The sequence below is a fragment of the Cricetulus griseus genome (assembly GCF_003668045.3).
Source record: "Cricetulus griseus strain 17A/GY chromosome 1 unlocalized genomic scaffold, alternate assembly CriGri-PICRH-1.0 chr1_0, whole genome shotgun sequence".
Taxonomy (NCBI): Eukaryota; Metazoa; Chordata; class Mammalia; order Rodentia; family Cricetidae; genus Cricetulus; species Cricetulus griseus.
The window spans coordinates 230,625,074-230,697,162 of record NW_023276806.1 but is presented as its reverse complement, the minus strand read 5'-3'; the positions used below and the strand labels follow the sequence as shown (position 1 = coordinate 230,697,162).

The following is a 72,089-nucleotide window of genomic DNA, read 5'->3' as shown; positions in this document are numbered from 1 at the left end:
TTTTCCACCTTCTCTTCCTTTAGGCCCCTTCTCTCTTGAATTCAGCATGCTCCATAAACAGCTTGTGACACCCAAAAACAGTAGCAGAAGGACTAAGAGTCAATAAAACTTGAGTCATTGGGCTGGAGAGATAGCTCAGTGGTTAAGAGCATTGGCTGTTTTTCTAGAGGTCCTGGGTTCAATTCCCAGGATCCACATGGTAGCTCACAACTGTCTGTAACCTCAGTTCTAGGGGTCTCCACACCCTTACTCAGAAATACATGGAATACATGCAGGCAAAATACCAATGCATATAAAATAAAAATAAATGCATTATATAAAAAGACTTGAGTCCCCACTTTACTAAGGACAATGTGATGCCTGCCTCACTCATCATTATAGTCACCATTGCTAGGCTCAAGGAAACAATGTAAATGGCAATGAGTCCTTTCAGAGTTAGCCAATGGTGGCTCACTTGGTTAATCACATAAATCTAGAGGAGCCTTAAGCCATATTCATTTAGTTGAATAATTTACAAAAATCTTGATATTTTTTGTTAGTAAGACTATAAAACACAATATGGGGGGGAAAAACAGTTTGTGTGTAGCTAGGACTCAATTTACAATGCTGTAATAATGAACAATTGTATCTTGGCACCTAGTCGTTATTTTACAGTTTCTGAGGGAAAATGTAGATTGAGAAGTGACAACTTCCATGGAAGCTGAGGGATGACAGAACCCGACTGTCTGGAGCAAAGTCATTGGAGAAATTAAAAGTCCGAAGAAATTTGATATTTATGTCGTTTGAAGGATGAACAAATGCATGGGAGGCAAAGAGTTTTCAATGTTATATTGAATATCTTTATTGTGTGCTGGCTCTAAAGAGCCGGATTGTGACAAGTGGGCCAGGAAGGGACAGCCCAGGCTTTCGGGTTCCACTTCTGTAGTTAAGATCTTTTTAAGGTTGAACCTGCTTTAATGTCATCTCTAGGCATTCTGGCAGGGATAGTCAAGCAGTTGGAGTACTCTATGTTTAAATCTGTGGCTATAGATAATCAACAGGAAGCAGACTATTAGCCCAGGTATCCCAAGGGTCCCAGTGTGCAATTGACACTGAGGTGACTTACCAAGGGTTCTTTGAGACATTTCTGGAAGGAAACAGAAAAGAATGGGACAAGAAGGGGGAGTTAGTAGGTGATTCTGGTATCTGAACACCACCCCTCTCATCCACATGCCTGCTCTGGTGGGCACTGGACTGCAAACCTGAGGTGGGCTGCAGCAGGCTGACTCTCTTGCTGTAAGCACTAGAGCCGGCTCAGGCAGAGTAAAGCCCTTCGCCCTATGATCCCCTGAGACACGGGTGGCAGAGATTTCATTTAAACCCTTGTAGAGGCCTAGAAAAACCCTGCTTGCTGGGACCATTTTCATCCACTCCCAATGTCCTCCCTCACGCTGTTGTTAAAAGCCCCTTATGTGATGGTGTCACACACTTTCCCCAAGGGTCAACCATCCTCTTTATCTGTGACATGTAAATTCACAAATCACAGATGACTCACTGAAATGCCAGGTCGGAGAAACCAAAAAAGGCCAAGAAAATGACACTTTCAGACCTCTGAAACTTCCCCATGGAAAACAGGAAAAGCTCCTTTAGCTACTGCAGAAAAGAGTGAGAGCCACAGTAGAGAATCAGAAAAGGAACTTACTGATAGGCCCTGTAGCTCCAGCTGGAGAGGGTGAGAGAGAGAGAGAGAGCTCATTAAGTTACTTGGCATGAAGGAAATATCTGTACACTTGCCTCTCAGCTTTCATTCTAGCAGAACTATCATGGATGGAAACTCTGGGAAGACCCAGGGTGGCTTGCATGGTAAGGCACTGGCAGCCTTCCTGTTGTGCAATGCACAGGACCTGTAAGAGTGGAGGATTGTGCCCAGCGTTGATGGCTCACACCTTTAATTCCAGCACTCAGGAGGCAGAGACAGGCAGGTCTCTGTGAGTTCGAGGCCAGTCTGTTTACAAAGGAAGTTAAAGGACAGCCTCCAAAGCCACAGAGAAATCCTGTCTCACCACCCCCCCCCCAAAAAAAAGAGAGAGTGGAGATTTCTTTCTGTTTTGTGGTGGGTCAACCTCAGGCAATTGAGAAACACTCACTCCAAGTTAGTTTGTAATACTTATATTTCTCTTCTTCCATTTCCTTAAGTCATAGATCTGAAAATTATACCTTCCTATTCTGAAGGGTGTTTACACTGCCCCCTATAGGTGCTTATTTTGTTTTTTTATTAATTTAGCACATGGGATTTGAGGTCATTGCACTGCAAGCATGGCCTCTTTGGAAACTGTGAGAGGCCTGGGAAACACAGCACCACAAAATGGGGCAGGTCCATCCTCAACCCTGTAGGTTGGTCATTGGAAGGGTTAGAGCAAAGGACAGATACTCACGGATGGGCGCAGAAAATTGCACTGAAATAGGAACAAGGGAACATTAGTGAGGTTGATAGTCACAGACTTTGCATGCCACCAATATTTCCCAAAGAAATCATGAAAGAACCAGAGGCAGAAGGGCTAATTAATACAAAGACTGCAGGTTTATCAGAGGATCTCAAAAAGTTCCCATTAGAGCAAGTTATTCAGGACCCATCTTAGCTAGGAAATAAGTAATTAAAGTAATCCAACAAAATAAAAATGTAAGAACTAATTAACTTTCCCTTTTCTTAAACTCTGACATTTCAGGGCATTTTTGTCTTAGGTCTTGGACATCAGGAGGGTCATGGACTTTGAATTCATCATGACACATGCATGGGAAATTCTTCCAGAAAGAAGGCTGACACAGGTGGGATACAGAGAGGATAGGATCCCAGACCCCACAGAAGGACAAAGAGATAAAAAAGAACTCACTGATAGGTCCAACAGTTCTGGCTAAAATATTGGAAAAACAAAACAGAGTTGGTTAGATCTTTAGCAAAGGAAAATGGTTTGTATCAAAATTCTTTCTGGGGAAAAGTCGGGAATAGATACAAACAGAGAAATTTCACCGCAAGGGGCAGCACTAGCTGTGGTCAGGACCCTCCTGTGGCTGGTCTGCATTGACACAGCCACTGCCTTCCTTTTAGCTGGCCAGCTTGGACTGGTTAGCCAGAGCCTAAGGCCTCATCTTCTGAAGGAGACCACAGGATTCCTATCTTTGTGACTAGTTAGGTCCTTGGTCACCAGAGTGACCAGGCTTGTCACAGAGCCATGAGACAGACTGAAGACATTCTAGGCAGGGATGGTGTGTAAAGGGATTAGGAACCTAGGTTCCTTTTGTTCTGCAAAATAGCCTCCTTGTGCAGGATCTGACTCAGGAGCCCAGACTCTGATAATTCTTTTTCCTCGTTCCTTCAGGATTCACCTGCTCTAGGTCTGAGCAGCCTCAGAAGTCAAGGGCAGATGTGTTGACACAGGAAGCCCCGGGAGCTTCACTTTTCTTGTCAGCATTCGCTTCTCAGCTACAGCTGTGCAGAGACTCCACAGGGATGGAAAGCTGATCCAATTTGGGGCCAACCACATTCAGTTTTTATTTCCTTCCTAAATCACTCACATCTCCCGCCCTGCATCCAGCAGGCTCCTGGCAGGTGTGTTGGCAGAATGTCACCCACCATAGTCTCTAGGCTCCTCTTCTAGACCTGAGCTCATAGGCACACTTCACTCATTCTACAAACCATCAATGATGGTGACCCTTTGTCTGCAGGTGGGACTCACTGTGTGCCACAGAAGCCTTCTCCTGTGTTACCGAGGAGGCGGCCATGTGAGTCAGCCATGAGTGCCACTGGAACTTGAATTAGAGGAACATTCCTACTGTTCACTGGTCTTTGTCTGTTCCCAACACTGTCCCTTTGCACCTGGAACTGCAGGTTTAGGGGTTTTGTAGTTCTGTCTCACAGGGGTACCCAGTGTATCAAGGGCAGAGGAGGGAGGGAAGGAAGGGGCAGTGTTTGCAGGAGGAAGTAGAGGTTCCAGGACTGTGATGTAACCATTCTACAAAGCAAGGCAAAGGGAATGAAGATAAAAGTGCAGAAAGGTACTTACTGATGTTTCCTCCGCGGCCAGCTAAAATAAAGATGCAACACCATAAGTTAGGAAGGAGCATAGCTTAGGGTCATTTCTTTTGGGGGGAGTTTGGGTCCAGAATTCATCAAAGTCAGATTCATACAGGACACCAGGAAGTCAGTCTGCTTTTCCTTTGGTTGTTCTGGGGACAGGGGCCACCATCTAGTGTCACTTGCCCTTGTCTGGATTCCTCCTGGCACCTTTCAACCAAATCTTTCAAAAAATCTGTTTCTGATGAAGTGCTTCCTCTGGCCCTGGAATTTTCCCTGCAGTTTTAAATGAGTGAGCTTGGGCATTGTGAGCAGAGTTCTCAATGTGCTGTGTGAAGCAGTGGGACCATCACTTCTGGGCCTTGAAGGGAGAGACAGACAGGAGGCCAAACAGCACTGCTCCCTGCTCCTCTCTTAGCTCCATGTCTCCTTACCACCAAACTCAACCAGAGCAAGCATTGCACAGAAAGCCCAGAGTGGGATATAGAGCAGAGACACTTACACACAGGATCTCGGGAAGACTTTTTGTGTTTTTCTCTACCTGTAATAGAGATCAGGTCGTTACTGCAAGCCAAAAGTGCTCAGAGTGTAGAGATCAACTGTATTCAATACATTCACAGCACAGCCCCTATACTTAGGGTAACTCTCTGACAAGGGGAAAGAAAGGCTGTCAGGGCAGGATGACTAAGACAGCTGCTGAGAGACAGTCTCTTCAAGTGGGGGCGTGGTCAGGGAGGGGTGGGTCTGGGGAAGAAGCAGGTGGTGGTGCATGTGATCAATGCATGCTGGGTGAAATTCTCTAAAAGTTCAGAAAAACATACAGAGAGGAGAGAACTGTGGTCCTGCCATTTAGACCTTAGAGGGCAGGTGATCTGTGTGGTGTGTAGTCTTGAGGTTGCAGGGCCAAGCGTCAGGTTTGTCACTGTCCAGGGCTCTGGCTCTGGGGGCATCAATCTATTGAGTTGACTTCCTTGTGTTTAGAGTGGAAATTGTGCCTCCCCCCCTGTCTTTGTACTACTTTGAGATCCCAATTAAAAAAGAAACTCAGAGTAAAAACAAATGGGAAAAGAGGAAATTCTGCTGGGAACACCATGGGAGAAATACCAAGTGACTGCAGAGAGACGAAGGGACAGAAAGTACTGAGTCTGTGGACCCTCAGAGTGGAAGCCGAGAGTCACAAGGCTTGGGGACCCTGACAAACCATAAGAAAGTGTACTTGGGATCCAGGGTCATTTCTGGGGACATTCTTCCAAATGGGAAGAGAAGCTGTTCTGTGGTGTGTGCTAAGTGTTCATCTAGGTAGACAGACTGTTCACTACTGTGCTGCTTGATGGTCAGCGACCTTACGTGTCTTCAGGGGACTCTCACACAGGCACACACATGGACATGCACACACACACACACACACACACACACACACACACACACACACATGCCCACATACACATGCATGCACACACATGTACACATACATACAAGGCTCACACACAGGCATACACAGGCACACATGCCCCTCCACATGCAAACACACACACTCACACACACACACACACACACACACATACACATGCATGCACACACATGTACACATACATGCAAGGCTCATACACAGGCATGCACACTCACATGCACAGGCACATATGCCCCCCTACATGAAAACATATACACAGACACACATGCCCACACACATGCATGCACACCGTAGGCGTGTTTGTCTATGTGAAAAGTCCACCCCCATCTAAGAAGTATTTGAGTTTAATAGTTAAAATTGATATCTTGACCAAACAAAGAACCCCTGCAGATGGACTGGCTTAGCTTGGCTCATTTGGGAGTTCCTTTGAGGCTGGATGGAGGGCAGCAGTGTGAGGGGCTGGGGCTAACTAGCTCCAGGGGGCTGTGGCCTGAGGTGGAAGGGCCAGTGAGACCTTTTCACTGTTTTAAGAAGAGGTATCAATTGGTTGGATAGGATTTGATACCTGTTATAAACTCATCTGGTTACAGGGCACCAAGGCTGTCGTACACTGGCAGGGGTTGGGGAAAGGGTAGGGATTATAAACTACTTGTTCAAATAACCTGATATACATTTGGACAAGATGGAATGATTTTACTACTAGGAAAATGGATTTATTATGAATCCAGATGAGTAAGATTCAGAGTGGAAAATTACCTCAAGTTTATAGATCTGGGGGATAAACTAAACTGTCTAATTGGGATTATATATTTTTTAAATTTATCCCTGAATTCCTCACTTAAAAAAAACCCTCCTTTCTCTTCATCTTTCCTTTATTTAGAAAACACTTTTATGTTTGCTGTGACAGTCAGCTGAAGTCCGACCTGGGAGACTCACTTAGACTTCATCACCTCTGTCTTCCTCACTTTTGAGAACCATATTACTGATTCTTGTGATTACTTATGTAACTACTTAAACTGTCTGGAGAAACTGAGTCTCCTGTCTGTGCTCACACAACTATTAGTGAGGGGGATGCAGTGCCGGGTACCTTGGTGACAGTCCATATGTCAAGAAGACTTCAGTCTACATGCAAACATGATTTAAACGTGTTTGTGAGCAGGCCCTGTCTCATGACTCTCAGCCTATTGAGAAATTGCCTGGTTTATATCAGATATGGGCAGTAGCTTTTTGCTAAACCCACAGCCCACAGCCAGCACAAAGAGTGTGGACTCTGCTGGGGGTGGGCACTGTGGTTACTCAAGGTGGTGGTCAGAGGAAGACTCAACTGTGTGACAGCTTAAGGCAAAGGTCTAAAGGGAGGAGAGTGTGAACATACAGAAGAGAAATGAGTGCTGGAGTTGAGGAATGTGTGTCCAAAGACAAGAATTTGCTTAGACAGGGAAGGGTGTGTTACTGCCTTGGAGAGAAATGTGGTGAGGGTGGGTGTGGTCTGCTAAAAGGAAAGTTACAGAGTCATGAGCTCCGAGTGTGGTTACCCTGCCTTAGCAGAAAACAGGTAAGAAAGGGAGTGGGTGGTCCTGTCTAGTGTGGGATTCTGATGACATCAGATATTAAAAATGGAAGAAAAACGTACTTGTTGGTTCTTGGTTGGAATCTGAAGAATGGTAAAATAAACAAAAAAAACAAAAAAAAACACAATTTAGTATACAGATAATGTTTTGTAAGTGGCCTCATACACAGCGGCAGCTGGCCCCTGAGTGTTGGACATACATGAATCATGTATGAGAGTTTCCCAAAGATGCAAAGCCTACACACAAATTAGTTTAAAGAAAACCCAGAAATCTGTGGTATCCTTATCTGAGAATTTGCACTTTGAATTGTCCCTCTGGAGGGCTTAGATCAAAGACTTTGGTACAGGAATTGACTTGCTAAAGGTGTGGATTGTTAACAATAGATGGGCCCTTTGCTCAGGGACAGAAATCCACACTGCAGCTGAAAAAGGGCTAAATTCATCCCTGGGGTGCCTCTGTACTACTTTCTGGGACCCAAGTGAACACTGCACTTGAAATACAGCAATGGTTACCTACATTATGTCTGACACCATTTTCAAGAACCACACCCCGGATGCATTAGGTCTTCCACTGCTCAGTAGGCACAACACCATCTCTCTCTGCTTGGTCACTGTGTTGATTTCAGATTATCAAATCTGGAATAAGTTCTCAAACACACAGGGTTTAAGGTCCCTTCCCTAGGGTACCACAGCCAGGTGATGGTCTGTGCAGGTGCCTCTAGGGAAGACTTCCCACCTCCACAGACCCCACAGCTCTGGAGCCTCAGGGATGCACTCCCTTTAGTTGATGACTTTAGCTAATTACACACTTTCATTTTTGGCTAAGCAGTGACAGGGGCCATATCCTCCTGAATTTACCAGCTGCCTGAGGGTAATCTATGTCTTAAGGCCAGCGTGGGTCTAACACTAATCTCATATCCCTGCATCCCCCAGCCCCTGCTTTCTGAAACTTGTACTCTATCAAGCAGGAGGTGTCTGAATCCATGCTGGGTATGTCCCCCGCCTTGCTACAGTGTTGCATCATCACCTTCTTTTGACAGCTAGACAGTCAGTCCTGTGTCATTTGGTGATCAGAGAACAGGAGGGATGAGTGCTGGGACTTTACAGCAGAGGGTTGTGTGTTTGGTGGTGAGCCTAGCCTTTAATGACTGAGCCATTTCTCCAGTCTCAGCAGTGCATGGTGAATGCATTTAGTAGCATATGTAACTGCAGTTAGTAACAATTGCAATTGCAGATAGTAACATACATATTCAAAAGTTGCTAGGATCCTATGTTAACACTACAGCATGTGACTATATATTAATTAATGTGCTGTAAACATTGTATAATAAATACATGTACAAAAACGCCATGCTGTATGCTATAAATAAGTACACTTGGAACTTAGGAATTAAGAAAAAAAAACACCCCCAAACTGACCAAGCCTTTTGTAGCCCACAGAGTGTTGGCTCTTGCCCTCCATCAGCAGCTGCTGGTCTTGCAGTCTGCCCCCTTGCCTTCTCCTTCTAGTCTCTGGAATTTGATACTCTTTCTGCTGGGGGCTGGCAGTGGCCTACTTTTGCCATTCAGGTTGTCAGTTCAGGTCTCCTTTCAAACCCCATTATCTTATCCTGCTCTGAACTGCCACCTTTTATTATTTCTGAATATTTAAATCAGAAAACATCCAGTTTGTTCCTATAGAAATTATCCTTTATATGACCAAATTACATAAAATTAAGCAAAGCTAAATAAAATCTATCTTAATTTTTGTGGTAGTTTGAATGTAATTGGCCCCCATAACTTCGTAGGGAGTGTCCCTCTTAGGAGTTGTAGCTTTGTTGGAGTGAGTGTGGCCTTGTTGGAGGAAGTGTGTCAGTGTGAGGGTGGGCTTTGAGGTTTCCTATGCTCAGGGTACCACTCAGTGTCTCAGTCCACTTCCTGTTGCCTACAAGTTGTAGGATTCTCAAGTCTGCTTGCACACTGCCATGCTCCCTGCCATGAAGATAATGGACCAAACCTCTGAAACTGTAAAGGAGCGGCCCCAACTAAATGTTTTCCTTATGAGAGTTGCTATGGTCATGGTGTCTCATCCCCGCAATAAGATCCCTAACTAAGACACTTATAAAAGTCAGCAGGTTCTAAGGGCAGCTCTGAAGAATCTGTTGTAGAATAGCTTTACTTATGAAATGATGGGTGGCACACCACAGGCCAGCACAATCATTTTCAGATTTCAATGCTCACAACTTTCGATTTTCAAGCCACATTTTACACTTGGGAGTGGTATTTTAAAATATAAGCACGATTTTGAAAATCTCTTGAGATCAACTTTTCATTTCCAAAGCTCACTGTGCATGTAAAAAAGAAGTCACAGAATCCCAGGGTCGCTGTGCTAGCCCTGACTTGGACTGAAAACACAGGGTTCAGAATTTGAGTTCAGTCCTTTTTTAGCTGTCTAACCTCAGCAAAGTTAAATGCTTCCTGTCGGCTTCTGCTTCCTCATCTGTAGCCTCTGTGAGCCTCTCTCTTCTCACAGCCTCGTCTGGCCACCCTGCTCCCATCGCCTGTCCTCTGATGCCACTCCGTGTCTGTTCCCAAGTTTAAGAAAGATTTTACATCTTTGCTCAAACACACAAAACTTTCACCAGGCAACACCACTGTAATTCTCTCCACCAGTTCATCAATCACTTTCTTAACTCATTAGTTGTTTAAAGCACTCAGTGGTGGAGGAGCAACGCATGGCAGAAACCTAGCAGGGTTAGGAAACAGCCCGAGCTGTGAGGCCCAGCAAGACTGAGAACGGGAAAGAGGAGGGGCCTATTGGTTTGTTGTCCTGAAAATAAATGCAAAGGGCTTATGGCATGAGGCTCAAAAATTGTGTGTCTGTTTCTCTGTGTGTGTTTGTCAAAACAAATAGCAGATTGAGGATCAACTCCTATCCAATTCAGTTGCAGTGCCAGGAGCTGGGGCAGTCATCATCTGTTCCATTGCTGCCAGCCTAACTCAGGGATGTGTTTGGGGAAGTGGGTGCTCTGAGTCACACAAAGCTCTGCAGTCCCTCACAGACATGTGACACCATGTCTGTCATGCTGCATCCCCTGTTCTCATCCCCTCATCCCTGTCATCCTTATTTTTTCAACCTTGTTCTATAGAATTGGGAATTGTGTGAATCCTGGGGACGTGCCATCTTAATGAGCCCCAAGGAACTTCTCTTTACTTTCTATACTTGGGCTGAGTATTGGGGTGTCTGGTTATAGTGAACCAAGAAACGTGGAGAGTCTCTGGAAAGCTTCCGGGACACAGGGCAGGTTGTTGGCAGAGCTGAAGAAAAGTGCAGCAACTTACCAGGACTGGATGGGCATATTCCTGAAAGCAAAAACAAAAAACAAAAAACAAAACAAAAAAACAGTGTGAGTGCTTCAAGTCTCTGAGAGAACTTGGGCTCTGTGGATGTTGCCTTAAAGCAAGGCTGGAGGAAAGAGTAAAACCCCCACCCCCTTTCTGCCATTGGTTGGAGGCAGTTTGGTGAGTGGGGGTCTCTGCACCACCCTCCCGGCCTCAGACTCTGGTGTGCTTCCTGAGGAACACTGGCAGTAGAGAGGAGGACTAGAATCCACAAGAGCAAAACGATCATTCACCTTGAGAAAGAGCAGAATAAAAGTAACAAATGTGGAAAATATGACCATTTTATCCAAAGATCAGTCACATAGATAAATAGAATGAACTCAGCCAAAGAAAGAGAGAGTGAGGCCTAGGGGAATTATCCATTGGTCACTGTGCTGGCTGGTTTTTATGTCAACTTGACACAAGCTTGAGTTATCTGAAGGAAGGGAATCTCATTTGAGAAAACAGATCCATAAATCCAGCTGTAAGACATTTAATTAGTGACCCATGGGGAGGGATCATCCCATTGTGGGTGGCACCATCCTTAGGATGGTGGTCCTGGGTTCTATAAGAAAGCAGGCTGAGCAAGCCATGAGGAAAAAGCCAGTAAGCAGCACCTTCTATGGCCTATGCGCTCTCGCGAGCGCGTGCGCGCACACGCACACGTGCATGCATTCGTGCGTGCGTGTGTGTGTGTGTGTGTGTGTGTGTGTGTGTATGTGTGAGTGTGTGTGTGTGTGAGTGTGTGTGTGAGTGTGTGTGTGTGTGAGTGTGTGTGAGTGTGTGTGTGTGAGTGTGTGGTGTGTGAGTGTGTGTGTGTGTGTGTGTGTGTGTGTGTGAGTGTGTGTGAGTGTGTGTGCTTGCTTCTACCACTCAAATTTAACATCCTTTGGTTATAGATTGGTTGGTGGGCCCAGCTTAGTGGCTTCAAATGGGAATGAGAAGCAAGTCTAGCAACTCCTAATGGGATCTGGATGTGACTACCAGGAGAGTGAACAGCAGGCATGGCCATGGCAGCCATTGAGAGGAAGTTTTGAGGGAGAACAGTTTGAGGTGTCAGGGTGAAGCACGTCCATGGCACTCTGAAAGCAGAGGTCCTAGTGAGTCCCTGCAGAAAACCTCGGTGCCTCAGAGAACACTCATAGTCATCAAGTTTCTGGAGATATCTTATTTTAAATTACCTTTGTAATTGCTCTGGGTTCTCACTGGCCTACATAGCTCAATTTTGTGGATAACCTAACTATAAATAATGCTAGATGTTGAAATCCAGCATTCAATAATCCTCTTTTCTCTAAGTCCAGTGGGTGCACTTATCTTAGATCTGAGCACTGGAGTTGCTAGCCTCAACTCAGAAGCCGGCTCCTCCTTTAGTAGGGGAGCATGGGTGATTATTAGCTGTTTAGATACTCACTTTATATTCTAAAACAGCGTTCATAAATTTTGTGTGTCATAGTTTATTTTATACCTTCCTAAATAACTTTTCAATGAGCTGTTTGACCTCCATAACAATCTATAAACTATTTATTTTATCCATTTAAAATTTATGTATGAATGTGCTCTTAACCACTAAGCCATCTCTCCAGCTCCTTTTTTTCCTGTCTTAAACATCTGTGGAAGAGTTTCATAAAGATTTTTATAGATCTTGGGAGTTGGAATAAACAAGAGGTAGAAATTAATTATTTTAACATTCTTAAGAGGGATAAATATTTTCCGTTTGTGAGAAAAGTGCACAGCCATTAAGCATCTGTGCGTGTGTGAGCTCAGAGAAAGGCAGTTGGAAGCATAACAGCAGAATCTGCTGCTTGTACACATGACGCTGAAAGGGAGAAGAAACTGCTGTTTCCTAAGGAACACATTCTTCAGGAATTATCTGTAGCTCCTAATCCCTTTGTCCCTACCATCCTCAAAGTCCAGAAGCACAGCACCTAGGAAGAAAGGAGAGAGAGCTCCATGATCGTGTTTCTTCATCATCATCAGGGGCTTCTCTTACACATCTAAGAGTTAACATAACCACAAATTTCCAGGGTGGAGAAGCACGTGGGTTAACTATGAAGGGACCATTTAGAATGTTGGCATGGTCAGGTGACCTGGAGTGGGGCTGTCACGGCAGCGCTCAGCTCCCTCTTTCCATGCAGTGTCCTGGGCTAGTTCTCAGAGACATTGCTGTCTTTCCCTCCTCATCACAGTAACCTTAGCTGGATCCACTGTCACCATTCCTGACTGTTAGAGCCTTATTTCCAGCTACCTTATGGAGGCCTCTTCATAGTGAGACTTAGACCTCCCACTGAGCCATCAGTCTAAAGTGTAGCAGGTCTGTTGATCCCAGTGCTTAGTGTTTCTGCTGCCACTGAGGGGAGCCTAGGGACCATGCACACTCATGAACTACTGATCCATTCTAGGAGATCTCTGACAGGATTCCCTTAGAAACTCAAAGGTGTAGTTCATGGGATGGTATACTCTATCAAGTTCTGGAAGCTCCTGGGTGCACACAGGTGAGCCAGACACACAAACAGAATCCATAGGTGCTCAATTCTTCGTCATGCTAGACGTTGGATACTCACTCTGCTCTTCAGTGCATCTGAAGACTTCTGTGGAAGGTTTAAGCAAATGTTTCTGTTAGCTATTGACAGAGGTCTTCTTCCTGACCCAACCTTCTGTACTCTATAATTAGCCCCCAGGGTGGTCCTCCAATAGGATACTGAGTCCTCCCTTTCTGGCACCTTTATCCAGCCCTGTTGTGCTAGCCTGTTTTCTCTGTGAGGGCTCACAGGTGCTGAGGGGAGGAAATCTGGGGAATGCAGTGAGGAGAAGGAAGCAGGGCAGGTACTGAGGGGTATCCTGTGGAGAGGGACCTTAATTTTGTGGCCCTGTCTCATTCCTCTTACAGGAACCATCGAGTGTTTGTGTGCTGTCTCCAAAGCTGTCGCTCACAGCCCCGGGTTCTTTCTGAACTGTCAGAGGGGGCTTCTGCCAGCATCTTGTTTTCCCACATTTTCAGACTTGAGTACTTCCCTTTGGAACTGAGACAGACTTTGCTTTATGAAGTATTCTCATTCCTCTCGCTAATTCTTGTGTGTTTGTTGACAGTGCTGATAGTGTAAGCTTTGGAAATTCACTCTGTGAACAGAGACACTAGCAGGGCAAAATCTTTGACGTCTGTGTGGGACACTCTCTGAGCACACCAACAAAGTCTGTTGCTCCACCTCAGCTTCCCTCCCTTTGAAACTTTCATGGGGCGAGGCTAAGGTTACTCACCACATTGCTTACGCTGCCTCCATGCACATGTTACTATCAGGATAGACAGGATAGCAAAGCCCAGCAGAGTCAGGAGGAAAGATACAATTACATCTGAAACAAAGGGACACCTATAGGCTTTGGTCCACCCAGAGACCACTGCTGCCATCACACTGTTCTGTCCCTCCCCTTTCTTCCTCAACTCATTAACTGATTGATTATTGATTTGGATGGGATCTCACACAGCCCATAGTGAGGCCTTGCACTCACTATGTAACCAAGGCTAGCTCTGATTACCGACTCTTCCACAAACTTTGCCATCCATGCACGGGGAATTAAAAGGTGCACAGCCAAGCCCAGCTTCTGACACTCCTGTCTCAGCAAGTTTTAGCTCTTATGCTCTGTAAAAACCCTGGCTGCTGTAACCCTGGCTTTATTTTGGGCATTTCCTGGGACCCGCTCCTCCATGGAGCTTCTCAATGGAGCAGGAGAAGGCCAGGGGAGATTAGTGGTCTGGCAAAGCAGTCTTCTGAGGTGGGAGGAGAAAAAATTAGAACTTCTATATTAGTGTGTATAATTTCACCTTTTATGTATACATTTCCCATTTTGTTTAAAACATAAATCTTAGTATATTTGTACATTTCTAGATATTTGCAGCTATCCATATGTAGCAACATATATTTGCACTGATGAGTAACCACAGGTTGTGAGGCCCTGGGAAGATGCTGTCTGAAGGTAATGATATTAACGTGAGTGTGTGTGAGCGCAGACATTTCTTATCAATGAGGAAGGCCTTGGAGTCATTGCCCACTGAGCCGAATGATAGAATAAGTTTGTGAACTTTGTCACAGGGACTGGAAGACTGTCTGTATAGCTATATGGTTGATTTGCATTTGATATTTAAGACAGAGCAGGAAAGAAGATGAAAGGGGAATACATCCATAGCAACTACAAGTCTGTCACTACAGTGGAAACACTAAAGAATATCAAACTCCAAATGGCTAAGAAAATAGATTATTCTCCAATCAAGGCTACTTCCAAAAAGCATGAGTGGAAATCCACCTCAAGATGCAACCCCACCACGGCAACTGGCATCTGTCTACTGAGTCTTTTTAGGTGTTTGAAAATGTGAAAAAAAAATTCTTCTGCCAAACACTTTGCGTTTAGAGATTTGCTCTGAATGTACCTCTAAAGTCAGCAGCCGGTCTCCACCATGAGAGTGTTAAACCCTTGTGGAAGTGAGATAAACTTAGATGGTGGGCTCAGAGGAAGTCCCAGAGAGCAGCTGTCCCTTTGCTGGGTGTCTGAAATGCTCTTAGGGTGGGTGTTTAGAAGATGGTCCTCCCCTATGGGCAAAGGGAACCAAGCCCCTGTTTCTCAGTGCTGAGGCAGATTGTGCAGGAAAGATGCAGGAGGCTATGACATGCCCCTGCACTGTGGACAGTGGTTACTCTGTCTCAGCATTCAAATTTCAGAAAGCCAGAGAAGATTGCTCTAGAGAGGAGGTGACCATTAGCAACTTTCCCTTAGCTTTTAGAGGACTCTGTCAGAATGAAAGGATAGATATTAGGGTTGAATGACACCAGGTAAGAAAGAGTGCCAGTTCCTTGAGTGTCCCCAAGACAGGACTTGAGAGAGTAGGTATGAAGGAAATGCCAGGGAGAAAGCTGGCTCTCACCCAAGGCTGCCATCTTCCAGTTAATGTCTTCAGTGAGTTCCACGTCATCTGGATTCTTATGTCAGAGAGAGATCAATATAAAACAAATGCCTCAAGCTCACAGCTTCTGAGCTGTGAGATCCTGAGTTCAGGGAGACCCTTATAGATGAGGATGCAGAGGGTCTCCCAGGAATTATGTGGCTTAGGGTCATTGGACCTAAGCAGGATATGGTCTGTGAAGGTTCCGGAATTGGTGTCATAACAAAGTCTCAGAACTCACGAGGGGCAAGGGAAGTTCCTAGATATAAGGGCTTCCCAGAGGCCAGATTTAAGAACACTTTGGTGCATCTTGAACTCGCATATGAAATTCATGCTGTCAGCCTTTGCAATAATTTCTAATAGTCTGGAGAGTTTGGCTCTAGAGATTGTGTCTATTCATGTTGGGAACTCAGCAGAGCAGTTTTAAAATGTTCCAAATGTTGTTGAAAAGACGAAAATTTCTTATATTTAAAAATAAGGGCCTTCAAATGAAAATGAACAAGGGAAGCAAAGGTGATGAGGCATATGACAGAGTTGGGAGGTGTGTGGTACTGAAGATTAAGCCACTAGATGGGGTTCCACACACCTGGGTTGGTAACAAAGTACAAAGCACCTCTTGCAAAGTCTGTTAGTCCCAAGGCTGTGCAGTAGCAGCTTAAAGCATTAAAGCAACCCCCAGTAACTTCATACCCCCAGGAACCTTCATACCCCTCAGTAATCTTCATACCCCCAGTAACCTTCATGCCCCTGGTAACTTTCATACCTCACAGTAATCATCATTACCCACAGTAACTTTTCAAGATGGCAGACACCAGAAGTTACCCTACTAACAAATGGCTGTGTTTCTGACCACAAAGCCTATGTGATTTGCACAAAGCCATGCTTTCCTTCAGTGTTGAAGGCCTGCTGTGTGAAGAGGTGCTTCCTAGCTAGGGTAAGCAGAGAAGGGCTGCCCTCTAGGTCAGATGCACAGCCTTCAGGACTGGGCAGTACTGGTTTACTTTGTTTAACTTCAAACCTGAGGGTTACAATCCCTTACTAATTTTTATGAGGAAGCTATTTAGAGAGTTTCATATCTAGAAATTTAAATTACTAGAAATTTCAATAGTAAGTTAAAAGTTTTGTTAAAACTTGTCTTGGCATGGGCCCACTATAAAGTGATTAGGACATGATATGCATGGTGTATGTGTGTGAGTTATGAGCTCAGTGTGTTTATGTATGTGTGCTGGTGTGTGGAGGCCACATGAAGGTGTCCTCATCATTCTCCACCCTTTTCCTTTGAGTCGGGGTCTTTCCTGAGTTCCGGTTTTTAGGCTAGATCGGCAGCCGGAAAGCCCCCGCTGGGGTTAGAGGTGCACAGGCCCACACCAGGCTTGGTCTGTGGGTGCTGGGAGGGAAACCCATGCTTGCACAGCAGGTGCTCCTATTAGCTACACCATCTCTCCAGCCCCTCAACTATATAACCTTGACTGTGGTAATAGCAAAACATGATAGAATTAGGATTTGGTGGCATAATCTCTTTTATAAAATAGATTGCTACCTCAGCTTGGTGTCCAAGCTTCAGTTCAAGTTTCTCTTGTCTTGTTTTTAAATCTTTTATCAGTGTGATCTAGAGCTTAAAAAGGGACCCTGTTCTGTGGTGTGGTGACAGGCAGACTTGCACTGTGAGGGTACCTGCTGCTACTGGAGGCAGAGAACAAGGCTGCAGGTACTCAGTATCATCCAGGTGAGGGATCTTGTGGGGCCAGTGGCCTCCCAGGAGTCCTTCAAGAGCTATTCTGCAGTGCCCTTGTCTTCACAACTGTCCCCAAGGACCTTAAGGTAAATGCCACACAGACTCTATCAGCTGCTGGGCACTGGGGCTCTCTGAGGAAACCAACACAGAGAAGCTGTGGCTCCATTGCCTTTGATACGAAAGCCTCACAGATCTAACTGCCATAGTCTGTGGCTCCTCAGAACCAATTTCCTCTCCCTTCCCTCCTTGGAGAGGACAAAGGGGAAACAGGGACACGCCCAGGACCAGCTGCCAGCCAGACACATGAAGCAGGAAAGTAGGACACACAGAAAGAAAGGTAAAATACCTCAAGGCAAAATGCAGTTACATAGAAACAGATTAAAATAAGAGCAGAGCATATGTTGAGCATTCATAACTAATAATAAGTCTCCATGTCATAATTTGGGAGCTGGTTGATGGCACAAAAGAGAGCCTGGTACACATCCCCATACAATTATGGGGTATTAATCTTCCCCATGGGTTATAATCTTCACAGCTATGAGAATTCCAGTTCCCTCCCTGAGCATCCACAGCAGTTCTGCCTCTGACCGCAGTGTGTTTTACTGAAGGGCTGGAACACTTCCACCCACAACCCGCCAGCCACCCCAGTACAGGCCAGGACTGCACCATGACTTGTCAGACTTTTCCCTAACTGAAGAGGTGCAGATTCCAATGTCCAATCAGGTTCCGACATTCTGCCACATCATCAGTTACTAGGGGAAGCTGCTCCTGGAGATGTCCACAGCACCACAGCCTTGTCCAGCTCTAGGGAACGTGAGATGGTGGTGACTTCACCTGAAGTGGATGAACTGGCATCACCTTTGTCATCTCCATCATTAAGCTGAGGGGCAGTAAGTGCCAGGCTAAAGGTTCCTGGCTTGCTGTCATCTTCAGTCACCTCCTTTGCTCCCACAAACTTCAAACACACAGTCGTGCCAACAGCCCTGTGTAGGAGGTGAGCGCTCCCCCAGTGCTCACAGTGATGAATGAATTACGAACCACAGCAGAGCTGACTCAGCACTGTTGGCTGATTAATGTTTCAACTGCAACTGGAACAAGTATTAAAAACACTAACTAGAAAAGAAATTTCTGTTTCCAAAGAGGACCCTCATACTGAATTTCTAGCTAGCAACTGATAATGCTGCTCACATCTGATACTGATTGGCTCCCCAGCACTGACTTTACTCAACACAGCACCAAAGCAGAGAATCCCGTGGTCCCGCTGACCTGGGTATAGACAGAGACGGGAGATAGTTTCCAGGGTGGGAGACCACCATCCAATCCTCCACCATGATGGGTCCCTGGCTCCCCAGAGGCTCCTGTGTGGCAGCTGTGGTCCTGACCCTGATGGCCCTGAGCCCTCGGTGGCTTTGGTCAGGGACCCCAGATGTAAGTGCAAACCTCAGGGGCTGAACTGCTGGGGGTGGGGGAAGGAAGGGGCCAACATCCTCACTGTCCAGGTCAAGTCCCTTGACTCTACTGATATTTTCTGTGACTAACCACATCCTCCCATGAAATCCAAACTATTTCCCCAAATAGAAGTCTGGATGTGTGTTTCCTTTCAGGTCTGTGTGAGAGGCCCCGGATATCAGCCATTTTCTTCCAGTAACATCTCCAGCCTTGTGTCACATTCCCTCAGGGCCTAGAGAAGACTGATGAATCATGATGTTAAATTAGCCGCTTGCACAGGGCTTGTGGTCTTCATTGTGTTGAGCTATATCAGATAAAGATGTTTCTCTTTAAAAACATAATTGCATATGTGTGTTTGGATTCCATTTTTTGTGTATGTTTCTGTTTTAAGAAGAAAGCAGAGCTTCCCATATGGAAGTTCTGGTGGGAGGTGTGTCAGTTCCCTTTCTCCCTGGGAGTACAGGGCAGCTAAGGCAGCCTTAGAGACCATGGGCTCAGTGAGCTGGGAGCTGTTCTTCTGAGAACCAGGGGAGCGTTAGAGCCCATTTTGTTTTCGTTTTCACATACCCGTATTTTAGTTTTTCTCCTGCATTCCCTGGCCTGGGACCATGAAAGAGGTTTGAATCTCATCACCCCTCTCTGCAGGTCAGATTTGACAGAGAGCTTCTCTGCTTCCTCCATCACTCCAGTCTCCCTGCTGGTTTCTGTCAACAGGATCGCATCCTTCTCTCCTGACATTTCTCATTCTGGGATTAGTTTCTTGACCATGTCCCTTTGGTTTGTCACCTTTCAGAATTTCAAGCTGCAGAAGTGAGGAGAGGTCAATTTCTCCTCTTTGGAGAAGGATGGCTCATGGCCATCTATAGGGAGACACTGTAGCCCCGCCTCCTAGTAGCCTAGACAGGTGTGCTGGGACACGCCCATGAGGGCGTGGTGAGGGGAAGTCTAAGGTGACTTGGTACAGGTGAATAGCCCTTCTCTCTGGCCATGCTAGCTTGCGAGCTCTGGGCACGCTTTGGCTTGTGCTTGGCTGGGGTTTATCTGAATAAAGAAACCTTATCCTTAGGGACTGCGGGTCGATCTCTTTACTTGGCACCCACCAAACCCCCAAGACCTGCCCGGCTTGCGCTGCAGGGGCTCCAAGCTTGCATTCCGGGCCTCTGCTTTACAGCCCAGACGCCGAGCGGACTGTGGAAAATGCAAGGCCGCTAAACAGTGAGTTAAGCTCCCTGGTCCTTCCTGCACAAACTGCTTCCGCGAACCCTGGCAGGTTTTGCTACTCCCTGTAGCACTTTCCAATTTGCACTGCAGCTACCCTAGCTGCTGGCCGGAAAGCCTCGCTCAAATCTAGCTGTGTGTGTGTGCCTGCGGCCTGAATTCCAGAGCCGCCTGGCTGGCACAGTCGAGGGTTTTCAGTTTTAATCCTCAGAAAATGCTCTCTGCAGCTTCGCGCTCCTGTCCGGGTTCCCGCTGTTCCTGTCCCCACCTTGGCTTTTGCCACTGCTTTGCTTCCCGGGCTCGGCCCGACATCCGCTGTACCAGACCCTGGATGCATCTGCTGCTGGTTGAGTCTTTTCAAATTTAGCTGTGGACACGGTCACCTGCCTGACACAAATACCCTCCAGGTACAGTCTAAAAATTTCTTAGTGTCTAGAAATTTTCTGGAAGGTCCGGATCCTACTCGAAATAGACGCGACTATGCCACCTGCTGGTCAGATGTAGTTACTGCACCTGAAAATGACATTACCAGTAAATGTGGCTGAATTTCTGTCGCCCTTTCCTCTCCTTATGTGCACTCAGTGCTGGAGAAACAAGCTGACTTGCTGAATATTGGCTTATATTTCTTATTAGCTGTGAATATTGTCGTTCCTCAGGAACAAAGGGAAGGCTGATTTCCTCACCCGCCTACAGGACATGCAAACTTTGCGTAACAAGGTTTTAGAAGGGACAAGAATGACTTATGACATGCTTATGGAGATGGTAGAACAGAAACTGGATGATAGGCTTTGTTCTATGTTTTATATGATGCAGGCAGATCTGTCTTCTACTCAAGCTTAAATGCAGCACATTTATAATAACATAAAAACAGAGAGATGCTCCATTTTAGAGGCTTTACAGGTTAGGCAGATGGAAGACCATGGTGAATTAAAAATTATTTTAGGGGCTTTACAGGTTCAGCAGGTGGAAGACTGTGATGAATTACAGGATATTGTAGGGGCCTTACAGATCAAGCAAGCAACAGACCATGATGAACTGAAAAATATTTTAGGGCTGTTATGAGCTAAGTAGGCTGCAGACCATGATGAATTAAAGGATGTTTCAGAAGCGTTGAGGGCTACACAGGCAGCAGACTGTGATGATGAATTAAAAGACATTTGTAGCCAACTAGAAACTCAAATAGTCTTTCTCTCCTATTCCTTTGTTACTAAGGTACAAGATACCCAGAATAGGCTTCAACAATCGGATAATGCCATTAAATCAATGACTGGAAAATGTGAGAGAGACTATGGTAGAATTAGAGCTGAGTTTCAAAGCTTGCAAGATGAATTACAGAACAGGGATAACAAACTTGAAATGTCTATCAAGTCGATTGCTGAGGCAAATCACAACCTTGATTCTAAATTTCAATCTCTGGATGGCTATCTCCATGCCACCCAGATGCCACCTAGGGATGAATGTATTACTGTCTAGAAAACCTTACAGGAGAATTGTTGAAGCAAATCGTGGATTCTATATCATCCCTTGAATCTCTCATGATGAATGAGATTAAAACCTCCCATGAGGATGTCCTGGCCAGGCTGAAGGATTGATTTGATGAAGAGGAAGCAGACTCGCTCCAATCTGAGGTGCCTACTTTGAACAGGTATTTCAATCATTCTAAAGCTATCACAGACACACCTCTAGTCTACCCGTCCACGGTGGTGGAAAAGCAACCACCTAAAAGACACTCCCAGGGGCAGATAGCATATGCATGGCAACCACTCCAGTTGAAAGATCTTAAGCATATTAAAGAATCAGTTGTCTCATACAGTCTTCATAGCCCATACATAGAACAGCTGTTGCATTCATGGGCCACCTTTAACAGGGTGACACCTGCAGATTGGATAGGACTGGTGTCAGCTGTCCTTGAGAATTCTTGCCAAATTGAATGGAAGGCAATACTCAGAGAGGAGAGGAAACTCCTAGAGTGGCAGGCCATTAAGGACGGGGTTGATGCGCCCCTCCAGAAAATCCTAGGAGAAAGTATTTATGCTGACCCACAGGTTCAGGCCGAATATGACGACCATATGCTGTCCCTATGCAGAAAGGCAGCACTAAATGCATGGGATAAGGTTCGTGAGCCGGGAGAATGACTAGAAGCTTATACCAAAATTGAACAGGGACAAAGAGAACCATTTAAGGACTTCTTGGACCAGTTGACCAGAGCAGTAGAAATACAAGTTACAGATTCAGCGATACGACATTCAATTGTGTAAACCTTAGCTTATGACAATGCAAATCCAATATACAAAAGAATACTTTTGCCTTTAAAGATCAGATCAGCTCCATTAGAAGAATGGGTTCTGCATACTACCACATGACTGTAACATGCAAGATGCTGGAATTTGGACAGGAGAAGCTGTCCCAAGAGGTTTCAACAGACAGCAGGAGATTAGGAGAGATAATGACAGAAGGACTTGGGAAGGAGAAGCACCTTACAGGGGCTCACACAGGTATCGAGAGGCCAGTGTTCATCACTACCATGACCCAGAGCCTCGCATAGGAAGAGCACACTCCAGGAGTCCACGAAAGGATCAGGAGAATAGATGTTTCAGCTGTGGTAGAATGGGACATATAAGGAGAAATTGTAGGCAAAGAAATTCTAATGATTCCCCACGTGAAAGGTCATTGCCCTCTGGGTTATGTAGGAGATGTGGTGAGGGCAGACCCTGGACTAACAAATGCAGATCAACTAGGGACATGCAAGGGAATCTGTTAACATCGGGAAACTCCGAAGGGGGTCCTCCAGCAGGTCCCCACATCGAGAAAGGTCCAGTCATTCCCAGTGGCCATCAGAGACAATCTCTCACAGGACGAATAGATAGTTCATTGCCTATTGTGGAAAATGATAGTGCTCTAGATGGTAGTTTGAATCGTGATGAAGAATCACATATGACTGGTAAAAATGGGAAACGCATATTTTGGCAAGCTTCTATTAATGATTCTAGGCCTCAGTTAGAAATAAAAATCAATGGTAAAGTTATTAAAGGCTTAGTGGACACTGAGGTTGATGTAACTATTATTACCGAGAAGTCTTAGCCTCAGAAATGGCCTCTTAAAGAGGCAAATGTTCAATTTTTAGGAATTGGTACTCTATCTAGAGTTCGACGGAGTGTTAACTCAGTGGTCTGCATTGGACCAGAAGGACAGAAAGGAAGACTGAAACCTTACGTGGCAGATATAGCTATAAATCTCTGTGTTAGGGATCTCTTATAACAATGGAATATTCAAATTAAAATCCCTCCAATGTCAGATAAGAATTCTAGAAAATCACTGGATAGTAGGAAGGATCGGGTAAGATGCCATAGAAAATGGTTACCAACTATTCAGGCTGTATAGACACTAAATACAAATGATGGGCCTTCAGAGGAACCAAAGGGCCTGCCATTAAAATGGCTTACAGATGAATCTGACTGGACAGGGCAATAGCCTTTGACCTCTGAAAAACTTGAGTATAGTGGGAAATTACCAATACAGAGTCAGGTAGAAATATAAGGGTATTTAATAGGGAAAAGCCTTACTTACAGAGCGACCTAGCCAGCCGGCGTGGCAGCGGTCTGTAGAGCAAGCCCAAAATAGAAACTGAAAGAGAGCACGCAGTCCCATCCCAGTATCGCTCTACGTCACCCTGACCACGCCCTCACAAGCGTGGTCAGGCACACCTGTAGCCATGGCTACAGGTAGCCATGTAGGCATGGCTACAGCTTCCCCTACAATTCCCCTTTTAGTCTAAAAGAGGATTAAAACTTAACAGTTTAAAGTATCCAAAATTAACAATCATAAAGGTAAAATATAAGAAGATACAACAATCTGCTTATGTCACATCCTAACTATCTATTTTAACTAAACACTAAAGACATCTGACAGAGGTATCCAAGCCTGAACACCTTCTTCCAATCCCAACTAAAAACAATAGGAAGCTATCACTATCCTAAGTGACCACAATGGGAAAAGGGGGTGTAGCATCCTCCAAGTTACTTCCTGCTGAAATCGGATGATGATAGTCATGTGGGGTCCTGTAGGAAGAAAATATTAGTGTAGTAAAAGTCTTGAATGGATTGTATCCAGCCCATGTTAGATGGAATTCTCTTCATAGAAGATCTCACTTAAAATCCTCAAATTGATTGAAGTCAGTATCCGAAGCTTTGGCCAGAGTGTCAGTTGAAATGGAGCAAGTTGGATCCAGTGCAGTCGAGGAGGTGTGGCCCATTCTCTTTCCAGGGTGTCCAGGGATTGCTGTCAGGCAGGTCTTCATTGGCTATGTGGGACTCAAACATAAACAGTTATCAGAGAAATGTTTGCTTGTGTATGTACACATGCTGGGAAAGGCAACCATGAGAGCATAGCAATTATGAGAGGGTGTATAAGATCCAAGGAAAGACAGGAAAGAATCACCAAATTCTTCTTTTATTCTGTATTACATCAATTGGCTTCTTGATACAATACAGAAACGCTAAAGTTTAGTTAAATAATGTACTTGGATTTTAGAGGAGGAAAGCCAAATCCACCTCTAAATCCAGCATTGGTTTAATTGAATAGGGACTAGGAAATAAAGAGAAATAGAATTCTCTGAGAGACAGCTGTAAAGTTTACCATATGGCATGTTCCTTTTGTTTGATGGTTATAGCTACCTTCTGTTCTTAAGCATCTACCCATGCAGTGTCCTTTGCCTTCTGGAGATGAGTTTTCCTGTGAAGATAAAAGCAAAACACTTCCCTTTCCTTTGGGGGGGTTTCTATTTAGTTTATGAGATACACCTTAGTAGAATACCTGTCATTTGTCCTCGTCGAGAGGTTTTTCCTTTTCCACTCCGATTCTTGATCAACTTTGATGGTATCCAAAGTTTTTCTTCTCCTGTAGAAACCAATGCAAAACCCCTACCCCAATGTAACACATGTCCTGGTTTCCATACAGAGGTTAGTACATCTTTGAAGTATAGCGGCTGATTGAGTTAATCAGTTTTTTCTGTAGTCCAGTGTCTTTCTGCAGCTGTTTGTCCTTTTTCATTGGCATTAAGAAAGTTTAGTGTTAATAAAGCATTATGCAACCTGTGTTTGTGGGGTTTAGTCTTCCAAACTTGTTTGTTGTGCATCTCCTTAAGTGTTCTATTAGATCTCTCAACCACTGCTTGTCCTGTAGGATTCTGTGGTATACCAGTAACATGCTTTATGTTATAATATTTGAAAAATTGTTCCAATTTTGTAGAGACATATGCTGGAGCATTGTCAGTTTTTATTTGTGCAGGTATACCCATAACTGCCATCACCTCTAGCAGGTGTGTAATAACAGAATCAGCTTTTTCAGAGTTAAGAGCAGTAGCCCATTGGAACCCTGAGAATGTGTCTATAGTATGATGCACATATTTCAAATTTCCAAACTCTGCAAAGTGAAAGACATCCATCTGCCAAACCTCATTTCTCCGAATGCCCTTAGGATTACAACCTGCTGGCAATGGAGTTTGATTATAGAAGGAACAAGTAGGATAGTTTCTCATTATCTCCTTGGCTTGTTGCCAAGTGATGGAGAAGTCCTTTTTCAAACCTTTGCTATTTACATGATGTTTTTTATGAAATTCTGAGGCTTCTAGCACACTTCCAATTAATAAACGATCAATCTCATCATTGCCTTGTGCTAGTGGGCCTGGCAGACCCGTATGGGATCTGATATGTGTAATGTATATAGGATTACTTCTGTTTCTGATAGTTTCCTGTAATTGTAAAAACAGAGAAGTTAATTCTGTATTATCAGGAACAAATTTTTCAGTCTCAATATGTAATACGACTCTCTCTGCATATTGAGAATCAGTAACTATATTAAGAGTTTCTGTAAAATCCTTAAGTACCATGAGAATTGCATATAATTCTGCCTTCTGTACAGATGTATATGGACTTTGAACTACTTTACTTACCTCACCTGCTTTATAACCAGCCTTACCTGATTTGTTTGCATCAGTGTAGAAGGTAAGTACTCCAGAAATGGGAGTTTGTCTTATAATATGGGGAAGAATCCAGACGGTCTTTTTTATGAATTTAATTCTGTCAGTTTTGGGATAGTTGTTGCTAATTGTTCCCAAAAAGTCAGTTAGAGCTATTTGCCAATATTCATTATCCTTCCACAAGGAGGAAATTTCTTCATTAGTTAAAGTTACTATAATTTCTGCTGGATCTTTTCCAGTCAGCTGGCGAAGTCTTAATTTACCCTTTTAAATCAAATCAGAAATCTTTTCTATATAGTCTTTAACTTTTTATTCTGTTTATGTGGCAGAAATATCCATCCAATATAGTGTCTTCCCTCTGCATCAGAATCCCAGAAGGGTATTCTCTGGATGGCAAGATAACCAGAATGCAGTCTAGATCAAGGTTTATCCAATCTACATGCGCATCCAATATTCTGTTTTCTACCCATTGTAGCTCTTTTTCTGCCTCAGCAGATAATATTCTAGGACTGTTTAGGTCCTTATCACCTTTAAGGGCCATTTTTAAATGCTTTAAGTCATGTCCTTCTACACCAATAATCGTCTGCAATTGAGAAATTTCCCCTAATAATTTCTGAAGAAAATTAAGAGTTTGATAAGGATCTCTCCTAATTTGTAACTTTTGAGGTCTGATTCTCTCTAAGTCTATCTTGTAACCTAAATAGTTAACAGAATCTCCTCTTTGTATCTTTTCTGGGGCAATCTGTAATCCCCAACGAGGCAGAACTTCCTTCACCATTTCAAACATATGTTCCAAAGTTTCCTTATTAGAATCTGATAAAAGAATATCATCCATGTAATGATAAACAAGAGATTGTGAAAATTTCTTATGAATTATTTCTAAAGGTTGCTGTACAAAGTGCTGACACAAAGTAGGACTATTTAGCATTCCTTGTGGCAAAACTCTCCATTGATATCTCCTAACTGTGAATTATTACGAGTTGGTACAGTCAATGCAAATTTTTCTCTATCTAATTTTCCTGTAATTGTGAAGTAATCCATTGGTTGAATTACCTTATTTATGGCTCTCAGGTCTATCAGCATTCTCCACTTTCCTGACTTCTTTTTGATAACAAATACAGGAGAGTTCCAAGGACTGGTAGATTCCTCTATATGTCCAGCATCTAGCTGTTCCTGTACTAACTTTTCTAAAGCCTCTAGCTTCTCAGAGGTCATAGGCCATTGTCCTACCCAAACTGGTTCATCTGTAAGCCACTTCAATGGCAGGGCCTTTGGTTCCTCTGAAGGTCCATCATTTGTACCTAGTTTCTGTACAGCATGGATGATTGGTAAACGTTTTCCATAGCGTCTTACCAGATCTTTTCTACTATCTAAAGATTGTACATAATTTGTATCTGACACTGGAGGAATATTAATCTGAGTATTCCATTGCTGTCAGAGATCATGACCCCTGAGATTTATAGCTATATCTGCAACATATGGTTTCAGTATCCCTTTCTGTCCTTCCGGTCCAATGCAGACCACTGAGTTAACACTCTGTCGAACTCTAGATAGAGTTCCAATTCCTAAAAAATGTACATTTGCCTCTCTAAGAGGCCATTTCTGAGGCCAATACTTTTGAGTAATAATAGTTACATCCGCCCCAGTGTCTACTAAGCCAGAAATAACTCTATTATTAATTTTCACTTTCAACTGAGGCCTTTTATCATTAATAGAAGCTTGCCAAAATATGCTTTTCTCATTTTGTCCATTCACACTTGATTCTTCATCACTATTCAAACTACCATCTAGAGCAGTATCATTTTTCACAATAGGCAATGTACTATCTATTGTTCCTGTGAGAGATTATCTCCCACTGCTACTGGGAATGACCCGACCTTTCTCGATGTGGGGGCCTTCTTGAGGACCCCCACGGGGTTTCCTTGTATGTCCCTGGTCGATCTACATTCATTGGTCCAGTGTCTGCCCTTACCACATCTTCTACACAATCCAGAAGGCAGTGGCCTTCTGTATGAGACATTGTTAGAATTCATTTGTCTACAATTTCTCTTAGTATGTCCCATTTTACCACAGTTGAAACATCTAGGTTCCTGGAGCCTTCGTGGTCTCCAGGGGAAGACTATTCCTACCCAAGGTTCTGGTTTATAGTAGTAGTAACCTCTAGCCTCTTGGTATCTATGTTGACCTCTGTAAGGTGCTTCTTCTTGCCAAGCCCTTACATCCTCACCTCTAGACCTTTTAATTTCCTGTTGCTGTTTTAAACCTTTGGAGATGGCTTCTCCTACCCAAGCTCCAGTATCTTGCACATTATAGTCAATGTTGGATGCATACAAAACACATTCTTCTAGCGGAGCTGATCTGATCTTTAAAGGCAAAAGTATTCTTTTGCATATTGGGTTTGCATTCTCATAAGCTATAGTATATATAATTGATTGTCTTGTTTCTGGATCTGTTACCTGTAATTCTACTGACCTAGTTAATCTTTGTAAGAAGTCCTGGAACTGTTCTGTAAGTCCCTGTTATATTCTGGTATAAGCTTCAAGGCGTTCTCCTGGCTCACGGACCTTATCCCAGGCATTTAATGCTGCTTTCCTGCATAGAGACAGTATATCGTCATCATATTCAGCCTGAACCTGTGGGTCAGCATAAATACCCTGACCAAGAAACTTATCTAGAGTGGCTTCAAAACCTTCCTTTATGCCCTGATGCTCAAGGAACTTTGCCTCTTCCCTTACTAATGCCTTCCACTGGATTTGGCATGAATTCTCAAGTACAGCTGCTACCAATCATTCCCAATCTGTGGGTGTCACCCTGTTAAAGGTTGCCCATGAATGTAATAGCTGTTTTATGTATGGGCTATGGAGACCATATGAGATAGCTGATTCTTTAATATTCTTAAGTTCCTTCAGCTGTATAGGTTGCCATTCATAAGCCATCCATCCATGAGGATGTTTCTTAGAAGCTGGCTTTTCTACCATGGTAGCTGGATACACTAATGGTGTATGAATAACAACCTTAGAAGAATAGTCCACCTGGGTGGAGTACGTGCCTGGGATTGGAGTGATTCTGCTTCTGAGGCATCCCAATGATCTTTAAGCCTAGTAATGATATCCTTTTGAAAAGTTTCAATATCCTTAATCATAAAAGATTCCAAGCATGTTAGTGAATCTGTAAATTGCTCTAACTGCTCATTTACATGTTTTTCTAGGTCTTTAATATGATCATCCTTAGGCAGCATCTGGATGGCATGGAAACTGCCTTCTAGGTATTGGAGTCTAGATTCGAGGTCATGATTTGCTGATTTTGAGTCCTCAGCAATCGACCTATGGACCTATGTAATCTGTCCGGCACACCTGTAGCCAGCCCCTAAGTAGGCATGGCTACAGCTTCCCCTACACTAGAGGCTCTAGAAAAGTTATTACAGGAACAGCTAGAGGCTGGTCACATAGAGCAATCTACCAGCTCTTGGAATTCTCCTGTATTTGTTATCAAGAAGAAGTCAGGTAACTGGAGAATGCTGACAGACCTGAGAGCCATAAATAAAGTAATTCAACTTATGGGATCTCCACAGCCTGGAATGCCACAGCCTTCCTTATTACTCAAAGGATGGCTGATCATAGTAATTGACCAGAAAGACTGCTTTTTCACTATACCATTACAAGAAAGAGATAGAGAGAAATTTGCATTTACTGTACCAACTCTTAATAACTCACAACCAGTTCCGAGATACCAGTGGAATGTTTTACCTCATGGGATGATAAATAGCCCCACTTTGTGTCAATACTTTGTACAACAACCTTTGGAAATAATTTGTAAAAAATTTCCACAATCTCTTGTTTATCATTATATGGATGATACTCTTTTATCAGATTCCAATAAGGAAACTTTGGAACGTATGTTTGATATGGTGAAGGAAGTTCTGCCTCGTTGGGGGTTACAAATAGCCACAGAAATGATACAAAGAGGAGATTCTATTAACTATTTAGGATATAAGATAGACTTACAAAGAATTAGACCACAGAAGGTGCAAATTAGAAGGGACCGTTATCAAACTCTTAACAGTCTTCAGAAGCTACTAGGAGAAATTTCTCAATTACAGATTATTGGTGTAGAAGGACATGACTTAAAGCATTTAAAACTTGTGCTAAAAGGTGATAAGGACTTAAACAGTCCACAAATATTTTCTGCTGAGGCAGAAAAAGAGTTACAATGGGTAGAAAACAGAATATTGGATGTGCATGTAGATCAGATAAACCTTGATTTAGACTGCATTCTGGTTATCTTGCCATCCAGAGAATACCCTTCTGGAATTCTGATGCAGAGGGAAGACACTATATTAGAATGGATATTTCTGCCATATAAACAAAATAAAATGTTAAAGATGTATATAAAAAAGATTTCTGATTTGATTTTAAAGGGTAAACTAAGACTTTGTCAGCTGACTGGAAAAGATACAGCAGAAATTATAGTAACTTTAACTAATGATGAAATTTCCTCCTTATGGAAGGATAGTGAATATTGGCATATAGCTCATACCGACTTTTTGGAACATTTAGTAACAACTATCCCCAAAAAGACAGAATTAAATTCATAAAAAGACAGTCTGGTTCTTCCACACATTGTAAGATAAACTCCCATTTCTGGAGTACTTACCTTCTACACTGATGCCAACAAATCAGGTAAGGCTGGTTATAAAGCAGGTGAGGTAAGTAAAGTAGTTCAAAGTCCATATACATCTGTACAGAAGGCAGAATTATATGCAATTCTCATGGTGCTTATGGATTTTACAGAACCTATTAATATAGTTACTGATTCCCAATATGCGGAGAGAATCGTCTTGCACAGAGAGACTGCAGAATTCGTCCCTGATAATACTGAACTAACCTCGTTGTTCTTACAATTACAGGAAACAACCAGAAACAGAAGTAACCCACTGTACATTACACATATCAGATCCCATATGGGTCTGCCAGGCCCACTGGCACAAGGCAATGATGAGATTGATCATTTATTAATTGGCACTGTGCTAGAAGCCTCAGAATTTCATAAAAAGCATCATGTAAATAGCAAAGATTTAAAGAAGGGATTCTCCATCACTTGGCAACAAGCCAAGGAGACAGTGAGAAACTGTCCTACTTGTTCCTTTTATAACCAAACTCTGCTGCTAGCAGACTGTAATCCTAAAGGCCTTCAGAGGAATGAGATCTGGCAAATGGATGTCTTTCACTTTACAGAATTTGGAAATTTAAAATATGTGCATCATACCATTGACACATTCTCAGGTTTCCAATGGGCTACTGCTCTCAACTCTGAAAAAGCTGATTCCGTTACTACACACCTACTGGAGGTGATGGCAGTTATGGGCATACCGTCGCAGATAAAAACTGACAATGCTCCAGCATATGTCTCCACAAAAATGGAACAGTTCTTCAAATATTATAACATAAAGCATGTCTCAGGCATACCACACAACCCTACAGGACAAGCAGTGATTGAGAGATCTAATAGGATGCTTAAGGAGATGCTCCATAGGCAAGCTGGTAAGTCAAAACCCCCCAACATAGATTGCATAATGCTTTATTGACACTAAACTTTCTTAAAGCCAATGACAAAGGACAAACAGCTGTGGAAAGACACTGGACTATGGAAAAAAATTGCTGAACTGAATCAAACAGTGTACTTCAAAGATGTGCTGATCTTGATATGGAAACCTGGACATGTATTACGTTGGGGTAGGGGTTTTGCATTTGTTTCCACAGGAGAAGAAAATCTTTGGATACCATGAAAGTTAATCAAGATTCAAGTTAAAAAAGACAACCTTCTCGACAAGGACGACTGACAGGTATTTACTGAGATGTATCTCATGAACCAAATGAAAGCCTCCCAAAGGAATGGGAAGTGCTTTGTTTTTATCTTCACAGAAAAACTCACCTCCAGAAGTCAAAGGACACTGCCTGGGTAGATACTTAAAGGAAAGAAGGTAGCTATAACCATCAAACAAAAGGAATATGCCATACGGTAAACTTTACAGCTGTCTCTCAAATAACTTTATTTCTCTTCATTTCCTAGTCCCTATTCAATTAAATCAATGCTGGATTTAGAGTTGGATTTGGCTTTCCTCCTCTAAAATCCAAGCGTGTTATTTAACAAAATTTTAAAGTTTCTGTGTTGTATCAAGAAACCAATTGATGTAATTCAGAATAAATGAGGAATTAGAGGACACCTTTGTCTTTTCTTGGCTCTTTCTTTCAAGGCCTACACTCTCTCATAATTGTCGTTTTTCAATGGTTGCCTTTCCCAGTACACATACATGTGCAAGCAAACATTTCTCTACTGACACTTATGTTTGAGTCCCATACAGCCAATGAAGACCTGCCTGACGAAAATCCCTGCAGGCTCCAGAAAAAGAATTGGGCCATACCTCTCCGACTGCACTGGATTCAACTTACTCCGTTTCGACTGACACTCTGACCAGAGCCTCGAGTACTAACTTCAATCAAGTTGAGGATTTCAACCTAGATCTTCAATCAAGCAAATCCCATCTAACATGGACTGGAGATAACCCATTAGAGACTTTCACTATACTAACATTTTTTTCCACAGGACCCCACAAGGCTACCATTGTCCCATTTCAGCAGGAAGTAACTTAGAAGATGCTACGCCCACGTTCCCATTATTATCTATTAGGGTAGTGTAAGACTAGTTAGGAAGAACTTTCTTACTGTTTAGAGTTGGGAATGGAAGGAGGTGTTCAAGTTAGATACCCTTTCCACATGACTTTAGGGCTCAGCCGGAATAGACATAGTTAGGATGTGCAATAGCAGATTATTCTATCTTCTTGTATTTCACCTTATGATTGATAATTTTGGATGTTTTACACTATTAAGTTTTAATCCTCTTTTAGACTAAAAGGGGAATTGTAGGGAGACACTGTAGCCCTGCCTCCTAGTTGCCCGGACAGGTGTGCCGGGACACGCCCTTGAGGGCATGGTGAGGGGAAGTCTAAGGTGACTCGGGAACAGTTCTTAAAAGACCAAGAACACATGAATAGCCCTTCTCTCTGGCCATGCTAGCTAGCCAGCTCTGGGCACGCTTTGGCTTGTGCTTGGCTGGTGTTTATCTGAATAAAGAAAACTTAACCTTAAGGATTTTGGATAGATCTCTTCAGCCAGCCCTAAGGAGCATTTGACAGATTATTCTAGAAAGGGTGAAGAGGTTTGAGTGTGAGGTGGGGGGTGGGGGTCAGGCTGAGGCACAGCGGGGGGCAGGATTTTGTGTGGTCTTCATTGTAGCCCTCAGGTTGAGCTCAGGACATTATTGGCACAGGTTCAGAAGGAGTCTTTACTCCACGGGTCTCTCTGGCTCTGAAATAGCATCGATGCACCCATTGGGTGCTGGCCTTTGAGAATGTGAACTGATTGCAAGTGTCACTACCAGTCTGTTCTGGTTGGCCATGGCAGGATTGTTCTGTCTTGTTTTAACACCCCCCTCCCCCGGACTGTTCTTCTCTAATGGACTGTGGGTAAGCAGCAACACTTCCTGTCTCCTTGAGCAGTGGAAGGCAGAGGGAGACATCCCTGCCATTCTTCAGAAGGTTTTAATTTGGGGGACATGCACTTTGATATGTCTGGAACTCACCAAGCAGAGTAGCCTAGGCTAGCAGCCTGTGAGACTCCTGGATCTTCTTCTGTGTCCCCATCACAGGGTTATAGGTTGGGCTTTGGGGATCAAACGCAGATTCTCAGGCTTGAAAGGCCAAGGCTTTACCCTTGATCCATCTCAACAGCCTTAGCAGAGTTGTTTTCTTGGCTAAGAGTGGGAAACAGAATGTCCAATCAACTTCTCCACCCATTTGGGAGCTGGAGGTCATAGACAAGGACTAAAGATATGGGGGAGGGGTGGGCTAATGAGAGGGTGTAGTATTTGTGCTTTTTCTGGAAGTGAAGTTAGGTTTTCCCAGATTTGGGGTCAGGGTCCTTTTCTTTTATGGCTTCTCTCTCTCTCTCTCTCTCTCTCTCTCTCTCTCTCATACATACACACACACTCTCATACACACACACACACACACACACACAGAGAGAGAGAGAGAGAGAGAGAGAGAGAGAGAGAGAGAGAAAGTGTAGGCAGAGAAAGTGTAGGCAGAGGAGGTCCAGGGCGTTCATGCCCTGCTGGTTTGGGTACCCATACAGGGACTGATGGATTTGGGATGTCTGGTCCCTGAGAGAGAGCCACTAGGGCAGGTGACACTCCTGTCTCCACAGCACGTTTCTTGCAACAAGTCAAAGTGAATGCCATTTCTCTAGTGGGACAGTGGGCATGTTACTTTCAGAGACACATCTACAACCAGGAGGAACACTTGTGATTTGACAGCAGCATGGGCAAGAACCAAGCAATGACTAAGCTGGGAAGATCCAAGCCGAGTACTGACTGGAGCAGCCAGGAGGGCTTCCTGGAGCAGAAGCCGGCCAAGGTGGACACATTCTGCAGATTCAACTATGCCATTGTGGGGCTATTAACTGTGCTGCAGAGAGGTGAGGACGGGGGAGGGAGGAAGGGAAAAGAGAGAGAGGGGAGGGAGGAGGGAGAGGATAGAGGAAGAAGGAGAGGGAGGGGGAGAGAGAGAGAGGGGTCACACAAATATTTAGAGAGAGATAGATATAAATAGATAGGGCAGAGATGTTTCCAGCATGAGAAACACTTTTAAGACTATACTTAGAAAACAACCAAGGAAATTTAAAATATTGAGCTTGTGACTATGATGACATTAGCAATACTTTGGTAGAGCAGGATTAATAGTTTATCAGAACTCCATTGATTAATGTTACAACTCTGAACTTTTGTTTTGTTTTGTTTTGAGACAGAGTTTCTCTTCATAGCCCTGGCTGTCCTGGAATTCCCCCTGAGGACAAGGTTGGCCTCAAGCTCAGAGATCTACCTGCCTCTGCTTCCAGAGTGCTGGGAATAAAGGTGTGCGCCACCATCGCCAAAAACTCTGAACTTTTGAAGTCTAAATGTAACAATCGCACAGAGAGGAAAGAGATCTGAAACATCTCGTATTTTCCTAAGGCTCCTTCTGCCTTTACAACTTGCATTTATACAGCTTAAATGACTGCCTTAGGTCCTCGTGTCTCAATTAAACTTCAAACCTTTTATTTTCATACCACGAAACACAGCACACAGATGGTTGGTTAATGACGTCAATCATTGCAAATCAAGGTGCTTTAAGTAGAGGGTTAGTAGGATGTTACATTGAGACCTGTTTTATGAGTTTATCTTTCCGTGTGAAGCCAGCAAAGTAAACTGTTCTGTCTGTCTTTCTCAGCGGCAGACCTAATGGCTCTATAAAGTGAGGCCTGATTTTATATAAAATGTGGACTGAGCAGGCAGCTGCAGTTTTCCAGGGAGGGGCAAGCCAACCCATAAAGCTATAGTTAGCTGTCAACATTATCAGAACCTTGCCCAGTGGTGTTGTTACCCTGTGGATTTCCTGGAGAACTTAGAGTTGCCTATAGGATCTGTCACTTCTGTCTGTCATGGGAAGCTTTGTAATTAGATATTTAACATGCCATATTTAGCAGATCTCTGAGGACTTTGAAGACCATGTATCAAGTCTACCTGTCTTTAAACAAACTAATTGTTTTTAGTTACTTGCTTTAGGATTAACCTTGAGGAAATATACAGCAGGCTGACTAGAGCTGGTCTGTGTAAGTGGATTTAATTGTACTTAGCATGACCGTGAGAGTATTTCTAAGCACATGGATTAAAAAATCTGATAATTTATGATATTACTGACCACTAACTTACATGTCTTAATTACCTTCAGCAGCTTAGAACAATTTAATAGCTTTTATAAAATTAGGACTTTATAAGTTTATCCCTGTTAAGTCTAGGCCTTGAAAATTTGTCTTGAAGCTGGGCAGTGGTGGTGTACGTCCTTACTCTCAGCACCAGAAGGCAGAGCCAGGTGAGTCTTTGAGTTCAAGGCTAGCATGGTCTACAGAGTAAATTCCAGGATGGCCAGGGCTACACAAAGAAACTCTGTTTTGAAAAACAAACAAAAAAAAAAACAAAAATTTAATTGAAGATCCTTTAGTATCAAAATAAATCCTTAAATCATAAATAGTAAAATTGTGACCTTAACAAGACCATACATACAGCTCACATAGAGACTGGAAACCTTTCTTCTCCAACAAGAAGAGACAGAACCTAGGGACACATGTGTGTAATTTAGCTGATGGGGAAATTACCACAGCTGGGAGATGAGCCTTTTTCTCATGGCCTGAATGTTCACCTCCAGCTGGTGATTTCTCACGGAGTGGAGCTGACAGCTCAAGTGTGAAAACAGACCCTGAGTCCTGGGACAGCTATGTTAGAATCTTAGTCCCCCTGGCCTTCACCCTGGGTGGAAGGAGACAGACAGACAGCCAACCAGGGAGGACAGCTCTGCCCTCATGACTTATTATCACCTCCCTTTCTCCTTTAGCTGAACTGTGTACCCGACAAAGACTCAGCCCTTGGAGCACCACAACCTCCTGGTCTGCTCTGTGAGCGGCTTCTACCCTGGCCACATTGAAGTCAGATGGTTCCGGAATGATCAGGAGGTGAAGGCTGGGGTCATGTCCACAGACCTGATCCAGAATGGAGACTGGACCTTCCAGATCCTGGTGATGCTGGAGACAGTTCCTCAGAGTGGAGAGGTTTACACCTGCCAGGTGGAGCATCCCAGTCTGACCAGCCCTGTCACAGTCGAGTGGAGTGAGTGTGAACGCCCTGTCCATGTGTGTCCCTGCCCACTAGGGAGGGGCATGGCATACCTGCCCCTGTCATTTTTCTCTGACCCTGTGAATCCCCGCCCACAGGGAGGGGCGTGGCTTACCACCTGCCAGCTCTCAATGCCCACACAGTTTCCACTGGTCTGTGCTGTGCTATCCTTCAGCATGGCTCACAGGGGTAGGTGTGTGATCTTCTACAAGGACCTTGGTCCCCTGGGAAGCAGTTAGGCCACCACACACTCTTCTGAGCCTTCCAGTGTCACCACAGCCCAGGGACCTGCTTGTCCCTGGCTGCAGCCTCTGCCTCTGGCTGGGTTATGTTTCTGCTGCTGCTCATGGAGATGTTGGACAAGAAGAAGCACAGGGTCACAGCTGACCTCAGGGGCTCCAGTCTCAGCTCTGACTTTGCTTAGCTCTGTCACCCTCAGGACAGTGCAGCCTCAGAGCTCAGAGGCTCAGCTCAGGGCAGCCATATGAAGTCTCTTCATGCTGTGACCCTCTTGCTGTTTGATTGCTTTCCAACATCAGCAGGGTGTTCAATTCCTGCTCTTCTAGAACAGCCTTCTTCCCAGTCTCTAAGCTCTGTGTCTCAAGGTCCCAAGGGGAAACAGAATTTGGGCTGAAAACCTCTAGACCTGGCTTCCTTTCTCAGGGGCAAAGTCCACATCTGCACAGAACAAGATGCTGAGTAGAATCGGGGGCTTCATGCTGGGTCTGCTCTTCTTCTGGCTGGAACTAGAGAGGTAAGGAGCCTGGTGGTTGCCAAGACCACATAGCATTTCAGGGATGTCACCGGCCTTGTGACCTCAGGTTTCAATCAACTCTGAACCCAACAGTCTGAAGTTACTGGATTAGATCCTAAGGAGTGATAACATATGGCCATGGGAAAGCTAAGGCGATTCTGACTTGAGAACTGGGAACAGAGGAAGAGAGAAGGAAGAGCCACTGGGCTGCTGTGTGCCTGAGGCTTCCTGAGCCCCTCTCTCTGTCCACAGTCTGCTCTGGCCTCACTGCTGTGGGCTGTGGTGCCAGAGGAATCTCAGGTGGTAGCTCAGAGTCTGAGGACATAAATCTCGGGACAGATCTTCCTCCATGCACTTAAGTGTCTATTTTATTCACTTTTCTGGAACAGTCTGGGCTTCAGTAACACCCTCCAGTCTTCCCTCAGAGACAGATCTGCTTTTCCTACCATGTGGGGTTGGGGTTGTTGGGCACCAGACAGAAACACCGGGGAAGGTACAGATCTCAGGGCCTGGCCAGGAAGTTTGCACTGAGACTTGTTACTTGCACTTAAAGACTTATAATAAAAAGTAGCAAGCTGAGCAATGAAAAATACAGATTGTTCAGACTAAAGAGAAAAAAATGCACCAGGAAGTGGAACAGAGCTAAATTCTGTGTTCAAGGAACTAAAGGTGATAAGAAATGGAATAAAGGGCATGATGACCTCAGAGAAAGGTGCCAGCCAGCTAAATTTCTAACTTGTGCAAAGGAATTAAAGAAAAGTTTAGAGCTGGATGTGGTGGCACAAGCCTTTAATCCCAGCACTGGGCACGCAGAGGACCTCTGAATTTGGGGCCAGCCTGGTCTACAGATCCAGTTGCAGGACAGTGAAGTTTAGGCATCGAAGGACACCATCAAAAACAGAAAGCTGATGAAGATGTAATTGAGTGAGGGGCCATGTTCCAGCCTTAGCAGGCGGCAGAACTTGGCTGCTTCAGCCATGTGGTTCTGGCTTTAGAATTATGATAGAAAACAGAGGTTTTGGAATATTCCTCCTTTACTAAGGAAAGCAACTGAGGCCAGGTATGTGTCAGGGTTTTCTCTGCATGGAGGCCTATTGAGGCCTTTGCGTGAACTGTGAAGCCTGCATTGCCTTGGAGACCCAAGATATTTTAGAGGCCAGAGCCATGGTTACTTCCCAGGGAAGCTGCTAAGAGGGAGTGAAACCAGCCCAAGAAAAAGAAGTCTCTTGCAGTCAACAACATTGAAAGGATTTGGAGATCTGAGGGCCTTTGACATCAGACATGGAGATGCAGAGTTTGGAGTTTGCCCAGCTGGTTTTCAATCTTGCTTTGGTCTAGTTTTTCCTCTCTGTGCTCCTTTCCCTATGTTTTGGAGTCACAATGTGTATCCTGTGCCATTATATGTTAGAAGTATGGGATCTGCTTTTTCACTTTGATTTTATAGGGGCTTACAGTTAAGAGATTGCATGAGTCTCAGAAGAGACTTTGAAATTTAAAACATGGTTGAGATAGTGATAGACTTTGGGGACTTTTGAACTGGGACTAAATGCATTTTGCATTATGATATTGTTACAGGCTTATGGGACCCAGGGGGTAGAATGTGGTAATTGACCCTCATAATTTCATAGGGGATTGTACTTTTAAGAGGTGTGGCCTTGTTGGAGTAGGTATGGCCTTGTTAGAGAAACTGTGTCATTGTGGGATTGTGCTTTGAGGTGTCCTATGCTCAAGCCACAGCTTTGTAGCTGATTGGCTGGGGTGTCTTGAGGAACTTGGGGGAGTTTGGGAAGTTTCTATGGATTTATCTCTGCATAAATCCATATTTCTATGGATTTGCCCACAAAGGTTGTTTTTGTAGCTCTGATAATTGGCTAACCTGGGGTCAGGGCCGGTTGTCTCCCCTTCCTCCTGTTGGGGCCTGTGGAGTTATTGCACCTTCCTGCTTGTTAGCTTCTCAGGGGACGGTGTAAGCCATCTGCACAGGTCACGGTGTCAGGTTCTCACACAGTGCTCTTTTTGGCCTTTTCTCTAGGATGGCTCTGGTTTGGTCGTTCATTGCAAGAGTCCTCTGCAGACTGAGATGTCTGGGGCTGGAGGAGGAGGGGACACTCAGATATGAGTTTTGTCCCCTGCTCTCCTTTACCCAAGGCTGAGCCCAAACATGGGGAGCAGACTCATTCTGAGACTGACAGAGTGACTCAACAGCGTGGTCAAGCTCATTCCTCCAGTTCTCAAAAGAACACACATGTACATTCACAGAACTAACATTTGGATTTTCCTCCAGAGGAAACCAGTTTTTTCTCACTTTCACTTTGTACATTGTTTGACCTAAGTTTTCCACTCCTTTCCTCATTAAATATTGATGCTCGGGTTAATTACTCTAAATATACTTTCCCTTGTGTGGACTGGAGGAGTTTAGAGTACAGCTTTCGTCTTCTGGAACAGATAGGAACTTCCATTCTCTGCCCTCCCACAGGCACTTCTGAAGACACATGGGTGGGACACGTCAGCTGTGAGGAATGAGTAGCACGGAGTTCATGGGAAATTTCCCACTTTCATTCTCATTATAACACATCCCCAGGATGGCTGCACCCAGGTCCCCAGGCTGCCCCCAGGATGGACTGCCTGCTGGTCACCAGGCTGGACCCTAGTACAGTCCACACCCTGGTCCCCAGGATGGTGCTGTTTATCAGGTTGTGGAAGTATTAGAAGGTCCAGCTTGAAAAATCCCGACTTGAAGTTTATGTTCTGGCATTACATACACTCTGTGTTCTCAAGGTTTCTTGTTCTGAACAGACTTGAGATGGGAGCCCCATCTGGCATGCCCCACCACCACCATGGAGCTTCCTACTGCTCTGCAATCCTGGTCCTGATGGAATGTGTCCCTTCAGAATCTGAGCCAGATAAATGATTCTGGCCTGTGATTTTCTCATCCCTTTGGATGAGGTTTTAGGGCTGCGCACAATGCCACCTGCACAGAAACTGTTTATGCCAGTTCTTTATGAAACATGCCCAGATATAATGTTATAAACACATGGAATAAGATCACAGTGTCATTTTACTTATGTTCAATCTAGTATTATAGTTTCTATAGTTTTACATTGTCAAGGTTTGCCTTTCTTGGGTCATTTCATAGTAATTCAGTTAAGAAAACTGGTTGTGGGCTGGATGATGGTAGCACATGTCTTAATCCCAGCACTTAGGCAGGTAGATATGTTCCTGTTATTCCTGTTCTCTCCAAGATCTTTATCATGAAGGGATGTTGGATTTTGTCAAAGGCTTTTTCAGTGTCTAGTGAGATGACCTTGTGGTTTTTCTTTTTCACTTTGTTTATATGGTGGATTACATTGATGGATTTTCGTATGTTGAACCATCCTTGCATCCCTGGGATGAAGCCTACTTGATCATGGTGGATGATTTTTCTGATATGTTCTTGGATTCGGTTCGCCAATATTTTATTGAGTATTTTAGCATCAATGTTCATGAGGGATATTGGTCTGTAGTTCTCTTTCTTAGTCATATCTTTGTGTGGCTTGGATATCAAAGTGATTGTAGCCTCGTAGAAAGAGTTTCGCAATATCCCATCTGCTTCTATTCTGCGGAACAGTTTGAGGAGTACTGGAATTAGCTCTTGTTTGAATTTCTGGTAGAATTCTGCAGTGAAGCCATCTGGTCCTGGGCTTTTTTTTTTTTTTTTTGGTTGGGAGGCTTTTGATGACTGCCTCTATCTCATTAAGGGTTATAGGTCGATTTAAACTGTTTATCTGATCTTGATTTAATTTTAGTAAGTGATATTTATCCAGAAAGCTGTCCATTTCATTTAGATTTTCCAATTGTGTGGAGTACAGGTTTTCAAAGTATGACCTGAAGATTCTCTGGATTTCCTCAGTGTCCTTTGTTATATCCCCCTTTTCATTTCTGATTTTGTTAATTAGCATGCTCTCTCTCTGCCTTTTGGTTAGTTTGGCTAGTGGTTTGTCTATCTTGTTGATCTTCTCAAAGAACCAACTCTTTGTTTCATTGATTCTTTGTACTGTTTTCCTAGTTACTACTTTGTTGATTTCGGCTCTCAGGTTGATTATTTCCTGGCATCTACTCCTCCTTGGTGTGTTTGCTTCTTTTTGCTCTAAAGCTTTCAGTTGTTCTGTCAATTCTCTAATGTGACTTTCCTCCAGTTCTTCATGTGGGCACTTAGTGCTATGAACTTCCCTCTTAGCACTGCTTTCAGAGTGTCCCATAAGTGTGGGTATGTTGTGTCTACATTCTCATTAAATTCTAGGAAGTCTTTAATTTCTTTTTTTATTTCTTCCTCAACCCAGGAATGTTGCAATTGGGTGTTATTCATTTTCCACGCGAATGTAGGTTTCCTGCAATTCATATTGCTGTTGAATTCTAGCTTTAATGCATGGTGGTCTGATAAGATACAGGGGGTTATTTCAATTCTTTTGTAACTGTGGAAGTTTGCTTTGCTGCCAACTATGTGGTCAGTTATTGAGAAGGTTCCATGTGGCACTGAGAAGAAGGTATATTCTTTTGTGTTTGGATGGAATGTTCTATAGATATCTGTTAAATCCAGTTGGGTCATAACTTCTGTCAGATCCTTTGTTTCTTTGTTAAGTTTCTGTCTGGTGGTCCTGTCTAGTGGTGTAAGGGGGGTATGGAAGTCTCCTACTATAAGTGTTTGGTTTTATGTGTCATTTGAGTTTTAGTAATGTTTCTTTTACAAATGTGGGTGCTTTCATATTTGGGGCATAGGTGTTCAGGATTGAGACTTCATCTTGATGGACTTTTCCTTTAATGAGTATAAAATGCCCTTCTTCATCTCTTTTGATTGCTTTTAGTTTACAGTCTAATTTGTTAGATATTAGGATTGCTAGACCAGCTTGTTTCTTGAGCCCATTTGTTTGGAAAAATTTTTCCCATCCTTTTACTCTTAGGTATGGCCTGTCTTTGAAATTGAGGTGTGTTTCTTGTAAACAGCAGAAGGATGGATTCTGTCTTCGTATCCATTCTCTTAACCTATATCTTTTTATGGGTAAGTTAAGACAATATGATGGCATATGCTCCATCAGCAGTCTTACACAGTAACTGAATCAGAGACAAGATACTGTATTCTACTACAAAGGGAAAATAGACAAGAAGGACCCAAAACTGAAACAAGAGAGAACCCCTTAGACAGAATGACTTTTTCAGAGAGAAGGATTTGTAACTCAAGAAAATTTGGCAACAGAAACTCAATTGTGTTAATCAAAGAAACAGGGAAGGTGAGGAAGTGATACAAACTTACTGAATTTCCCGGAACTGTCAACTGAAAAAGATAAAGGTAAACACATCATCAGTGACTGCTGGGTTTTCCTTATTCCCAAGCCTGGCCCCTGTCATTGCTGTCTGAGCCCCGCTGGGTTAAATGGAGACACTTTGGAATCCTATGCATTTGTACCTCAGCTCATTTTCATAAAAGGCTGCTCTCCCTGTCTTCACTAGCCTTAGCCATTTCTCAGTTTTGATTTGAAGTGGGAGATCCTTAGGCTAGTGTAGGGTTCTCCCCTGGCTTAATTTCAAGCCTGTGTCTCAGAAAATACTGAAGGTTGAGGGAGGGAAGAGACACATGGCCAGGGCGGGCAGTCAAGCAGGCAGATAAAATGGTTTAAATTTACACTAGCAAACATGGGGGAAAGGGATGGAAACTTATTTGTGTCTCTGAGTTCAGTGGTCAGATGTCAAAATTGCCTGTGCCAGTGGAGGCCAAGGATGCTACTCACACGGGAGGAAGCTTGAGAGAGAAGACCTGGACTTACCTCAGCCTATCGGTGCAAACACTTAAAAGGAAAGAAAAACAGATTAGTTTAAAATAAATTAGATACTAGGTTCCCGTTAAGACCCAACTTGTAACACTAGAGGAAGGATTTAGTGAGACATTCTATCCTCCAAGAATAGGCTACCTTCTCATAGCTGATTTGAACCCCCATGAATGTCTTAGAAGCCCTCGGCGTCTTTATGGCATGTGGGATCAGTTATAGGAGTAATAGCCATTTTTTTCTTCAGAAAATGAAAAAAAAATTCTTAGCCAAGGCAAAGTGTCACGACCTAACATTTGGCCCTTCTTTATGGCCTTTCTTCATTCTTGGGATCATGAACACTGTGCTCCCCATACAGCAGAGGGAGCTCATTTGCAATCTGTCTCTAAACTCTGGTTACAGTTTCTATTTTTAGCAGTCTGTGGGGTTTAATGAGAATTCTAAAGCTGGCTTGGGAAGAGCTGTGGAACAAGAAATACTGTAGATATTTTAGGATAAGAATAGCAGAATTAGAAAGAAAAATAACTGTTTCTTTTTAAATATTTCTAATTAGGGGTGTGTATGTGTGTCTGCCTGTCTCTCTCTCTCTCTGTGTGTGTGTGTGTGTGTGTCTGTCTGTCTGTCTGTCTGTGTGTTTTGTGTCTGTCTCTGTGTGTGTCTGTGTGTGTGTGTGTCTCTCTCTCTGCATGTGTGTCTCTGTGTGTGTGTGTCTGTCTGTCTGTCTGTCTGTGTGTTTTGTGTCTGTCTCTGTGTGTCTGTCTGTCTATGTCTGTGTATCTGGGGAGCAGCACGCATGTGCCATGGCGTGTGTAGAGGTCAGATGAAAGCATTTTGGAGTCACCAGGCCTTCTAAAAACTTTCCACCATGTAGGTTTTATGTATTTAACTTGGGTTGTCGGGCTCAGTGTCAAGCTCCTTTCTCCATGGAGTCATCCTGCTGGCTATCTATCCCATTCTGTACTTTTCATCATGTCCTTCAAGGTTCCTATTGTTTAGTGTAGTTCATTTTAGTTCAAAAACTGTGTGGCCGGGCGGTGGTAGTGCATGCCTTTAATCCCAGCACTCGGGAGGCAGGGGCAGGCAGATCTCTGTGAGTTCGAGACCAGCATGGTCTACAACAGCTAGTTTCAGGACAGCCTCCAAAGCCACAGGGAAACCCTGTCTCGAAAAACCAAAAAAAAAAAAAAAAACCAAAAAAAAACAAAACAAAACAAAAAACAAACAAACAAACAAACAAAAACTGCGTGAATTGTCTTTAAGATTTCTGTGGTTTTTGTGACAGCACATGTCACGACTGAGGGGAAATCAATAACCCCACAACTTCATAAGAACTCTGGGCAACTAGAACTACAGCAGAAGGGCTTGATGTTCAGCTGGGAGTGTGCAGTAGCTATGAGTGTCGTCAGTTTCCTGTTCGCTCATAGGGCATTTAGGGAAGAGCTGAAATACAATCACTTGACAAAAGTGCTCTTTAATGGGGTTAGGGAGGAAGTGCAGAGCTGCCAGAAGGTGGGTGAATTCAAGAAAGAGTATCACCAAGGCTGGGGTCACAGCTCCCTCTAGCGTCCTAAACAAAATTTGCCTTAGTGCTAACAGGCAAGGGTTTTTCATCATTCGATTGATGTCTACCTGGGGAGTGTATGAACGCACACTTGGTATCAGGAACCCCATGCCACAGTGCCTAAAGGGTTGCTGGGAACAGACAGACAGTGACTCCCCTGCTAAGGGAGTGGTGGGACTGTCACTTTGACCTAAATGTCACACGCTAAGATTATGCTGGGAGAGACAGATGAGGGAAAAGTGTAAAAACACATTTCTTAGGAAACTTGGGAGAAACAGATCCTGAGTTCAGTGGTGAAGGGTTTCTCTTGAAAATTCTCCACTAGGAATTATGCCAAAGGAGGCCCCGGACAGACACATCCCATATTTAAAGCTACTCCTTAGAGCATGTTTCCACAAATGGAATTATGAGGAACCCGTATTCTAACGTACCTCAGGGCAGATGGCGCATTTGTTTTCTAAATGGCTAGCCATCATGTATGAAAGCAGGATCTCCATCAAAATAGTGTCAGCACTAATTATTCCTAAAATTCTCTTTGCATTACTGGAACAGCACCATGCAGGGCTTTAACCCATCTGCACTCTTTGTCTCAGGTCCTCACAGCTGGCTAGTCATTGTGCACATTAGTACATTAATTCTTCAGTACTTAAGGGGTTCTAGACAGCAGAGAAGACCAGGGGGTTGGAAAACACATCCCAAACAAATCCTTTACTTCTGAGAAGTTCTAAACAATACTGAAATATAGAAATAGATGAATAAACAACTTACCAAAAGGCTTGGGAGAACCTGGCAGGACAATATGAAACAAAAACACATTAGCAGAATATTTGGAACAAGGCTCCAGTCTCTTTCCTTGTAGTTTTTTCCCCAAGAGCTAACCATTGCTAGTGCTTCTGCTGATGCCAGACCTCCCCCAGGATGCTATCTATGATACAAGGCAGGGTCTGGTCTGGTTGACTGGCTGGCCCTGTGTATGGTTCCCTTTCCCCATCCAGTAGGAAGGTTAACTGGGAGCAGTCCATGAGCTGATGCTGGCTGTACTCATCTCCCTGTGCTCCCTCCTTGGGTCTGTGTGCCCTGCACTCATTCCTGGCTATCTCTGTATCTGGTATTCATCCTCAGTAGCTGAGATGGCTCAGTGGTTAAGAGCACTGGCTGCTCTGTTTCCTTGAAACCACATGGCAGTTCACAACTGTATGGAACTCCAATGCCATGGGACCCAAACTCTCATGTAGACATACATGCAGGCAAAAACACCAATGCACATAAAATAAATAGTTTGCAAAAAAATAGTAGGAAAAGCTAAGCTGTTAACATGTTGCTTTGGCGATTTTCTTTTCAGTCTTTCAGCCAAGTGTTTACCTTTCATTATAATAACAGGTTGCTCATTAAGAGGACATGCTCTGTGTATTCATAAACAGAGGCATTCCACTTATTAGAGAACCTCTAGGACATTGCTCCTTGTTTTGTGTGAAGAGATAATGTACTTACAGATCGGCACTGCTACATGGGCTATAATTTAAACTCAGATGGTTAGTGTAGGCTGTTTTCTTACACTGACATAGTCATTTTGAAAGGGTGAAAAAGAGATGAGTCGTTTTCCCTTTGTCTGGGAGATGAAACACTGTAGAAGCTGAACAAACTCCATTTCTCGGGGTTTTGCCCCCCAGTTTTGTTACTTACTCTCTCAGGAATTTTCTCCCTGTCTTTCCCCTACTTTCCCCATCATCTCTTGCCTCTAGTATTTGAAAATGCATTCTTTTTGTTGACAGTCAGGAGAGGGTACCTGGGAGATGCCTGCTCATCTCTGACTTCTGTCTGCCATTTTCATTCCATTTAGTTGAAAGGGCAGGACTTTGTGAGCTGCACAGACAGGCTCAGCAAGCTGGGGTGCTCTAGAGCAGCTGGGCCCAGGAGCCTGCTGGGCAGCAGCAGGTGACCTGTGACATCTTGCAGGAGTCCTCTGTTACTTTTTATCCCCTCTCTGAGCACTGGTGTGGCATGGCGTGCATGTGGGGGTAGAGGACACCATGAGGGAGTGTGCATCTTCCTGAGTCTGTAAAAACTTGCTTGATTCTAGAGAGACATTTTACTGACCAGGAAAATGCCGTCAATGCTGATGTTTGTGCTAGTCCTCTGTCCTATGCTTTAAAAACCAAGAGATTCTGCTACTCAGGAGGCCTTGTACTCTACCCTAATATGGAGGCAGGTAAGCCTGCCCTGAGCAGGTGCTGCACTGTTGGGAGCCATAAGTTAAGGGGCCATTCAGAGCAGTGGAAAACTACAGGTCCTTGAAGGACTTGCCACCTGGCAATTGCTGCCCCTAGCTGTTCTATTCCTGGAAGAGATAAGCAGCTCCGAGGACAAGAAACATAGGAGGCTTTCAGGCAACAGGCATTTTTTAGATAGCCTTATGCAAAACACCAGGTGTACTAAGTCCCTGCTCCCTCCTCAGTTCCTCCTCCAGGCGGCCCCAGGGTCCATCCCGGGAGCCCCGCCACCAGTGGCCCTGCTCCCTTCTCCCTCCTCACCCCCTCCCTCTACACTCCTTCCTTGCCACATCCCTATATAAGACTTATTATTCCCTCAATAAAGTGAGACCTTGACAACAGATTCTTGCTTGGTCTCCTTTCTTTCTCTCGCTCATGATTCAGACAGTACCTCTTCAGAACCTGGAATAACTGGACCCACGGGCGGGTCACTGCACTTATCCAATGGGAACTTTCTTAGAATTGCAGCAGCTGGTGAAGCCAGCACAGAGAGCACAATGCGCACGGGTCCTTTCCAGTGAGGGTAGAAACACACTCAGGTTCTAAGATGGTTTTGTTAAGTGATCAGAAGTAGGGGCCCTGAACTACTTTCCACCTTCCTCTCAACCACCTTGGGCACGAAACATGTCAGAATGTTCAAATGCATGAGTGAACTCCTGGGGGCAGGGCTGAGCCTTCTTCTGTCTTGGCCCTTGCTGTAATTCCCCTGGCCCTCCCTCCCTTCCTTCCTTCCTTCCTTCCTTCTTTCCTTCCTTCCTCCCTCCCTGCCTCCCTCTCTCCCTCCATTCCTCCTTCCCTCCCTTCCTTCCTTTTTCTCTATCTTTCTTCCTGTATTTATTTATTTTGTAAATAAGTAACATCTCAATTGACTTGACTTTGCTAATTCCATTTGGTTTCTGCCATCTCTTACTCTTTACTTTCCCTTTTTTAAAACCCCAGTTACCTATAAACTCTAACAAGAAAAACAGCAGGTGACATTTTTTTCCATAGGTGACAATTTGTGGAAACTGTTCAAAGCAGCAGGAGTACAGTCTGGCGTTCGGTAGCAGGGGGACCTCAGCTTCTAACAAAGCCTTACATGCTTTAGAAGGAGCCAGCAGAGGAAAACAGACACTAAACAAAAGGATGCTCCATAGAGATGAGGGTGCTCACTAGTTGGATGTGGTGACAACAAGTCATATTCATACAACAAAGTATACATGGTAGCCCACCAATGTGAACATTATTCTCTCATTGAAAATAAGTTAAGAATAAAATAACCCAGTTAAAAATACTCAAAAGGAGTATAACTGACTTGAAGGTGCCTTCAAGCAGCTCACTGTCTGACTTGTTATCTGTAGGGTTTTCAGTTTCTAAAATATTTACCGGTAACTTTAGAGGAAGCTGTTCAGTATGAAACAGGAAAGACTAATGTCTGTAGTCAGAAAGACAGCGGGTGTAGGAAGTAACCCCAGGGCTGGTGAGCAGACATGGCACTTACCTGTGTCTTGTCTCACTGTGAAAAAGAAACAGGTGAAAATAAATGACCACACAGTTACTGGATGAAGAACACAGCTACTTCTTAAACTCTGCAACAAGTTCTAGCAGGACTGTGAGGGACTGCACACACACACACACACACACACACACACACACACACACACACACACACACACAAACACACTCTTCAGAATCCACCAATTTGGTGGCGGCTGAGGCAATTTATGGATAGAGAAGTATCTCTGGGAGAGGCCGTTTTCTTTCTCTGACTTCTCCCCAGAAGTTGGAAAATTTACTGTTAATTTTTTTACACCCCTATACTTTTCTTATCCCTCTTTCTATTATCTCTTTGGAAAGATTGTCTTCAACTGTGGTATTTTTATTATGACTCAGTTGTTCTTAGGTTCATTTTAGAGAGCATTGTTTTTTTCATAAGCATAAGTATTTTATGGGTGGGGGCAGCCATTACTTCTCAGAGAGTCATCTAAGTGTGAGTAACTGTGGTAGGCTATGTTAGCTCACAGTTCCCTCTGTGTATGTTAGGAGTGATGACTTACATGATGCAATATATATATATATATATATATATATATATATATATACACGCACACACACACACACACACACACACACACACACACGTTAAGTAACAAGTCCTGCTCTTGGCACAAGGGGGCACCTAATAAATTATCACCATAGCACCACACCAGGTACTAAGCAATTCCAATTGTCACCTCCAAATGGCTACAGGCAGCTGAGAATGGAGGGAGCTGCTGGGAACATGAGTAGGAAAATGGGAAACTAAGAGAGTGCTGGATTCTCAAAAGCTAATAAACCATAGCGTCAGAAATAGAAACATTGGGTCTTGGGACACTCACAGTATTAGCAGGGGGCTCGTCCACAGGAAGTTAATGACAATACAATTGAGGAAAACACAGGACTTACGTATCACAGGTGGCCCAGATTCTGTTTTAATGAAAAAGACAAACATGTTAGTATAGTTTTTGATGAAACAGAAATATCTGTTCGTTTGTGTGACCTCTAGATGAGTCTTGCAAGCTGACTAAGAGGGGAGGTTCAGTAGGGTGGCGTTGTCTCTGAATGCCATGGAAAGAAGGGTCCAGGGCTAGAGATAGGTCCTTGATTCCCTTCCCCCACCCAATCTGGTCTCTAAGTTAGGAAATGCCCCATGTCTTAAGCTGTGCTGATTTGAGCTGTGTTCTTGATCCACCACTGTCATTTGTCATTTGATGCTCACTTGTGGGCATCAGAGGACAATTTGTCAGAGCTGGTTCTCTCTTTCCACCATGTGTGTCCTGGGATGGAATTCAGATATTCAGGCTTGGCAGCAAGAGCCTTCACTTGCCAAGCCACCTGGTTAATTGGAAAAGTGATTTTCCTGAGTGTGCCCATGCCTTTTTGTTCACAGATGGGAGTCTGAACTTAGGGTCTCTGGGGCTCCGTGACATTATTGCTATCAGTTATGTTTTCTTTTATGCTGCAGCTGTGGGTGTAAAGAAAGGAAGCTTCAGATGAACAACCCATGTGGAGTTTATTTACAAGAAGAGGGGGAGGATGGGGTTGGATTGTCAGCCAACTCAAGAGGAGCTAGAGAAAGAGAAGGGGGGAAAGCCTGGACCTTTTGAAGGGAAGACTGTGCATGCGCACTGAGGTTTTATGCCTGTTCAGGTTCCTCACACAGGCCGTAATGCGTGGCAGGTGACGTGATGATGTAGCATGATTTCCTGTGGGTGCCCCGCCTGTGGTTTGGGGGGTGGGGTCATCCAGGTGTATTGTTCTTACAAACCGGGTTATTGTTTATTATAAAAAGTGGGGAATTGAGCACGGCAGGTTAGGGAAGTAGGGACGAAAAAATCTCAAGGCTGCTTCCTGGTGACCTGAGGGGCGTTGACCATTTTTGGGGGATCTGAGAAGGTTGGGTGCTGCCACGTCCTGGGGTAGACGGTTGTTTCATCGAAGTCCCGGTTGTATGGAACTCCCTGGTGCTTCTTAGACCTGGCAAGATGTTCGCAGAACAGAGGACAAAGTTGGGTTTAGAAAAAATTTTTTCTTAGGTCCTGGTATTTGAGGGAAGATTGTAAGATGAGGGAGGGGTTTCCGAGGTGTCCCAAGATGAGGGAAAGGAATTTGGGACCGGGGAAAGGTTAAATATTACCTGGAGTGGATCTGACCTGTTTGGATCTGACTTGGCTCCCTGGAACTTACAAGAATCCTTAAAGTTTGTGAAAACATAAAGATTAGATACATTAGATCATATCTAGGTGGTATGGAATCTTTATGGTTACTTTTACCCAGAAGGCACAAATATTTGGTGGTCCTTGCGTCTTTGGATCCATGGCTTTTAGGCTGGCATTCCTGTAACAACAGCTAATCGGTTGGATTAAGAGTTTTAAGTAAGTTATTGTGGGATACTTAGGAAATTGATGAGCAGGGTGTAATTAGAAGCAGGAAAGTTTAAATCAGCCTTGTAGAAGTAGAGCCTTATTCTTCTGAAATGGGAGGCAAAGTAGATGATTTGATGTCCCCCAAAGCTTAAGGGAACAGGGTCCTGTTGCAGAAACTGTGTATGAAGGGTGAGTCTCAGGTGGAGAGTAAAGGGCTTGAGGTGGGATAAGTGAATCCAGTGGGGAAGACCCTCAAGCTTAGCTGCTGTTGGAGTGACAAGAATTACTTTGAAAGGGCCCTTCCACTTAGGAGACAGGGGGAGGGGCCCTCGTCTGGAGGAGAAAGAAGTACTTGATCCCCAATATTAATTGGGGAGATACAGGGCATAGCACATGGTTGAGATAGAGAGTGGTCAGCAAATTCCCAAAGGAGGGAACGGAGATGATGAAGTAAAGATGTAAGCAGGTGGTCAGGGAGCGGTGAGAGTTTAGGTGAGACGCCAGGGGTTATAACCGGCCGCCCATACATGAGTTCAAAGGGTGAAATGAAAAGCGGTTGTTTAGGGAGAGCCCTAAGCCTGAAAAGGGCCAGAGGCAGAAGCTTTACCCAGTCAAGGTGAAGTTCCTGTGACACTTTAACAAGAACAGTCTTTAAAGAAGAGTTAGTTCACTCTATGTTCCCTGAGGACTGGGGGTGGTATGGAATATGAAAATGCCGGGAGGCCTGAGTTAGAACAGTCCAGGTGAGCTGAGTGGAGGCTTGGGTGTCAGGGTCAGTCCATGTGAAAGCAAAGATGTTTTGAGACTGGGTGTGGAGGGGTATAGAGAAAAAAGGCATCCTTAAGATCTGAAACTGAGAAGTGAGATGTCCCCGGGGGAATAGTAGAGAGGAGTGTATAAGGGTTAGGAACCACAGGATGGAGGGGCACCACCACAGAGTTAATGATCCAGAGGTCCTGAACCAGACGAAAAGTCCCATTAGGTTTTCTTACTGCCAGTATAGGGGTGTTAAAGGGGGAGGAGGTAGGACGAAGCAACTTTTTCCATAGGAGGTCAGAGATAATAGGTTTAAGTCCCTTAAGGCTCTGGAGTGGGAGTGGGTACTGAACTTGAGCAACGTACTTAGAGGGATCCTGTAACTGAATGACAATGGGAGGATGGTGTCTAGCCACAGAAGGGTTCTGGGTGTCCCAGACCTTGGGGTCTACCTGAGAGGCTGGTAAAGGAAATGACGTACTGGAACCTGCAGGGTGAGTAGCTAGGAGGAGGAGGAGGGGAGCTGCTGGCGAGTCTGGAGTCAGGCTAGTGTGGGGAGCAAAAGAAATAGAAGCTCCTACCTTAGCTAGAAGGTCCCTCCCTAGTAAAGGCGCCGGACAAGTCGGTATAACCAAAAACGAATGAGTGATGGGAATTCCCCTGAAAATGCAGCTAAGCGGTGGAGTCTGCTGAGGTAAGTAAGGCTGTCCTCCTACCCTGACAATAGGAAGACGAGAAGGAGAGGTGGGTCCCCAAAACTCCTTTAGGACTGAGTATGTGGCACCAGTGTCCAAAAAACAGGAGATGGACTGCCCTGATACTTTAATGTCCACCCGGGGCTCCCTTTCAGAGATAACGGTAGTCGGGTTAAGAGAGCCTGGGCCCCGTCATTCATCATCCTGGTCCATAGCCAGAGTTAAGAAGTCAGCTGGAGGGCGGTCTGTGTTTGCTGTCCTATTGTCACCTGGGACACGGGGGACAGTCCACTGACCAATGGCCCTCTTCCTGGCATCTTGGACACGGCTTTCGTGGCGCGAGAGGATTCAGACAACCCCGGGCCCAGTGCCCTTCCTGACCACACTTGAAGCATGGACGCTGTGGTCCTCGAGCCCCGAGGAACAAGGGACCCCAGGCAGATGCTGAGGCCGGTCTGACGGCTTCAGCTAGCATCTGGTATTTGTGCTTAAGGGCCTTGTTATCTCTCCCATGGTACACCTTAAACACCACTCATAGGGCCTCATCCTGTGGAGTTAGGGGTCCTCTCTCCAAATTTTTAAGTTTAGCTCTAATGTCAGGGCAGCTCTGAGGAAAAAAAAAAGTATGTTTTAAGAAGTTGTCTTCCCTCTTGTGCCTCAGGGTCTAAGTTAATATACTGCAAAAAGGCCTGTTTTATGCACGTACTGAGAGGGATTTTCTGATTTGTCTTGAACTATATCTATATAGATATAGTTCAGGAGCTTATCATAATTTATGGGCTTTAGGGCAGCCCTACAGAGACCAGTCATGAGGCAAGTTATAAACTGATCTCTAGCCAAAATCCCACCCCAGTGTTGTAATCCCAGTGTGGTTCCTGCTCTGGGACAGCGTCATTCCCGGAAGGGTGAGCTGGCTGTGTGTGTGTGATCTGCACATGCCCTCGCATAATTCCAAACTCGATTGCGCTCCTCAGGTAGTAAGTTGTTACTTAAAATCATGAAAATATCATGGAAAGTAAGACTATAAGATTCACGATATATTGAAATTCCTTTATAAGGCGGGGGGGGGGGGTGGAGTTTAGCGGTATAGGATCCTAATCTGAGGTGAATCTGAGAGAGCTCTGACAGCGGTAAGGGAACGCGGACTCTGACCACTCCATCCACTCCGGCCACCTCACGCAAGGGGAGGACTGTGGCCGGATCGGCTTTGGCAGGTAGGGATCCCATTCAAAAGTGGGGGGGGGGTTAAGGTGGGAGTCAGGGGTGGGAGTTTGGAAGAGGCTGAGTCAGAGGAAGCTGGGGCAGGAGCGGTTGAAGCAGAAGAAGAGACAGAAGGGTCAGGGAGTTTTAGCAGAGACTTGAGAGGCCTTGGCTAGAAGCTGGAGATGAACTGGTGGAGGCCGGCCGGGTCTAAGTCGATAAGATTTACTTCAGGCTTAGATTCCATAGCCAGGAGAATTGGGGATGAGGAGGGAGAGAGAGAGTGTTTAGCAGGTAGACAGAAAAAGTTCTGTACATAGGGTAACTCCTTCCATCTTCTGGTTTGCTGACAGAAGTTAGATAAATCCCACAAAACTTCGGGGTCTAGAGTTCCATTTGGGGGCCAGTGAGACTGGTTCTCTAAGGTGTACCTAGGGCATTTTTTTGGACTGAGATACATGAGTCTGGATGCCTTAACAAATGGCATGAGATGTAAGGGTTTTAAGTTTTCTAGAAAACATCCCAGTGGAGTGAATGGGCTTATCTCCTTTGCTGGTTTATTTCCCATGGGTGAACAAGTTAAAAACCAGTAAAAGCCCCTCTCTGAATGCTTGTCAGCTCGTGGGGGTACCAGAGGGGCTTGGCCCGATAGAACGAAAACAAAACAGAAGAACCCAGTAGTCCCACAGTGGCTAGCCACCAAGGGAGCAAGCAGCTACTGATGGGGCCACCCGTAGGAAATAATCCAGGAGCGATTGTTGTAAGGGGCTGTGGGCCCAAAACTATGCGACTTAAAGCCCACCTTTGTAAGATTTTTAATGACCTTTAAGTTTGCAGCTTAAAGCCAGCTCTGTGAGCCTCCTGTAACCTGTAATTAGATACGGTTTGGCCAAGTGGAACTGCTAACTGCTTCTGTTCCGAGAAAGGGTCTGGAGCTTTTCTGTTCGCTGTTCCAAGAAAGACCACTAGATGTTCCGGCTAACAAGAAGAATGTTCCAGTCCCAGCAAATACCTGATGTTCCTTCTATTATTCCCCCCAATTCTATTGTTGCAGGGCTATTTAAGCCCACTCTAAGCCCCAGTAAATCGAGACCTTGACATTGCACAGACGGTCTCTTGTCCTTTCTTGTGCCGCATGGTCTCCATTTCTCTTTCGCCCCCATAGACCCCTTTAGGTGACAACCCCCTCGAGACCCGCGAATAACCTGGCCTGCTGGACGGGTCAAGTGGCACCAAACGTGAGGCTTGAGGTACGGTGGTCTCCGGACAGCACCAAGAAAAGAAGAGACTAGTCGACCCAAAATGGAGACGCCCTGCATCGATCGTGCACCGGTCCGTCTCGAGGTAAGTACTGCTGTCCCATTATCGTCATGGGCAATACAGCCTCTAAGGAGGCCCTCTTTATCAGAGCAGTAAAGAGTAGTCTTAGGGAGAGAGGAATAAGAGTTAAAAAGAAAGATTTAGTTCATTTTTTGTTTTATTAATAAAGCTTGTCTATGTTTGATTTTAATGGGACCAAACATAGCTCCCCAGACCTGGGAAAAGGTTGGGAGAGATTTAGGTAAGATGTATGAGTTAACCCCCCCCAAAAAAAAATGTTCCTGAAGTTATTCTTAATTATTGGGCTCTTCTCAGGGACGTCATTCAGAGCCCTGAACTCGTTGGTGAGAGGTCTCGCCTCTTGCTGACTGTTAAAGACTTGCTTCAGAAGTCGTGACCATTGTCATAATGACTGACCTTACCCCATTCCCTCAGCCTGTGCTCTCACCCTCCCAGGGCTCTGCATACTTGCAGGCCAAGGAGGACTCACTGGTCTGCTCCTTGCTGGCAGCATTTCTTAGAGGCGGTCAAGCTTGAGGGCTGCAACTTGCAGCCTTGGGAGATGCCGCCATGGTTGATGGCTAATTAATGTATATAAATGCTATTGATACAGCCAGACAGAAACTGTTTTTGAGACTTATAGAAAAGAAAAGGCAACATATTTAAGCTTAGAATTGTTCAAATTTTGGATGCTCATATTTCAATGATTGACTATAAGCTACTATGTTAAAAATTTCAATTAGGATTTTTCTTTTCTACAAGCTGATCATGACCTAGGCAAAAGGAGAAATGTGAGACGTATGCAAGTTATGAATGAACGGTGTGGCCACACCTGGATGCGTGATGTGATTGTGAATTTATGAATGCGGATGAATGGAAATGCCTAAATTGCCTTGGATATGATTAGAGATATTTACATTGCCTTGGATATTGTTTAAAAAATATCAAAATCACTTTAATAGAGTCAAAAAGAGCATCCAGTTAATGAGTCAATGTCTTAACAGGAAAAATTATGATTTGAGCCCTAGGAGATAGTCAATTAAAAAGTTAGCAAAAGTTTATAGCATTAGCTTGGAGATATGAGGAATCTATGATACTATAAAATTTGGCAGATGAGAGGATGTAGGTCTTACTAAAATTTTATGGTTAAAAAAGGACATCTAGAAAATAAGGGTTGATACATGATTTTGAGAAGGATTTATGAGAAGCCTCAAAAAAGAGCCAACCTGTTAGATTCACAGCTTGGCAGGTCAGCTAACATGCAAGTGAGGTCTTATCAGCTTGTCAGCCTCAAAGATTAGATTAGAAAAGGCTACTCAAAAACTCTAAATAAATCTAGAGAACTGTTAAAGACATATGTTATATTCTAAAGAAATTGGGGCTTAATAGATAACAATTAGAAAAGATAATTTAAAAATCTTTTAAATGAGTTTTTTAGAAATTGTTATAAAATATTCATTGGTTAAGTATTTTTTGGAACATCTAATGATGATTTAAATCCTTTAAGTAAAATTCTATAAGGAGATAATGATCCAGATATACCTAAACAACTAACTAGAAAAGTAGACAAGTTCATATCTCTCACTCCCTGATGGGGACGCTGGAGAGACAACAATTCCATGATTACTCTATGCTGCCCTAAAAAAGGAGTGCTGTTTCTATGTTAACCATTCTGGAGTTATTAGGAATTCCATGGCCAAGCTCAGAGAAAGACTCAACCATCGGTGAAAGGAACGGGAGTTCCAACAAGGCTGGTTTAAAGGAATCGCCACCCTCTTAGGACCCCTACTTATTCTTTTACTGCTGCTTACTTTTGGGCTATATATTCTTAATCACCTACTCTGATTTATTAAAGAATGCTTATCCATAACCCAAGCCCTAGTTCTTAATCAGCAATATCAGGCTCTCAGGCAATAAGCAGGACCATGGGTTTTAGGATCACAAAAAAAGATGGGGGAATGAAATATTTTAGTTTGCTGAGAGAAAAAGTTTTAAAAGATTTTAGTTCACAGAGAGAAAAAGTTTCCCACAGGCCTTGGCCCATTACAAGGGGGTTGGCCCCAACCCCGGGCACATCCTATGGTTTAGACGGGGGCAATCGCCAAAACAATCCTCTTTGGGTCACACCTGGCTGGCCAACAAACAATCAAGGACTTCCCAGGGTACATTCTATGGTTTTTCCTTTGTAGAAAAGCAAGTCACACCTGGGTGACCACTCTAACATGAGATCATACTTTGTAATCAATCACTTTATGCCCCTTGCCTGTATGCTGATCTGTGTTTTTTTTTTTTTTCTGTATAAGGAGCCTGTAACCCTTGCTGGGGTGTGCAGCTTCCCCGATATTGCTGACACCCTTCTGAACCAATTGAACGCATTCATTCAATATTTTAAAAAGTATTTTAAAAGAGAACCAAGTATGATACATGTCTCCTAAGCAACAGTTTAATTGATGGTTTCAGAACAATGATTTATGGGTGATTGTCTTTGCTCAGTTTTCAGGAAGAATTAATAATCAGTTTCAGCTCATGAACTGTTACAATTTGCACTAATGCATCTTTTGTATTTCCAAAATTATAAAAAGCAGTCCTATAAAAATATGCTATGTTAATTTTTACCAATGGTTCTATTGGGAGAGTCACTTACATAAGTTATAATGGTCTTTTAAATCCTGGTAAATAATTCATTTAATTTATATACTGACAGTCACTATGTCTTTAAGGATCTTATGGCAATAGAGACAATTCCATACATAGGATCCAATATTAGATTAATTTGAGCAAATTCAAAATATTATTCACCTAAGAATTATCATGTTTATAGGTCACACTGGGAACCTATTAAATAGGCCTTTCCCTGATTAATGGCCAAATGGAATGAATTAACTGATTAACAAAATCAGTTGATTTGCCTTAAATAGAAAAGGCTTGACAGGCTTGTAACTTTCTTCATCATGGTAGCAAGTCTAAGAAAGAAATTTGGCTTAACCAGAGAGACTGCTGGTCAAATCATCAAACAATGTGAAATAGGTCCACAATATGGCTATGGCTAATTTAAGGATGAATCCTCAGGGCCTACTCCCCAACCATTTATGGCAAATAGATGTGACTCACATTACAGAGTTTGGCAATTTAAAAATGTGCCACTCCACAAACAGGAGAAGCCACCAGGCATGTTATAAGTCACTGTTTAAGATGTTTTGCTTACATGGGAATGCCAAAAGTTATAAAAACAGATAATGGGTCTGGATATACTAACAAAGCTTTCCAGCAATTTTGTGCTTAATTCCTGAGACCGGTGCTACCGGGACAGCCCTTGTGACCTAGTCCCGCCCAGCGTGCATGGACCTGCCTGCCGAGCCCATGGCGATGGGCATGGCTGGGCCTTTGGGCCTTTGGGGACTCAGCATGCCGCTGACTTGGGGGAGTGAAACACCTGCCTCAGTGCTTCTGTAGCACCGGCCAGACATGAGGCTAACCCACAAGCCAGGCAGTGGTGGGGCATGCCTTAATCAGCCGAGGATAGCCTCTGGCATCCATCAATGGCTCAAAATTATACTCAAGCCTTATGGAAAGATCCCCTAACTTACAAATGGCACAGACCAGATTCAGTCCTCATTTGGGGAAAAGGACATGCATGGATTTTTGATACTCAGGCCAATAATGCTAGATGGTTGCCTAAATGCCTTTTAAAACTAAATAATCCACCCAGGGGAAGCCCCTGAGAAGCCTTCTAATTCTGCTTAATTCTAGATAAAAGATGCTGTCTTTTTGGCTACTTGTGTGTTCCCACCTTCAATTGCCATTGTCGCTGGAAGCCCTTATCAGATCTACAACTACACCTGGATGATCCTCAACCAAGCCAGTGATGCTGCCAATGCTTCCACAACTATTACGACCACCCCCTCCTATTCCCCCCGATGGTTGATTTATGTGCTTTAGCCTTAGGGGCCTCTCCAGACTAGGGAAACCCCTGACCATTTTCCCCCCAGGACCTCCCTCCTCCGATGACCTTATTCTCTCCTTAATTAACCCTACTGTTCAGGCCCTTCATCAAGCCAACCACTCCCTTATAGAGGACTGTTAGGTCTGTTATTCTTCCACCCCTCCCCTTTATCAGGAAATTGCAGGCACTTACTAATTCCTACCTTGCCTGTTCTACTAGATTAACTACTTGAATTGTCACCTCTACCTTTTCAAAAACTAACCAGATTCATTAAGTCTCAGATTGACGCCATCCTCAAAAAACTGGTTTTGGTCCTCTACCATCTCCTAGAGGCATTAGATTCTGAGCTGCCTGATGACTATAAAAACCCCCCACAGTCCTAAAGGACTGGAATTCTCAGGCCTTAAATCCATGGTAAATGCTTCTGCCTTAGCCTTACAGTCCCTTAATAATTCTCGCTATCAGGAATGCTGGATTTGCTTTTCCCCTAGGCCGCCCTTCTATGAGGACATGCTAACTTTCAAAAATCTTCTCTTCACTAATAAGACTTCCTCACTAAGATGGCATTCCATGAATCATGAGGGCTTGACCTTAAGTCAGGTCTCAGGCAAAGGCTTCTGTATTAGAGGACCTGAACTCCATTTCCCAGAACCCTTATAGCCAATGTGCAGCCAAATTATCATTATTAGCCAGTCATCTACATATGTAGCTGCACCTGATGGAACTTATTTTGCTTGCTCTCAGGGACTCACCACCTTTTTTCCACCTTTCAGTTTCTAGAGAGTAAAGATTATTGCGTTTTGGTACGGCTTTTGCCCCGCCTAACAGCACAGGCCCCAGAGGAGCTGCTCCCTAGCTGGGAGGAAAGGCCCCGTCATAAGAGAGAGCCCATTTCAGCCATCACCTTAGCTGTCATGCTGGGCTTAGGGGCAGCTGGAGCCGGAACAGGAATAGCTTCCCTAATAACTTCCAAACAGCAATATGCACATTTGACTCAATTGTCCCAAGCAGTAGATAAAGATATAAAAGAACTACAAACAGGACTCCAAAAATCTAAAGGACCCTCTGGTCTTCCTGTCAGAAGTGGTACTGCAAAACAGGAGAGGACTGGATTTAATTTTCCTCAAAGAAGGCGGACTCCGTGCAGCTCTCAAGGAAGAGTGCTGTTTTTACAAAGATAAAACTGGGTTAGTACAAGATAGTATAGAAAAAATAAAGAAAAATCTGGAGGATAGAAAGAAACAAAGAGAGCAACAAGAGTCCTGGTATAAAAATTGGTTTTCAACCTCCCCCTGGCTTTCTACTTTGCTACCATTTCTCCTGGGACCTCTTATAGGACTATTGCTGCTGATTTCTTTTGGCCCGTGGGCCCTCCAAAGAATGACTCGCTTTATAAAAAGTCAGATAGATTCACTTCTCCCTAAAGATTTTGTCTCCGTACAGTATCACCGGATCCAGAACCCAGGTGATGAGCAGCGTAACGAGCAGAGCAAACCAGGCAACCCCTTGGGCCATCAAGAGATGCTTAATTTTTCTAAACTGTTAAAGGTCTAGTCACAGGCTTTAGAGCCATACTTGCCATCCCTAGGCATGCAACACTGGTAGCCCTGGGTACAAATGGCCGCCTCAACGACGGGCAACTTCCTTCCCTCCTTGACTAAACCTAAGACACGGGACCCCTGGATGCCGGGTTTTTATCACCCAAAGATGGGTAAAGTCAGTGAGGTGGCAAGGTCGAACTAACCTAAGACAGAGACGGTCATGAACAAAGACCCCCTAAGAATGCTACCTGTGGCCTAATCCTCACCTCCCTCCTTTGTAAAAAAAAAAAAAATAAGGGGGAGATGTAAGGGGCTGTGGGCCCAAAACTATGCGACTTAAAGCCCACCTTTGTAAGACTTTTAATGACCTTTAAGTTTGCAGCTTAAAGCCAGCTCTGTGAGCCTCCTGTAACCTGTAATTAGATACGATTTGGCCAAGTGGAACTGCTAACTGCTTCTGTTCCGAGGAAGGGTCTGGAGCTTTTCTGTTCGCTGTTCCAAGAAAGACCACTAGATGTTCCGGCTGACAAGAAGAATGTTCCAGTCCCAGTAAATACCTGATGTTCCTTCTATTATTCCCCCCAATTCTATTGTTGCAGGGCTATTTAAGCCCACTCTAAGCCTCAGTAAATGGAGACCTTGACATTGCACAGACGGACTCTTGTCCTTTCTTGCGCCGCATGGTCTCCCTCCTCTCTCACCCTCATGACCCCTTTAGGTGACAACCCCCTCGAGACCCGAGAATAACATGGCCTGCTGGACGGGTCAGATTGTTGGTGAAGGGGGTCGACCGTGAAGATTGTGGCCGGGTGTTCTCCTGCCTCCAAGAACACCAGAAGGTTGCCGGACACTCAACGGTCAATCCTTCGGGTTCAGGGAGACGTTTATGCCGACTAACATTATAGGGTCCCTGTTGGATGCAGAGTCCCAGAAAACCGGTGGGATGGAGTGTGGGTTGTTGATCCGAGTGTAAGGGTCCCTTCGCCTTCCCACGTGCCCGCCAGCAGGCCGAGGGAGAAAGGACAGGGAGAGAGCCTTTCCACGTCCAGGTGCCAAATATTATTCCTTTACACTGCAGCTTCGGGTATAAAGAAAGGAAGCTTTGGAAGAACAAAAAGAAGAGGGGGGAGGATGGAGTTGTGTTGTCAGCCAACCCAAGAGGAGCCACAGAGAGAGTAGGGGGGAAGGCTGCGCATACACACTGAGGTTTCACGCATGCCCAGAGTCCTCACGCAGGCCGAAATGCATGGCAGGTGATGTGGTGATGACACAGCACGATTTCTTGTGCGTGCCCCACCTGTCGTTGGGGATGGGGTCATCCAGGTGTATGTTCCTACAGGATACAAACCTGTTTCTTGTGAATTCCAGGCTCTCTGAGGCACTGGGTTTGTCAGCATCTGAGAACTGCACCTGTGACTGGAAAGGGCTTCAGTTCTGGAAATGGGATGCCTTCAAATCCCACGAGGGACAGAGGAAACCACAGCAGGGTTGTTGTTATCACTAGTGAATGAGGAGGAACTGCCCCCTCTACTTTCTTGGAAACAAGAAGTATGAATCTTCTGCAGGAGCTCAGTTTTTCCAGGACTGCCTCCTTGGGGTGTGATTGCTTTATTTGCTCCCTCATTACTTTGAGAAATAAAAAAAATGCATTTAAACTAATGGCCCAAGTACCCATGGTCACCACCTATTATAGGACATTTGTCACACTTACTGGAGAGCTTGGTTGTTTTGAGAAAAACATATTATAGAGAACTAACAGCCCTTGAACACGGATCCCAGGCTCATCCCTACCCCTTCAAGGCAGCCGCTGTCATTAGTTACACTTGTTTTCAGTAATTGAAAAACTGCATCCCTGTCATGTTAAGCTTTACTTTTTGTTTTAATTTATATGAGTCATCTTTTAAAAACTTTGTAAATATTATTTAATACTCTAGTCTGGGAATTTTCTCAGTCATACAGATGTAGAAACAGATGCTCAATTCATGTTAAATCTGTGCCTATTCTTATTATTAACCATTTCACACACCCTTGTATGTGTGTTCTTTCACACACACACACAGGTGTCTTTCTGGCATTTGCATTGTAAAGTGGAATAAATAGGTTCTGCATGGATCTTGTTTTTTTCTTTGTGGGGGGGGTAGGTGGTTAAGGTCTTGCTATGTAGCTCAGGTTAGACTTAAATTTATATCTTCTTGCTTCAGTCTCCTTCTTTCTCTCTTTCTATCTCTCTCTCTGGGCTTCAAGACAGGGTTTCTCTGTGTGGCCCTAGCTGTCCTGGAACTCACTCTGTAGACCAGGCTGGCCTCAAACTCACAGAGATCTGCCTGTCTCTGCCTCCCAAGTGCTGGCATTAAAGGAGCACTTTAATCCACCACCACTGCCCAGTCTCTTGAGTGCTGGGATCACTGACATTTACCACTGCTCCTGATGTATGTCTTCAGTTTAATAATAAATTGCTGAGAATGAGAATTCTCACTCAACTGTTGGAGCTATCTCCTGGGCCCACCAGTCTGTCTGTCTGTCTGTCTGTCTGTCTGTCTGTCTGTCTGTCTGCCTTTCTTTCCTTGGCCTTTCTTTACACTTATCTGCCTTCTCCTTCTTCCAAGTATCTTTACATATTTATTTGAATGTTCTATTTAAGTATCTTCATTGTATAGTCTTTTGTCACCCAGAATGCTGCTTTGTGGTGTCCCTTCTGTGCTCTGCCATGTAACCCAGAATGCACCCTCTTCTTTGCGTTTGCAAAGTCACCGTTTCCTTAACCTTCCCCAGTTATCCTGTCAAGGTTAGCGATGACTCTATTTTGCAAACTATGTCCCCAACTCTTCACCCCAAAGCCATATTCTCTCCATCTTGGAAAGATGGCTCTGTAGGACCCTTGGCCCCTTCTTGCAGTTGTCTCTGCACTCACTCCTTCATGTCTGTCCCCAGATCTTTCTTCTGTGTCCAAAACTGACAGTCTTCAGCACAACCCTTAGCTCTCCATCTTTGAGTGAACCTTTGATGTTCAGTGTATTTCAGTCGTCTTCTCTCCATGTCTGCCGCTCCTCCCTGTCCTCCTGTTCTTTATATCATCACATCATCATCATCATCATCATCACCATCATCATCATCATCATAGGTATCTCTCTATGTAGCCCATGTTGGCATCAAACTTGCCATCCTCCTGCTTCAGTCTTCTGAGTGGTGAGATTATAGGCATGAGCCCTGACACTCTACTGGCCCAGTGGTTTAAGTATTATCTGTTTGCTAATTAACATCAGATGTATCCCTCACTGGGTTTCTCTGTAAGACTTCTGATTCAGACATGGAGTTTTCTTTTCACACACACTGTATGTTTACATAAGAAGAAGAGTACAAGAATGTAGATCAGCAGTTAAATTTTGAGATATCGGCATACATGCAGATTGGCACAGTGGCCAAAAGAGCTTGTAATAAAATCCCAGCTGCTGGGGCACAAGCAGAAGATTTGACAAAAATCAGGCAGGGGCCAGATGAGCTGTTTCAGGACTTTGTATCTAGACTAATGCAAGTGTCATCTAGAATAATGGGAGATACAGAGGCTGGACGTTTGGTCATAAAGCAGCTGGCTCATGAGAATGCTAACAGGGCATGCCAGGCAGTGCTAAGGCCTCACAGGAAGAAGGGCAACATAGATGAATTCATTAAGATTTGTGCAGATATCAGACCACCTTACACTCAGGGACTGGCGATGGCAGCCATCCTGCAAGGGATTTCAGGTAAGGATGTTGTTCCCACAGAAACAGCAAGATGCAGGGAAAAGAAAGGCGTGAAGCCTTCTGGAGGTTGCTTTGGAAGTGGTCAAAAGGGACACCAAGTTAGGCAATGTCCTAACAGGGGAGAGAATAGGGCACCGGGTCTATGCCCGAGGTTTTGAGGGGTACGCACTGGCATACTAATGTAGATCTAAGAGAGATGCCCAGGGAAATCCCCTGCAGGGAAACTACAATGGGGGCCTGCCTATGGCCCTGAGACAAATCTATGGGGAAACTCAACTGCGGTTTCCCACATAGAAGGTCCGTCCAGGACCTCTGCAGAGCCATGGCAGGGAGTGCCAGGCTGGACCTCTGCTCAGCCACAGACGTGGTTTTAACTCTAGAAATGGGGATGTCAGCGTTGCCCACTGGTGTTTATGGTCCTTTGTCGAGTGGGACTGTTGGATTGTTGCTAGCAGGGAGTAGCACAATGATGCAGGGAATTTTTTTGCTCCAGGAGGGATGGATGCTGATTTTGAAGGAGAGATAAAGGTTATGATTCGCTCTCTGGACAGAGTTTTATTGATAAGGTCAGGGCAGAGGCTTGCTCAGTTGATTTTACCCCCCCAGGTGAGAACAAACAACCAGGTTAAGAGAGTTAAGAGAGGAGATTCTGGGTTTGGCTTGTCTAATGCCTATTGGTTGCAGGCATTAGACAAGGCATTGGTTGCAGGAACTTGGCCCTGAAGTTCTCTGTGCTCAGCACCGAGAGATTACTTTATATATAAATGGCAGGGCCTTTTCCAGCCTCTTGGTCACTGGTGCTGACAGGGCAGTTATAACAGCCAGTCAGTGGCCTTCCACATGGCCGAAAACAGCGACTATTAGGCAGTTACAAGGAATTGGTCAGACGCGGAATCCTGAACAGAGTATCGATGAACTTTTTTGGAGAGATGATGAAGGTCATAAAGGACTTTTCATTGTTCCTCATTTGCATGTGACCTTGTGGGCGGAGATGTAATGGCCCGGATGGGAGTGTCCTTGTATAGCCCAAGTGCAATTGTTGTTAATCAGTTATCTCAGCAAGGTTAGGGCATTTTTATCAGAGGTCAGTGGGAAGCCTGCACTCCTTGCAGATCCCATCATATGGAAAAGTGATGAGTCAGTATGGGGAGATCAGTGGCCTCTAACAGAAGAGAAAATACAGGCTGCTCAGCAGTTGGTGCAGGAACAGCTGGACAGTGGTCGTGTTGAGGCTTCTAATTCCCCATGGAATTCTCCTATTTTTGTGATTAGAAAGAAATCAGGGAAATGGAGGCTGATACAAGATTTGAGAAAAGTTAATGAAACCATGCAGTCGATGGGAGCACTACAGCCAGGATTACCCATTCCTGCAGCTGTACCAAAGGGTACTTATAAGATGGTTGTGGACTTAAAGATTGTTTTTATACTATTCCCCTGGCTCCTCAGGACTGTCATAGGATTGCATTTAGCATTCCTTCAGTTAATTTTAAGGAGCCCATGAGGAGGTACCATTGGAAAGCTTTTTTTGTTTTATTTATTTATTTATTTATTTATTTATTTTGGTTTTGGTTTTTCGAGACAGGAAAACCTGGCACTCCCTCTGGAGACCAGGCTGGCCTCGAACTCACAGAGATCCGACTGCCTCTGCCTCCCAAGTGCTGGGATTAAAGGCGTGCACCACCAACGCCCTGCCCATTGGAAGTTTTTGTCCCAGGGCATGGCCAATAGTGGAACTTTATGCCAGAAGTTTGTGTCTCAGTCTATACAAGTGGTTAGGGACAAATTACTGCAGGTTTATATTGTTCATTATATAGATGACATTTTGTTTGCCCATAAATGTAAAGAGGTTCTGTTTGAGACATATGGACAGCTACAGCAGAGTCTCAAGAGAGCAGGCTTAGCGATTGGTCCTGAAAAAGTACAGAGACAGCCACTTTTTCAGTGTTTGGGTCATATGTCATATCCTCAACAATTAGAAATTAGGAAAGAGAGTTTGCGGTCCTTGAACGACTTTCAAAGACTGACAGGGAATATTCAATGGTTACATACTTTTCTAAGAGAGCCTACTGGTGATTTGAAACCTTGGAGTAATATTTTAAAGGGAGATAGTGATCCCGATTCACCTAGACAGCTAACAGAAGAAAGTAGACGACTCCTTCTGCAATTGGAGGATGCAATTCAGCATCAACAGATATGTTATATTGACTCTGCAAAGCCATGGGAAGCTTATGTGCTCCCCATAAGGTATAGTGGGACTTCTGGTCTGTGGCAGGTAGGACCATTACTCAGGTTACACCTACCAGCCAAAGTATTAGACCCTTATTTTGAAGCAGTAGCCTGCATGGTACAAATTTGCCATGTGGAATCTAGGAAGTATTTCGGAAAAGAACCAAATATAATACACGTCCCTTATACCAAGCAACAGGTTAATTGGTTGTTTCAAAACAGTGATTCATGGGCGATTGCCTTTGCTCAGTTTTCAGGGAGAATTGATAATCAGTTTCCAGCTCATGGACTGTAGCAATTTTCGCTAATGCTTCCTTTTATATTCCCCCAAATTATAAAACGCAGTCCTGTAAACTAAATGCTATGTTAGTGTTTACTGATGGCTCATTTAATGGGAGAACTGCCTATGTTATTGATGGAAAGCAATATGTGGATCAGAGAGCTCCAGCTTCAGCTCAAATAGTCGAATTGTGAGCTGCTGCAATGGTCTTTCAACTCCTAGTAAATAATTCATTTAATTTGTACACTGAGAGTCACTGTGTCTTTAAGACTTTTCAGGTAATGGAGACAGTTCCCTGCATAAGATCCAGTAATAGTCAGGTCAGAATATTATTTGAGCAAATTCAAAATGCAATTCACCTGAGAAAATTGCCATATTTTGTGGATCATATAAGAGTCTGCTCCAAACTTCCTGGGACAATAGCTGAAGGGAAGAGATCTGTATATAAATTTAAAAAACTGATTGCTTTGTCTCAGGTAGAGAGAAAAAGGCAATCTCATAATTTTCATCATCAGAATAGCAGGAGTTTGAGAAAACAATTCAGCTTAACCAGAGAGACTGCTTGTCACATCATCAAACAATATGGGGTGTTTCCACAGTATCTACCCATGGCTAATTTAGGGGTGAATCCTGAAGGCCTGATCCCCAACCATCTATGGCAAGTGGATGTGACTCATATTACAGAGTTTGGTAAGTTGAAATACGTACACGTGGCAATTGACACATATTCAGGTTTCTTAACAGCCACTCCACAAACCAGAGAAGCCACCAGACATGTTATAAGTCACTGTTTAAGATGTTTTGCTTACATGGGAGTGGCAAAAGTTATAAAACCAGATAATGGGTCTGGATATACTAGCAAAGTTTTGCAGCAAATTTGTGCTCAATGGAAAATTGATCACAAAACAGATATTCCTTATAATCGGAAAGGACAAGGAATAGTGGAGGGGGCCCATTGTGCTCTAAAAATGCAACTGCAAAAGATAAAAAGGGGGGAGCTGTGCCCCCAGTCTCCACATGATGCCTTAAACCATGCATTGTTTATCTTAAACTTTTTAAATGTGGATGCCAATGAGCAATCTGCTGCAGACAGACTCTCGCATGACGTAACTCCAGCGAATTTCACCCAGGTCAAATGGAGAGATCCATGCACCAGATAGTGGAGGGGACCAGACCCTGTAATTATTTGGGGTTGAGGGCATGTCTGTGTTTTCTTGAAGGAGGAGAACGAGGCATGCTGGCTACCGGAATGGTTGGTGAGATTCATGGAACAGAGAAATACCAGACCTGGGTCAACTGAACCAGCTGGAGTGAAACACTGGACCTGTGTCCCTGAACTTTGAGGACATTCGACCTACGGCAAAAGGAGTTAAGGAGACAGACACCCATTCCAGTTTCACGATGCTTTCCAGAGCTCCAGCTTCCCTACAGACAGACTACATCCACCTCTCTGAATCTGTGAGTGCTCATCCCGCAGCTAAGAACTTGACAACAAACAGCTTGCCTTCTTGCCACATCTAGACACACAAACCTTTTTGCCAGTTTTCCCATTGGGAAAGTTGACCCATTTAGAACAGTTGGATACTGGTATAAACTGGAGTGAGTGGCAGAAACCCCTTCACAATGCTTAAACGAGACATGGACAAAAGATTTTTCAGTTAACATTCAAAGACTATGTATGATATTACAAACCTGATTTCAGAACTTTACAGATTTCAGAACTTTGGACTTTAAGCAAGAAACAGAAATTTTCAAAGAGCAATGGGCTCCAGGCAGGGAATAAAGGAAAAGAGTTTAGAAAGATGAGATTGTTCCAACTCCACAGATTGTGAAAACATTGTCCTTAGATTGTATTGTAACTCACCCTATTGTGTGTTCATGAGATTGTTAATGTCTGTAACCTTGCTATATGTGTTATGCAAATGGCATTAGAAACTAGAAGTCAGAGTTCATTCTAACACAAATGTAACATGTGATTTGCAAGCCTTAGGATAGAAGTATGTTTAAGAGAGCAAACATAAGTAGTGTCTGTACCAGAGGCACTGGAGGCATTCCCACGCAGATTTTAAAAGGCCATTTTAACCTTTATATGTCTCCATCCCACAGGAGAACGTTTGCAGCCTTGAGAGCTCAGGAGTTACCTCCTGGATTTTTTTCTGATTCAGGAACATTTGGAGCTGGACCATGGCCCATTCCCCATTAACCTTATTTGTTTTACTGGTTCCAGCCAGAGACAGGTATGGTTTTCCTTGCATTCGGGGAATCCTAAGACAGAACAAGCATGATGGAATGTGCAGTTCCATGATGGGTCCCCCTGGTAGGCTGAAGGGAGACACTTAAGACAGGCACAGTCATCTGTCCCGTTGCAGAAGCACGGGTTTCTTTTTATTAATTTAAGAGAGGGGAATTTTCAGGAGCCAAGAAGGATTCTATTAGAAAGAGTGTTAGGTTCCAAACCTCCAGTTCCAGTAAACAGGAGCTCCAGCCTACAATTGTATTGGTGATGCTAGCTAATCTGCTATTGAATGGCAAAGCCTCAGTTGAGAATGCCTCCTAGATTGCATCTCTATGGGCCTCAGCATTGAGTAGGCTTTGCACCTGGGCTGAGAACTCTGTCTACCTGCCTAGGAACTGTTTAGGTGACACTTGAATTGATAGAATCACTTGATATCAGCTGTATACATCATAATAGATGCTTCCTGATGCTGCCCCTGCCCTTGGAAGACTATTTAAATGGACTCCTCAATAAATCGTGGCTTCTCAGTATCAGCTGGGAGCCCTCCTGAGATGATATGGTGTTTCCTGTCTCATCATTAGCGCCTTGGGTAATTAGATTCCCCTAGTCCACACACCCCAACTCATAATCGGATCCGGGTCTGTCCGGATGAATCCACCTGGATCTGATCACCTTCATGAGGACAGTTGTCCTGAACAGTTTCTAAGAGAGAGAGAGAAAGAGAAATACATTTTTGTTAACTAGCACCAACATAGAGTTCTCCAACAGTTTTCCTGGTGTCTGCTAGGGGATTACTCTGCTAGGTAGCATGGAATCATTCAAAATAAATCCACAGATGAGTTGCAGCTGAAATTTAGATGCAATATTAAGTAGTGATGAAGAGGTCAGAGGCAGACCAGCTAAAGGCCCCTTCATTACTGGACATCATAGGCAGACTTGCCTGAGATAGCTAGAATTTGTATTCCTCCATGTACTGTTATTTTCTCGCTAGAAAACTGCCTATGTCTGCAACTTTGTAGCACTTTTAGATTTTTGCAGACAAATGCTAGCTCACCACTTCTTTGTATCCTATTCTGTAGTTACCTTTGGTGCAGGGAAGTCGGTGGGAAGTAACAAGACAGGAGAGAGAAGAGAAACAAAGTCAAGCACAATAAATACTACTACTCACCTGAGGGCTTCGAAGAGGGGCCTGGAAAGTAAGAAGAGCCGTGAGTGGTTTCTGTGAGAGGGGTGTTTATGACTGGGCAGCTTAGGACCGTACAGCTCTAGACTTTAATTAGGTCCTATGACTGTATGCTTGGGGAAATATTTGGCCTCCGTTTCCTACCCACTTCATAGGGATTAATTAATGGTTCTACTATAGGAATTAAAGGAGACTGTGCAACTAAAAATGCATTTGTTCTTACAGGCAGGGAAGTGGACAAACCATCTGGTGCCTGGTGGGGCTGGGTGACAAAGGCAAAGGGAAGAGGGGAGGGTCACACATCTGAGGTGTCTGCACACAGGGTGGAAATGGGCAGGGCACACACAACAATACTAACAGGAAAACAGTAGAAAACCAGGAGGAACTCACAGATAGGTTCAAGCACTGGCTGTGGACAACCTGGAAGACAGAGAAGGGGCTTAAGCTTTCCCTGTAGCACTCTTTTGTCTTCTATTTAGGGCTCCATCTTGATAGGAGATAACCACCCTGCCTGGCTCCATTGTGAGTTAGAAGACTTGCACTTTTGGAAGGGGCCCCAGTGACATTGTGGCTTCTGATGCAGGAAGGTAGGTAGTTAAAGGCCCCTACTCAAGAGACCTTAGGACTGTCAAGGAGAGCAGATTGTGGGGCCCCAGAGCTGGACTTACTGATGGCAACTGGAGTTGGTCCACCTGGTAGGAAAAACAAAATTAAAACAGAAAATTACCTGATTTTTACTTTTCCTTATTCATTTTTCACATTGTTTTGTTTTTGTTTTTTAAAGTTTATTCATTTGTGGTGTGTGTGTCTGTGTGTGTGTACACATATGTGTTTTGTACCTGGGGGTGTAGGGTATGTGTACACACACGTGGAGATAAGGTGTCAGGCTTGTGGGACAAATGTTTTTACCATGAACCATCATATTTGAGAAACTTTTCCCTTTTTTATTTATTTTATATAAGTCAGTTCTTTGATATTTCTCATAAAGTATTTAAAAAGTAAAAACCATTATGGGAAACGTAGAAGCCAGTACCGAGGGAACAGCAGCTTCTAAGCTCAGGATTCCTACAGGGTCAGGGAAATCGTCAGATGTGTGGTATCAAATGTGGATACAGAGCCAGGAGGCCGGGACCCCCTCGTCACAGAGGTTCTGTTTGTGCCCTGTTCCTCTCTCCCTCTGTATGTCTGTCTTTCTGTAAGCAGTCTTATGTGGATGCTTATGTAAAATCATAGGACCCTGCATGTTTTCCGCCTCATATGTCTGTACATCAGTCAAGTTCAGACTCTATAGTATATTGTTAATAACCCAGGAAGATTTGATAGGGGGTGGATTTCGATAGTGAATTCTAAGGTGGCCAGATAAAGACTGTTGGATCCCAGCATGGGGGTCCTGAGGGGGAGGGAATAGATGCAAACTTACTCATCGCGTGAGATTGTATTCCAACTGAAAAGGAAATGGAGAAGTTGATTGCTTTGCTTTCTTCCTTCAGTAAGAGTGGCTTGGAGACAGGGTCACTCTATGAGTCCTGGCTACAACTGAGACTCCTGTTTACACTGCCCAAACACTGGGGTTACAGAAGGCACCACTACACTAGCCTCACTACTGTTTGCTTGTTTCTGGTTCTTTCTTTCTCTCCCACCCTCCCCACAGTAGGGACTGCTCAGCCTCACAAATGCAAGGAGAGCACTTTACTGCTAAGCTAAATCCCTGGCCCCGATTTCTCCCCATTCCTAGCACCTTTCTTTTACATTTCTGCTTTTTGACACAAGGTCATGTTCATTTGCCCAGGCATGCCTTTCTCTTACCTTGTAGCCCAGATAGGCTACAAAGTGGGCACTACCCTCACCCAGCCTGCTAAGTAGCTGGGCTCACAGATCTGAGGCCCCACCCTTATTTTGGTTTTCTTCCTTGCTGGGGACTACAATAAAGGCATGTAAAACTTTCAAAGAACTGTTGGCCACTTTGTGGAAATCTAGACAGTGGAAAAGCAGGAGGTTCCACCATAACAAAATAGAAATTTTCAGTTCCTTTGTTAGAATATCAGGTCTGATAGGTGCTATAGAGCTCTGAGAAGGCAAAGCAGTGATAAACAACACAGTCATCTCTTGTAGAGATGGCCCAGCTAGAAGATAGAAATATGTAGTATTTTTCATATTTTCAGTTCTTCCTTCCCAATTCAGAGTCTTTATTACCACAGTAACACTTTTCCCTTGGACCCTTAATTCTCAAGTATGTCAAG

The 72,089-nt window shown here is 44.1% G+C and overlaps 1 pseudogene; it reads left to right on the top strand.

Annotated features, from left to right (window-relative positions):
• Positions 1-18,386: 18,386 nt before the first annotated feature.
• On the top strand, positions 18,387-39,335 carry LOC100774993 (annotated as a pseudogene).
• Positions 39,336-72,089: the final 32,754 nt, after the last annotated feature.